The sequence below is a fragment of the Dryas octopetala genome, chromosome 1 (genome assembly GCF_963921425.1).
Source record: "Dryas octopetala chromosome 1, drDryOcto1.1, whole genome shotgun sequence".
NCBI lineage: Eukaryota > Viridiplantae > Streptophyta > Magnoliopsida > Rosales > Rosaceae > Dryas > Dryas octopetala.
In genome coordinates, this window is record NC_141366.1 from 32748593 (window position 1) to 32820681 (window position 72089).

At 36.1% G+C, this 72089-nt stretch overlaps 4 protein-coding genes, 1 long non-coding RNA gene and 2 pseudogenes across 7 annotated transcripts; 4 read left to right on the top strand and 3 right to left on the bottom strand.

The window, feature by feature from the left end:
* Positions 1–3620: 3620 nt before the first annotated feature.
* Positions 3621–5072, top strand: LOC147299883 (bifunctional adenosine 5'-phosphosulfate phosphorylase/adenylylsulfatase HINT4-like). Its single transcript, XM_086229770.1, has 5 exons — positions 3621–3636; positions 3714–3790; positions 3914–3980; positions 4793–4870; positions 4960–5072. The coding sequence occupies exons 3-5, from the start codon at positions 3922–3924 to the stop codon at positions 5063–5065; spliced, it is 243 nt and encodes an 80-aa protein (XP_086085896.1). The 5' UTR covers positions 3621–3636; positions 3714–3790; positions 3914–3921; the 3' UTR covers positions 5066–5072.
* A 9081-nt stretch (positions 5073–14153) lies between these two features.
* Positions 14154–17684, top strand: LOC147299884 (uncharacterized; annotated as a pseudogene).
* A 257-nt stretch (positions 17685–17941) lies between these two features.
* On the top strand, positions 17942–19447 carry LOC147299885 (uncharacterized; annotated as a pseudogene).
* A 7230-nt stretch (positions 19448–26677) lies between these two features.
* LOC147299886 (C2 calcium/lipid-binding and GRAM domain containing protein) lies at positions 26678–33398 on the bottom strand. Of its 3 annotated transcripts, none has more exons than XM_086255640.1 (9): positions 32532–33398; positions 30879–32132; positions 30318–30500; positions 29327–29610; positions 29085–29201; positions 28651–28913; positions 28255–28420; positions 27623–27895; positions 26678–27490 (listed from the first exon to the last, which is right to left on the bottom strand). In XM_086255640.1, exons 1-9 carry the CDS (start codon positions 32893–32895, stop codon positions 27299–27301), a joined length of 3096 nt encoding a protein of 1031 aa, XP_086111766.1. In that variant the 5' UTR covers positions 32896–33398; the 3' UTR covers positions 26678–27298. The 3 variants fall into 3 exon arrangements, with proteins under 3 accessions (XP_086111766.1, XP_086111775.1, XP_086111771.1); XM_086255649.1 differs by having other exon boundaries at positions 30879–32047; positions 32532–32662; XM_086255645.1 differs by having other exon boundaries at positions 27288–27510.
* Positions 33399–34516: 1118 nt separating this feature from the next.
* Positions 34517–36344, bottom strand: LOC147299887 (uncharacterized). Its single transcript, XM_086232669.1, has 4 exons — positions 36214–36344; positions 35825–35884; positions 35290–35444; positions 34517–35130 (listed from the first exon to the last, which is right to left on the bottom strand). Exons 1-4 carry the CDS (start codon positions 36342–36344, stop codon positions 34517–34519), a joined length of 960 nt encoding a protein of 319 aa, XP_086088795.1.
* A 2901-nt stretch (positions 36345–39245) lies between these two features.
* On the bottom strand, positions 39246–43427 carry FPS1 (farnesyl diphosphate synthase 1). The gene is made up of 12 exons (XM_086238414.1): positions 43234–43427; positions 42297–42321; positions 41980–42095; positions 41758–41844; positions 41546–41662; positions 41374–41462; positions 40700–40751; positions 40266–40361; positions 40081–40125; positions 39889–39978; positions 39728–39799; positions 39246–39602 (listed from the first exon to the last, which is right to left on the bottom strand). Exons 1-12 carry the CDS (start codon positions 43342–43344, stop codon positions 39474–39476), a joined length of 1029 nt encoding a protein of 342 aa, XP_086094540.1. The 5' UTR covers positions 43345–43427; the 3' UTR covers positions 39246–39473.
* Positions 43428–55857: 12430 nt separating this feature from the next.
* Positions 55858–56789, top strand: LOC147299889 (uncharacterized). Its single transcript, XR_015120252.1, has 3 exons — positions 55858–56236; positions 56407–56491; positions 56775–56789. It is a non-coding gene; the product is annotated as an uncharacterized LOC147299889 (long non-coding RNA).
* Positions 56790–72089: the final 15300 nt, after the last annotated feature.

Here is a 72089-nt window from a genome sequence, read left to right on the forward strand (position 1 = left end):
TTCCAAGCTTGCCTAGCCGTGACACAATGTTGTATGTGTGAAAATTGTGAGGAAGACAGTGCAGTGACAATAGCATTTCTAGCCTTCTTGTTGGAGCTAGAGGCCGTGACTTCGGCAAAAGACCATTCGGACCTAGGCTTAGGAGTTTCAATCCCATCAACAGTTCGTGTGGGAGGAATCCACTCAACATTGAGATACTCATATGCCAACTCGTCATAGGCATCAAGAAAAATTTCAAATTTTTCTCTCCAAGCAGCGTAGTTGCTGCCATCAAAGAATGGAGGAGAGTTGCAAGATCCTGCAACGCGATCTCTTTCCATCTAGACACACCAAGAAAACAAACAACACCCTAGGATCTCTCTATTTGCTTTTAGAGTAGCGCTCTGATACCAATTGAAAGTTTAATTTAGGTGATCTATTCACTCAATTAACTTGATTAATTTCACTTTCAGTGATCGGACCCCAATTTTTGGTTTATGTGATCACTCACGAACTAGTCAACCAAACAGAACTCAGACGGTCCAGTAACAAAAATATGAAACTCCACATTGACTTCTAAAAACCAAAATCACTTCAGTAAACAACACAAATCAAACACACCAAGGATCAAGTGACATCCTATACACTCAGAGGACCCATCACAGTAGGCATCCCAGCGTTATCCACAACTACAGTGGTGTGTGATTAGCTAGACAATTATATAAGGCATATATCAATTTCAAGCATATAGCTACAGTACAGATTTGTGTTTAAACGTTGAGTGAGACAGTGAACATAACAACACAAACCAGAAAGACAGATGCACACAAGATGTTCACCCAGAAAAACCACAAAGGGTAAAAACTGGGGGTCTATCCAGCTGACCAGGCAATCCACTAAATCAGAAGTTCAATACATAAGAGGGCACTCAGCACACAAGCTCAATCACTAAGTCCTAGACTAAGTGGCAGCTTTCTTACCCCTTTGTGCAACTTCCATTAGCAAGGCAATCGGTCATTCATGAAGAAGGCAGCTCCACTCCAAGCTCATCAACCCATGGCACCAATTCGCACCAAGCTCAGTGGTTTCATCAATGCATGAACATGATATGCAAATGTAGGATTCACAAACAAAGATCAACCTTCTCAAGCTATCGGCATGAAAAGATCAATATTGAATCCTTCAACTTAAATCTAAAATGAATGTGTTTGAAAAATGTATGAAGACATTTAAGCACTCAAACCCATATAGAATTTTAGATTTAACAAAAACAAGTTCAGAAAATCTCTTTGTGATTTTTCAAGAATTGAAAACCATTTTCTGAAAATAATGAAGATGAGCACTTCACATGGAAAATACCCAGACGTGAAAACCAAAGAATACACGCTCAAAAAATTGCTCATCAACCTACCCAAAAGATCTGAACAGCCAGCCACTTATGCCCGTACACACCCACGCAAAATTCATGTTCGCCCAAGCCACGTGGAAGCCAATCAATGGCTGTCCACAAGAGACGGATGAGGGGCATATTCTCTTTGTCCTAGAGGGGTATCCTAGTATTACTAAGGATAGGAATAAGGAGCTGTAAAAAAGAATTTTTACTTTAAAAATCAGAAATGAGGAAGATGATGAATAGTGCTGATGTGTGAAGGTGTGTGCGTGAATGGGAAAGATGCAATCAAATCTGATTGCTACAGTAGGGGAACCAAGTCATGTGCAATGCACATGCATGTCTAGTACTAAACAGAACATGGGCTTTCAAAGAATTGGGCTTAAAAAGCAAAACCCGAAATGGACCCACTGTTGTGACTGTGACTTAAGTAAGAGCCACTGTACGTGAAAAACAGTGTTCTTTATGATCAGTGAATGACTAGTCAAATAGATAAAAATCTGTTAATTTCATGAAATGAATGAAGTGCAGTATACCTTGTGTCTTTGTTCATTTCTGACTTCTTCAATGCAGCAGAACTTGTCCTAAATCTAGCCTAGAGCTTGTGAGTGATTAAATACAAATTAATACAATTGTTTTGACAAGGAACCTAGCCAATATAACAAATCCTAGAAACTAACAGAATACTTTCTCTATCTCTTTTATTGGTAGATTCTTTATAGGCAGGCTAAACAGGAGATGATGGCTTTGCTTCTCTGTAACACTGATTTGCTGATCTGCAATTAAGAAAATGCTTGAATAAGATTGGTTTTCTGTGGCGTTTAGCATAATTTTGTCATTTTAAAACACTAGAGTAGCTGACTGTCAGCTATTAGCTTTTACAGTTTGGTTGAGAGTAGGATTTCTTATGAGGACAAAGCTATTTCTGCTATTATTTTCAATATAATCTTTTAACCCATGAATTAATACTAATTATAAGGAAAGTTACTTTCTTTAAAGTACTTAACTTATTTCTATACAATCTTTTAACCCATGAATTAATACTAATTATAAGGAAAGTTACTTTCTTTAAAGTACGTTGCTCATTGTTTTCCCTGCTTGTTTGTGCTATTTTTGTGAATGGATTTTAGCTATTTTGTATATAAATAACAAATGCTCTTCAAGAACATACTATTTAATTTCAAGACTATGTCTAGGCTTCAATTTAGAGTATCCAATACTTGAAACCGAGACACCCATATAGAAGAGAAATCGTTTGTTGCTTCTTTGAGCTTTATTAGCTATTTCTTTTTTTGGATTTATTTAAGTTTTTAGACGTTTACTACTTTTCTGCAACTTTTATAAAAACTAGTAATAGACAACTGATTCACTTGGTCTTATTGGTTTAGTGGTTGAGTTTGCTAAGATGGGGTTTTGTCTAGGCTAGCTTTTGAATATGATATTGCAGTAAACTATTGCTATAACAAGTTTGATAATCGTCTCTATTTCTTTTGGGGGGAGGGGGGGAACTTTATGAGTACTAGGTTTTTGTTGGTTCTTTTTAGTATTTACGTTGGAGAACTATTCTGCTATAACATGTACCTATGGATGGGGATTGACTGAAATTAGCCATTGTGCTTAATTTGTTTTTATTGGTAAAGAGTTTCTTATACTTGAACCAAGTAGTTACTATTGTTTATTTGGATGGGATAAACAACAGTAGTTACTGTAAACTAAAGTTGTTTACTGTAGTTACTGAAATTTACACTTGTTCAAATTCGTTATAATGTTAGTACTTTGTGTGATTGGAGATGTTTCTTTCCTTCATTAAGTAGTTAAATATAGCTGATTTTCCTTCATAAGGTATTCAATTCGGATGCTTGCAGTAATTGTTAGTTAAGAACTTCATTTTTTTTATCATTGTATGGATGCTTGCAGTCATTGTCAGTTGATGCTTCTTTCTTTTTTCCTATTCTCCTTTCTTAATAATCTATACAAATTTACAATGGTTCAAATTTGTTATAATGTTAGTACTTTGTGTGATTGGAGATGTTTCTTTCCTTCATTATTTGTTAAATATAGCTAATTTTCCTTCATAAAGTATTTAATTCGGATTCTTGCAGTAATTGTTAGTTAAATATACATTTTAATTTAATATTGATTTTAGGTTTTGTAAGATGTTAAAGGGAAATAGGTGGATAATTTAATATTGATTTTAGGTTGATTTTAGGTTAGTTAAATATACATTTTAATTTAATATTGATATATATCAGACCCGCTGCTGCAAGGTATTGAATGACTCCCCCCAATCCCATTCATCAGTGTCACCATTTTCAATTTAAAATAACAATCTTGATTATTGTAGGCATTACTTGGTTATTCCTGTGGATCACATCCCAACTGTGAAGGATCTTCAAAGAACACCTCAAGACTACTCTTTGGGTAATCTAAATGTTACTCAAGCTTAAATGATTCATGGTTCAACCAATGTGGGACTTTTTTCTTTTTTTTTTTCATCAATATATGTATTAATCTTACACCCCATTGTTTTTCATTGTTGTTCAGTATGTCACATGTTAGAAGTGGGGAAAACTCTATTACAACGAGATGCACCTCAATGCCATCAGTACAGGTATTGCCCTGTTCTCGAAAGCTTTTATCTTTGTATTATTTTCTGATATGCAATTATGCACAATTAGATTGATTTTTGGGTGTGCAATTGTGCACAGTTAGATTGATTTTCAGAAGCTGTTCTCTTAGGTTGTTTCCTCTAGCGTTGCCTCTGCTGGAAATTATGTAAATTTGTATTACAACTTGATTAAGTTATTATGCTACTATTCTTGAATTCTTGTGGCACCAACATTTGCTTCATAGCCCGCCCCTCTTGTTTCTTTAAGCCATTTGAATGCTTATTATGTACCATGGAAACGATGGATGTGAAATTGTGCCTTGGTGGTGAACACTGGATTGTTGACTGTCAAAGAATAAAAAACGCTAGATTAGTTTCAATCTTTATATTCTGTCTGTCCTACTAACATGTCACCCATATTGCTTAATGCAAAGATGGGCTGGTTAAGAATGTGAATGTTCATAATTTCTGTAATTTGGGCTATACATTGACCAATTTTTCCTTTACATCTTCTTTGGAAGATGTCTTTCTGTAATGATTTGAAGAGACCTAGGAAGTAGAAGATCAATACATGAGGTATTCAGCAGATTTTGATTCCTATATATCTACTTATACTTGTGAACCTAAAATGATTACACACAAAAAATTGAATAAATGAACTTGAATTAGAGTAGGCATGCATGCAGTATTCATCTGAAAAACAATTAGGTCAAAATAATCATTACTTGGTTTTTACTTACTTTGAACTAAGGTTCTGCAGATAAATTTGGTTATGAAAGAGTTTTGAGTGTGATGTTAATATGTCCTTTTGACAGATTTGGCTTTCATCAGCCTCCATTTAATTCTGTTAACCATTTGCACCTTCATTGTTTGGCACTACCCTACATACTCAGGTAAGCTATTTTGGGGTTTACGATATGCCTGAGGTTTCTCTTACCTCAACTAGTTCATTGAAGTGACATACCTAATTACACTTGAACAGATGGAAATATATAAAATATATGTCTGTGGGATCATTTGGATTTCTTGAAGCTGAAAAGTTGCTGGAGAAGATAAAGCCTCTCTCACCAATTACTTCAAAAGTGTGATTTGCGTGATAAATTAGTAGTGAAACATGATACATTGGCTTTCCCTAGTTAGTGGGTAAACTATGTAAAACAGAAAAAAGCATATGTCATGTTAATCGTTATGGTGAATCATATATCTTGGTTTGCTTACCCTTAGAATATGTATTGCTTCAAATTCTAATACAAGTATAAATTTTTTATTCTCTATTGATGCTTCTGTTTCAGTTTTGTGGTGCTTTATATTAAATTACTGTAAGTGTAAGTGATGCACATGAGAAATGCTAAGATTTCCTCTCTACAAATTCTCTGGAAATTGGATGTTGGAAATGTATGAGAATGTTGGATTAAATTTATGGAAGCATTTAAATTGCACAAATTGGATGTTGCATGTTGGAACTTTTATATCAAATATTTGGCAGGAAAAATTGATATCTAACAGCCCATTTTATTTTATTTTTTAATTAAAAACCATTTACAATATCAGTTAAACACTGATATCTAATGTCTATTAAATCTGATATTTATACAGGTATATACATTGAAATAACAAATAATATCGATATTTAATGTTATTTTTATATTACATTGTAACTCAAACCTGATGTTTAAGAGACTTATAATATTTAAAACAACGAACAAATAGATATCTAATGTGTACATATATATCGGTTTTAGTTACAAATTCGATGTGTTAAAAATATTATATATCGCTTTGATAAAAAAAGTGATGTAACAACCTACCAAATATAGCTTTTCATGAGTTTATAATATCGAAAAATATAACCAAACAGATATTTAATATACCTTTTAATGTCAATTCTTGAAAAAATAATGATATTGAAAGTATATTACATATCGGAATCCGTTCATTTAGATAGCGGAAACTTGAAAAATCGATATATATTATTTATTAACAATATCGGATATTTAACAAATAGGATGTCTAATTTGATATAGACATCGGCCCAAAATTGATATTGAAAATAGGGTACATTAGATATCACGTATGCCCTTATCGATCGCAAACTTAATAGACATCGGTGTTCCACTGATATCTAATGGGGTATTTCCTAGTAGTGATAAGGAATTTAATTTTTTGAATTGAATTAAAAATCATCGTGGGTACAACAACCCTTTTTCATATACTATACTACATCCACCCTGTATACTTGCAGGATACCGATTAGCACGAGAAATCTATTCTTCTCAAGCCGTGCTTCCAAGAGTAGTGAAAGGCTCTCCTATTTATACAGATTGAGGCATACTACGTTATATGAACAAAGAAATATGCTTTTCTACTTTTCTACATGCATGATTTGAGACTTGTTTGACTTCCTGCGATAATGGCTGTCAATCAGTCACAGCTTATGCTATCTACTAATGCTTGGAGTATGTGGCATTTTTTGATATTTTAAAATATTTTAGTAGTGAATCCTAAATGTCTTTAATTTTTCGTATTTATTCCAAAATTTCTCATAATTAATCATTTTTTCATTTTAGGCCATCAGCAATGGTGAGTGTGAGAATAATGTATTGGTATTGGAACTCAATTAGTGGGCCGGAAAAATGAGTTTGATCCCATTTGAGTCCAAAAAATGAGAGTAACTCATGGGTGTATTTGAGAGCAATAAAGGCTGAGTGCAATAAGTGGTGGGCCCCACCCATGTGTGTGTGAACGGACTGATTTTTGGAGAGAGAGTTGGGGTGGCGAAATGACCACAACGTCCTTTTGCTTTAAATTTGGGCTGGTGTAATTAAATGGAATTTTCAATTGTGTTCGGGGTATTAAAGAAAAAACGGGAAGTTGAGTAAAGTGGCTGACAACATGGGCCCGCATGACAGAGTGAAGCAGCCATGCGCTTCTTCTCGCGTGCAAGGAACGCACAGTCCAGATCAATGAACCGTTGCTAATCAACGATCCAGATCTGTTGACCGTTAAAAATTTTTGAAATTTTTTTATTTAAACCGACTATTGTGCGCGTTGGTGATGTGGCCGCATCTGGGCGCTCCAAAAATTGAGCCGTTGCTCATCCAACGACACATTAATTTCCCGTTATTTTCAAATAAAAAATTTATAAAAAGTTCAGGCAAATTCTGAAAAAAAAAAATCACAAAAAATTTGTAATGACTAGTTTAACATTTTCTCTATAAATTGGTCATTCCCACCCCATATTTTCACTCACTCATCTATCTTTTTCATATTAAATTATTGTAGAAAAAATTTATTTTCAATCATGGTAAATCCAAAGAGAAAGAATTGGTCCGTGGAGGAAGAGGAGGCTCTAATTGATCCACGGAAGAATTGTTGGGTGTTGTTGTTGTTGTTAATTTTATGTACTCGTTTTAGTCTTTAGTTGTTATTGTGGTTTATTTCAATTTGATGAAATAAAATGAATTGTGTGGTGTTTACCATTTTTATGCATTTTAAACATTAAAAAATATCAAACAACTTGAAAGATTGTTGGTGGAGAAAAAAATATAGAATTTATAATTTGGGTAATAAAATTATAAATCCAAATATATTCAATATTGACCTTATAGTAAAGATCTTTTTAAAATAAAACTAATGGTATAATTTTTATAAATATTTAAGTTATCAATTATAAGTTAACCATTACTTAATCTAAATTAGGCTTAATTTAATTAGGTACAACTGTATTATTCTTAGCTATGACTTTCAGCAGCACTGCAGTTTCAGTACATATGACTATCACTCTCAGGTCACAAAATCACTTTTCAGGCTACTGTATTACTCTCACACTCATTACATCACTGTGGATGGCCTTACAATGTTAATCATGATTGATGTATATAACATGTGACTCGTAGTGAGTAGGTTGAGCATAAAAAGGTGAAAAATTCAGTTTTGATTAATTTGGTAATTTTAATATTATTATTTTGCAATACTCGTATTATTCTGCCACCAGTTTGTCTCGTCCATTCCGGCCACCTCCGGCCTTCGATCACCAAAATTTTTGGTGAGTTGTCCTCTCCTCACCATGGGCTTTCATTCCCCTAATGTTTGGTTTTCCAATTTGGAGAATTTGTGAATTTGAAATTCTTGTATGGAAATAATGGAATTAATTTAGGGAATATAGATAAATCATAAAGTATGAACTATGGAGTTATATGATGTTTTGGGAAACATGAGATCAATATGTAAATCAACTTATATCTTGTTATAGACAAATTATACATAGAGTATGGATAAATCATAAAATATGAAGTTATTTATGAATTAATTTAAAATTCTTGTTATAGAAAAATTATACAAATTAAAGGAAATTTAGTATGTCAATTGTCACCATGAACAATTAAACATTATTTGTTATTAATTATGTACGTGAAAGTATGTCTTTGCAAATTATGCAAATTATAGAATATGGACAAATTATACCCTCTTAATATTAATGTAAAGTATGTAATACAAATTATACAATTAGTCCATGAAAGATTAAACAATTATACAGTTATTGTGTATGTCTTCTTGTTATTAGGAAAAATTATTATGGAGAAGTATCATGGGTGATTATGCTTCGCAGTATACCTACTCCGCACATGAGGATACTGAAGACGGTGAACATGTTGAACCTCGTAGAAGCTCTATGTGGTACTGATTACTTATGTAATTCATGATGCAATATTGCAGTATAAATAAATTGAGGTGTTATTTATGTAATTATTAATTAGTGAACCATTTTTTTAACAGTATTTGCCTCCAGCGTAGATATTCATCTTATATCACATGAAACCTATTATATAATTTGGTTTCTTCAATGTTTTTTTATCAATGTAGTAGATAATATATTAAATAAACATATAACAAAGTTTCATTCAAAATTTTCGTATTTTGATAGTAATTTCCGTCGTTTCTGTCTAATTTTTGTCGAAATTTAAAATTCATCTCGTCGAAATTTCTATCGAAATTTCTGCGAAATCCGAAATTTTACTCATTGCTTATAAGATGACATAATATTTCTTTTAAAAATACTAAATTTTTATCACTATGTTACCACACCACTCAAATTTATAATGAGCAACGATGACTTCATCATCTAGGAAGACAAAGGTAAGGGTTTCACCTCCTCCATCATACAAAATGGAGAACGATGATTTGGATGAGGACTTCATGCCTGACTCGTCAAGACGTATCAGATATGGAATGTGACATACGAGGGCAGTCTCTATGGGCAGAGAGGTGGAGTTGGAGCGGGATTTGGAGAAGAGCACATACATTTGTGCAGCTAAGGCTTAAAAGGAGTCTGACGAATACAAACTTTAAGTAGAAAAGAAATTTCAGGAAGGGGTAGACATTGGATTCGAGATGTTTAAGGAGTATGCAAAATCACAGGTCAAGACTTCGACTGGGATAAGATTCAACACGTTTAGACATGAGGGTGTTTGGCTTTGTGTTTGTCGTTTAAGTGTGTTGCTTTATGTTTCAAATTCGAGTTTAATTATCTTCTTTTCGGTTTGTGTTTGTTGGTTGCAATTAGTGAAATGAAATAAAGGCATTGATTTCTTTTTGCTAACTTGACATGACACAACCATCACATGTCTGAGTAATAATTCACTCAAACAATGACAAGACCATACACTACTAACTCCACACTTCATCCTATGCACAACACTGTTGCTTCACATGTGAGATTCGAGTATCTGTGAATCCAGCAGGGAATTGTAACGCCCCAAAACCGAGCCTTAGAAGTACGAGTAGGCAAAGTCAAATAACCATGCGTGTCACGATGGCTCGTGAGCCCGCCGGAAGGTGTGTTACTATTTCATTTATTAAATTAGGCCCAAGCTAATAATTATTTATCAAATTACATACAAAAACTCCTCGGTCAACCTAAGTCAAACAAAATTCAAAGTCAACAGGGTTGACCCAACACACCCCCAAAAAGGTTGTATACAATAAATCCCCATGTGTGAAACTTGTGCATTAATGAGTCACAAACTAATCACTTAATCAAGAAAGTATAATAAAATAAAATAAAATAAGGGTCTACAAATAAAGCGGTACTCACTCGCTCTCTGACGAACTACTAGAACTTGAAAAGTCGATCGTCAACGAAGTAGGCGGGGTATCATCATCTGAAAGTAACTTAATCACAACCATCGCACTCTCTCTACTAAGTCTGTGAAAAGCCGCTGCACCGGGCAAACCACAACTCGGTAAGCTTTTGCAAGCTAGTACGTATAGGGAAAACACACAACACAACAACAAAGCATACTCCAAGTAGACAGAAACCAACAAAAAGTAAAATAAATAGCACAGGTTTCTCAACAACACAAAAGTGCACGGGCATTAAATAATCATGCTCAACCACCAATATATGAGGCATAAGTAAATAATTAATGCAATCGAAAATAGATAACGCTTATGCATGGCAATACTCAAAGATATGAGGCAGAATCAATCCAATGCACGCGTACCTTTGTCTTCTGCAGAAGCAATATCAATCACCTGTTATAAAAACAGTTGACCAACCCTAGCCGGCACCAAAACATATTGGGCCCACTACTAGACAGTACAAACTGATCCCTAGTAGCAAGAACATGCACTCTAAGCGTACATCTGTGATAACTTCACAGCTCGCTCTCTAGTCATACTCATACAGAGAAACCACATGGTAGCCATAAAAATGGAAGTCTGACTTCAACCTGGGGGACTAACAGCCCACTAAGACCTATCGGTAGTTTAGGAGATCGAAACTCAAGGCAAACCCTCACAGGCCCTCTCGCTCTTAAGCTAGTGGTCCAAACACTTTAACTTCATTAGTTCACATATAATGAAGATGATATCCAACATGCATGTATGCATGATCACATGTTCACAATCCAAAATATATCACATGTATGCACATGGATCAATCATGCTAAATCTCTAGCATGTATACTTGAATAATATCCAAGGCATTCAATGCACAATCACCATATTCATGCATAAAAATACCATTATAACCCAGGCAAGGAAAAATAGGTAAACAAATACGAAATACAAGTTAACCACACATGGTTATTAGCCTTGTTACCAATCTTATGATTAATGTAAATTATTTAGTCATGTCAGGGTACAAGTCGAGAGCAATCAAGAGGCAAAGTTCACTAGGCTAGCTCACTAACCCTAATCTCTATTCTTTTATCCACATGTATCACAAAGCATCTTGTCTAGGTCGTTAAACCTATCTTTAACCGATTATGCATCCTAATCTAGTTCTAGGGTTCAAGTACAAGACAACCACACAAGCAAGGCAAAAGTGGAGTCACATTACCCTAGCCAGTTTCATGCTCAAGATTAGTTTAAAAGGGTCATGTTGTCTAGGTTGATTAGATTATCAATTCACTCCCATGGTGCAGCCCTAAATATGCTTCTATAAATATATATATATATCTCCCAAAAGAATAGCAAGGAATACAACTTAAATAAGCAAGGGTAAAAGGGGACATGAATTAAAGAGCAAAAAAGCGAGTGTAAGGTAAAGGAGTCCAATCTGAGTAAAGGGGTCAACCTTGACACTCCTCTTTCTATTCCCTTGTTAGCCACAAGGTTCCCAAAGAGCTATTGATCTCAATGAGCTCACACAAAGCACAAATCAGTTCTAAACTTCGTTTAGGCATGTTGATGAGGCAAGTTGAAGTCATCAACATGCCTAAACATGTTGACAATTTCTATTACACACAAATCAAGGCAGCCCTCAATCCTATATATAAACACAAGCTAGCAAGCATGCAATAGTTCAAGTCAAACATAGAGATCACAATCAAGTAATTGAAAGAAGACAATACGCAAGCATACACAAGTTCACACAAGGTCAAGTAGAGTGCAAAGTCACTTGCACTTAGCTTCCACTTCAAACAGCACCCCAAAATCCTAACCAAGTTCAAGAAACTCTAAGTTAGGTTTAGAAAGCAAACCAATAGTCTAGTATGCATGCCACTTCGCTTAGTTAATAAGTTAACCACCATCCGAATTAAAACCAAAGACCTTTGAAAGGGTCTGGACCTAGCTAGAAACTCAAGGGAACCTCAAAACTGTCTTTTAAAATTGGTGAGGAAACAAGGATAGGCTTAAATCAATTTGGAAAACTCTATTTAAGAAAAACGGTGCATCAACCACTAGGGTTGAGGGTTTTTTTTTTAAAAAAAACAAGTCAAATAATTTCTAGGAAAAGGATTCCTCCTAGTGTCTACTGGTATTTAAAGAGTAGCAAGAACTTAGACAAGATGAATCAAACTCAATGGAAAAGGATTCAAAGAAGGTGCAACCCGATTACACAAAACAATGAGTTTTGATAAGGCTTTCGGGGCAGGTTTAATTGGTTCTGGATTTTTAGTAAAATCTAAGGAAATTCAATGGCTTTGAAAATTGATAGGGACAAAGTAGACATGCATATGTTTATGTATAAAAATTATCAAGAGATTCACTATTACAAAAAACACCCATTCTTGGTGGAATGCTGGCGGATTAGAGTTGTCCGCCACGAATGCTTAAGAATTCCTGGCATAAGGTATTATCTGCCAGTATTGCTAAATCCTAGCGGTCTATTCCGCCAGCATTGATCAATCCTGGCGGACCAATTCGCCAGGAGTAAGTGAGAGAAAAACTCCAGCGCCTCACTCAATCCTGGCGGTCCAAGGATTGATCAATTCTGGCAGAATAGACCGCCAGGATACCGCCATGATTTAGCAATCCTGGCAGATTGGACCTCCAGGATTGAGTGAGCGGGCAAATTCCCGCGTGAACTCAATCCTGGCAGATTAGACCGCAAGTATCAATAAATCCTGGCGGTTTGGACCGCCAGGATTTAGTACTTAACCTAATACGCACCCTCTTTCTTCTTCTTTTTCCTTTTCCCTTCTTCCTCGTGCCGCTTCTTCCTCCTTTTCCTTCTTCCTCCTTCTCTTCTTCCTCGCGCCGCTTCTTTCTTTTTCCTCCTCCTTTCTTCTTCCTCTTTCTTCTTCCTCCTCATCGCTGCCAGCCTGCCATCACCACGCTCCGGCTCCGACTCCACCACCACTCTCGCGACCAAGCTCCGGTAATCTCTCTCTCTCTCTCTCTCTCTCTCTCTCTCTCTCTCTCTCTCTTATTTCTGATTTTATTTTCAAATTTTGTTAATTTTTTTCTGATTTTGTTTTATAATTTGTTAGGTTTATCCAAATCTTCTCCAATTTCTTATCTCAGAGGCCAAGATCCACTTCATTCTTGAATTCTTTGGGGGTACCTGCTAAAAATTATTTGTATATGCCGAATTTGATTTTTGTATATGCTAGATTATATTTAATTTTTGTATTTGTATATCCATTTTCATTATTGTTATATATGTGATTTTTTGTGTTTTTTTTTTTTACAGGCTAATTAACCTTTTTGTGCAGCAAGATTTGAGTGGTGATTTTGATTTTGCAACAAGGTTTTTCTATGACTAGCTTGGATATTTTTTTTTATATGTTGATGTGTTGAAATATGTTAATATATGTTAGATATGTTAAAAATTATATATGCTTGATTTAATTGATACATATGTATATGTTAGATTTGTGTTCATTTTTTGCATTGTATGTTAGTGTTAATATATTATTAGGGTAGTATGAAAAATATTAATTATTTAGCTAACGTACAATTATTAGGGTAGTATATATGAAAAATGTTAGTATTATGTTAGTGTTCATGTATCAACGTTAAAAATAAAAATAATAGGAGAAATAAAAAAAATGCAAATTTTTGGTTAAATAGATAAATAAAAATACAACATATTAGTGAACTTAATTTATTCATTTGTTCTATTTCAAATTAAAAATAAAATTGACTGAAAATTTTTAAAAATTTGGGTTAATTAGATAAATAAATATAGAACTACTTATTTGTAGATATAATTTATCTGTTACAGTTTAAATAAATAAAAAATGGTTAAGTAGATTAACAAACATACAACTTATTTGTGAATATTTTGTGAATTTAATTTATTTGTTCGACATATATAAATAATCATAAATTATTATTGAATATTTTTTGAATTTAATCTAATAGGTATGAATAGGTACGCCTACATGATAGGGATTGAAAGATTGTAGGCGTCAGGGTCTAGAGTTTTCATCTAAGAGGTAAAGCATGGATAGGACTTGGTTGACGATGCCGCGACAGTTAGAGGCATACGTAGATGGAATCAATTTGTTTTTGGATCAAGCGGCTGCGAATGGTGTTGGCCAGATAAGTTCAAATGTCTGTGTAAAAAATGTTGCAATAGATATATTTTTGGAAGACAAACTATTGTGGATCATCTTGTTTGGCATGATATGGATAAAGATTACAAAAAAGCTTTGTGGCAGCATCATGGGGAGCCTAATATTGGAAAGCCAAATTTAAGGGAGATAGAAGATGACATAGGAGGAGAGATGGATGGTATGCATGATTTTCTTAATGACATATTTGTTCAACCAGTAACGGAAGAAGAGGTTGGGTCATCGACACAACCTACTATCATGGATGGGCGTCCAGCAGAGGCCGAAAGTTTTTTCAAGTTGCTTGAAGAGGCAGATCAAGAGTTGTATCTTGGTTGTAAAGAGTTTAAGAAATTGGAGGCCGTTGTAAAATTGTACCAGATCAAGTGTTTAGGGAGTTTGCCGGACAGTTTATTCACTACGTTACTAGAGTTGGTTAAAAGAATGTTGTCTGATGGAGATTGTTTGCCGCACTCGTGTTATAAGGCAAAGAAACTTATAAATGGGTTGGGTCTCACATATGAGAAGATTGATGCATATCCTAATGATTGCATTATATATTGGAAAGACACCTCAAAATTGACTGCATTTTCGGTTTGTGGCAAATCAAGATATAAAGATAACAAAGGAGATGATACTTCTAGAAAGAAAGTCTCAGCTAAGGTTATGTGGTACTTCCCTTTAAAATCGAGATTGAAGAGGTTTTATATGTCGAAGCATATTACTGAACATATGAGGTGGCATGCAACTGAATGTCCCAATGATGGGTTTATGAGGCATCCGTCAGATTCTCCGGCATGGAAGCATTTAGATAATTTGTACCATGAGTTTGCGTCAGAAATTCGAAATGTGCGTTTAGGGCTGGCAAGTGATGGATTTAATCCTTTTGGCCATATGAGCAATGCCCATAGCACATGGCCTGTGGTGCTTTCTGTTTACAATTTGCCTCCATGGATGTGTATGAAGCAACCAAATTTATTATTGTCCTTGTTGATTCCAGGACCGAGAAGTCCTGGAAATGACATTGATGTGTATTTGCGACCATTAATTGATGAGTTGTGGGAGGTTGGCACTACCACGTATGATGTGTTTTCAAACCAAACTTTTACGATGAAGGCTGCTATGTTATGGACCATTAGTGATTTTCCAGCTTATGGAATGTTGTATGGATGGAGTACTAAGGGATATACAGCATGTCCGCATTGCATGGATGATAATGTATCTGAATATTTGCCTGTGAGTCGTAAGATTTGTTATTTGGGGCATCGAAGATTTTTACCAATTGGGCATAGGTTTCGAAGGGAACAAGCAGCATTTAATGGTCATCGAGAAGATCATCAGGCACCAAGACAGTTGAATGGGTTACAATGTCTTGAACAACTATCTAGTTTGAGGTTCACTTTTAGAAAGCATGACCAAAATGCTCATGTTGGACAAAGAAGACGAAGGCCTTCAATTTCTAGAAGTAGTAACGGTCAGTGGAGAAAGAAAAGCATATTTTTTGAACTACCCTATTGGAGGCATCTTTTGATCAGACACAATCTCGATGTCATGCATATTGAGAAGAATGTATGTGATAATGTGGTTGGAACATTGTTGGATATTGCGAAGAGGACAAAGGATGGATTGGCTGCACGTGCAGATCTTGAAGTCTTGAATATAAGACATAGTCAACACCCTCGTAGAGAAGGAGATAAAACATTTTTGCCCCCGGCAATATTCACATTGAGCAAAGAAGAAAAAACCTCATTTTGCAAAGTGTTGTCTACTATTCGGGTTCCCGATAGATATTCAGCAAATTTGTCTCGATGTGTGAATGTGAATGAGAGAAAAATAAATAGGTTGAAAAGTCACGATTGCCATGTTTTAATGCAACAATTACTCCCGCTTGCGATACATGGTGTGTTACCCAAATCTGTCACTATGGTTTTACTAGAGTTAAGTGCAATCTTTAGACAGTTGTGTAGCAAGAAGGAAACTGAGGCAGCATTCAATCAACTAAACTCTAGAATTGCATTGACCTTATGTCAGATGGAGAAGATTTTCCCTCCTTCATTTTTTGATGTCATGGTGCATCTCCCAATTCACTTGGCAAATGAAGCTGCTATTGCAGGACCAGTTCAATATAGATGGATGTATCCCATTGAATGGTAATGGTCATTTCCTTATGCTTAATTTGCATTAATTTTAGTTTTGATTCTCTAATATTTTTTTTTTTCATGTTAAATATTGAAGGTATTTACAAACACTGAAGCGGTATGTGTGAAATAAGAGTCGTCCTGAAGGTTTTATTGCTGAAGGGTATTTGGTTGATGAGGGTTTATCTTTCTGTTCCATGTACCTTAGAGATGTTGATGCTCGTCGTAATCGTAAGGGTCGAAATGCAGATGGTATTGGACGTGGAATATGTGGTGGGTTATCAATTTTTGACTCCACAGGCCAATATTTAGGTTCAGGTGAAAATGTGGAGCTTGATCTAAATGATAGGAATCGATGCCACAGATACATTCTTGATAATTGTGATGAAGTAATCCCTTTTAGAAGGCAACATGAGGACTTTTTGAGAGATAAACATCGAAGGGAAAGGTTCACTAGGCGACAAATCATGGAGATAAGCAAGAAGGAATTTCCTGAATGGTTCAAGAAACATGTAAGAATTCAATTACTAAGTTTCTACATCATGTCCCTAATATTAATTTTTACCTAATGTTTCTACATCATTTTTTTCACAGATTAATGCAAGGTTTTATGCTAATGATCCGTTGATATCCGATGACTTGCATTGGCTTGCTAATCCTCTTCACACACTTGTGACGAAATACAAAAGCCACGCTATTAATGGTTTTAGATTTCGAATAAAATCGGTGGATGATAAGCATAAGAATCAAAATTGTGGTGTATTTGTACCAGCAAATATTTCGGGTGGTGTTGGGCAAGTTAATTGCTATGGTGTTGTCACAGATATGTTTCTGGTTAGATATTGTGGTCCTACCGAGGCAAAAAATATGGGTCGTTGTGTGATGTTGTTTAAGTGTGATTGGGTTGATAGTGGAAGTCCTAGGAGTATGAAGACAGATCAATATGGTTTTACCTTGGTGAACTTCAACGATTGGGATTTAGGGATGACCCTTTCATACTAGCTTTACAAGCAATGCAAGTATTTTATGTTGCATATTCGATTGAAACAGATTGGCATGTAGTGGTTCGAACGCATCCGAGGGATTTTTTTGATGTATTAGAGGATAAAGATACAATTGATAATTATGCCATACCAAATCTGGATGATCGGGTACTTTACAATGAAGATATGCAAACAAGGGTTGGCGTGGAAGAGACACCTTTTGATGAAGCATTACCTTTGCCCACTGAGCTGGTTAATTCAATTGCTGACGATGAGCTTGATGATGATATGGATGCTTAAATTTATTATTTCTTTTTTTTGGTGTTGTTTTGTAATTAAGAACTCTTATGTAATACTTTTTTATTAGTGAATTTTTTTTATGTTGGACTAGGTCCCGTGGTTTTTACCTTTCGAGAGTTTTCCACGTTAAAATATATTTGTGTATTTATATATTGGTTTTATAGCAATTTAGTTTTATTTAATTAATTAATATTTATGTAGTATGTATTTGGTGGTGTATATATATATATATGGTTAATTATAATTTAATTATTTAGATGAGTGATAATGAAGAGCATATGGATGAGTTGGTTGAGGATAGTTCAAATGGTAAGCTATAGTTTGTTTATATAAAGTTTTTATTTATTCTATTATTTACAATATTTTTGTCATTCATGTATATTAATTTGGATTAATATATAGCAATGCCCCAAAGGAGAAAACGTGGTCCAGGAAAGATTAAGTAGGCTGGTAAAGATCATAGGGGTAAAGAGTATTGTGAATTTAGTCCGAGCGGGAAGTGTATTTCTCAAAACAGTATAGAGTTTTCCAAGTTTATATCTTATGAAGTAAAAGATCCCAATAATGTTCCTCTAGTGCATGATTGAAGATTGGTTGAAGAAGAAACAAAGAACACTTTGTGGGACAGAATACAGGTATCAATTTATTTTTTTAAAATAATATTAAAAGTAAAATACCTATAAATATTTACATATAATTATTTTTTTTTATCTTTTATGGATGTAGGGCACTATCACTTTTCGTGATGAGGATTTGGTAAAAATGCTCGTGATTAAGACAATGACTTTGGCCATTGCTGAACATGCTTATAGAGAATAAAAAGCATATTTAAAAGGGAAGCACTACACTGGCAGGACAGGTCAGCGGCGGTTGAGATGTCCCAATAATGTAGATCCTGTGCAGTGGGCGAAGATGGTGGAACATTGAGATAACCCGAAAACTCAGGTGACAACCTTTAATCAAATATTTAATAATACTAGTATGTGCAATTATGACTAATTTATATTCTGTTTGACTTTTTAGGAGATAGCTGTGAAAAATAAAGCTAATTGTTTCTCAACAAACGATGAGCCATACATCAGGATCGTGGACATTTGAACGTCTTCGTGAAGATTATGTGAGTAAAGTTAATTTTTTTATCTTATTGAGTTACAATTTTATTTAATTAGGGCACATAAATATATAATTCTATATTATTTTTTTTAATGGTTTAAATTTTTAGAAGAAGAAGCATGGAGTTGAACCCGATCCCGTTACTTTCTTTCGTGTCACCCACACGCGCAAAGACAATAGTTGGATTGATGTGCCATCGGAGGAGAGAGGGGTAAATATTATACTAGTTTTTTTTTTTTTTCCATAATGTGTATTTTATGTTCTTAAATTTTACCTACAAATTTATCTAAATATTTGTTTATTAGATGTCCATGGAGAGTTCCATTGACTCACGGGTTGAGTCTGGAGCGGATGACACTTCTGAACTTCGCACAAAAGTGTATGTTGAGGAGATGGGTCCTGAGAGGAAAAATAGAGTTCGGCTCTATGGACATGGGGTGACACCTGAAATGGTGCCTTATGCTAGGGCTCAATCTAGTACTTCTTCTTGAAGATCATCGAAGACAAGAGAAGCTCTTTTGGAGGCACAGTGCCTCGAATGGCAGAAGAAGCATGAGGTTGTGCAGGCTAAGCAGGATGCTCAAGATGAGGCAATTGAGCTGTTAAAGACTCAGCTACAGCAACAGCAGCAGCAGCAGCAATTTCAGTAGCAACAAATGATGATGTTTATGCAGCAGCAACAGCAAGTGATGATGCAGACACAGACACACCTGCAGAGCTCGCATCCACAACAGCCTTCTGGCCAGAGTTAGCCTCCACATTCTCCCTATGGAATGTTCTCGATGCATCATATGTACCAGATGCCGTTTATGCCTCAATCACCTTTGCAGATGCCTATGTATCGGCCAGAGGTACCTTCTCAGCCATCTCCTGGTGGGTCACATCATTCTACGGGTGTTGGATTTTTCGGATTGCTTTCCGGTAATTTAGGTGATGATGAATTTATGAGACAGTTTGGTCCACAGGGAGGATCAGGGTCACATTCAGCTTCCGGTTCGGGTTCTGCTGGTGGACTAGAGTAGATTATTTTTGTTTGCCTACTTTATCTTATCTCTATTGATGGAACAATATTATTTGACATGTATTGTTAATTGAAAGATTTAATCTTTATATATTAGTGTATAATTATTATTTGAAATGTTTTATATTAATTAGTTTATTTTATATTAATTATTTCAAATATAATTTTATTTATTTTATTTATATATATTCAATGATTATGGCGGTTGTATCCGCCAGGAAAGGATTTTTTAATATATTTTATTACTTTTCCTGGCGGATACACTATCAATGCCGGCGGTTATATCTGCCAAGAAAATATTTTTTTATATATTTTATTACTTTTCCTGACGGATATACTATCAATGTCGGCGGTTATATCCGCCAGGAATTACTCAATTCCGGCAGATATATCCGACACGAATAAGTTAATGCCGGCGGATATATCCGCCAGGAAAAGTTTAATGCCTTATCAGCATGAAATGATATTCCTGGCGGTTTTAGACAGCTATCCGCCAAGAAAAGTGTTTTGCCTGCGGTTTTAATGCTAACGGAACCTCTATCCGCCACTGCTTCATAATCCTGGCGGATTTGGCAATTTTTCCGCCAAAAAATTGTTTTTCCTGGCGATTTAATTCCGCCAGGAATAAGTGCTTTTGTAGTAGTGATTTGAAGCATGGCATAATAGGGTTTCGAAATACTATTCTAGGCTTGAAAATCTGAAAATGCAGTAAGGTATCAGATTTTCAAGTCTAGATTGTGAGATGCACAAAAACATAACCATATCTTCAAATAAGGTGATTCTAATTGGAAAGGCTTTATCTGCATGTCTAGTTTGCCTCCATTGAATTTCAGATCAAAGATCAAAACAGGTTAGGCTCAGGGATCAAAACAATAGGATTAGGTCTTAGGCTTTCGGAACTGCAGTTTTGCTGAAAACAGGACTGGTTTTGGAAAATCATTATAAATCACATAGAGGTCGGATTAAGGTGATTCTTGGCTCTAAAGATCAGTGGGGATGTCTAATGTATGTGACTAAAACAGTTTGGCCAAAAACCTTCTTGAATAGTACCAGTTTTAAAAAGAACATAGCAAGGTCACTGACAGGTTTACGAAATTAGTTTTGGTTTTCAAGGAAAACAAATGGTTTCGGATGGTTTCAACTCATCAACTCCATTAAGCTAACATCAAGACATAAACAAGGAGTTAAACTAGGGTTCACAACAAGGTTAAAAGGTTTTCTTACCCTACAAGACAGCTCGGCATGAAGAAAAGCTCAAGGGCTTTCCAACATGCAAGCACCGAAAAGGCTCTCATCTTGAGTTTGCTCAAAGGCTGCAACAAACAACTAGGTTTCTGAGGATTTTAAGAACCTTCAAACCAAGAATAACATAGAACAAGTCCAAGGACGAACTCGGCTTACCTACAGTTATGGATTGAGTTGGTCTAACTCAATCCGAGAACAAGAGGTGGGCTTTTTCCTCCAGACGTTCGAGAATGTCCTTGCATGTTACAATTCGGAAACCAAAAACAGATTACCAACATTGAAAAGATAGAGAAACAATGAAAAGAGGGATTCCTAACTCGGGCTTTACCAGAACTCGAACTCCCTCAACTCGGATTCAACATGCAGCGGGGTTTTTAGGAACATAAAGGATCAGTGATCAAAGAGATGGAAACTGATGAAAGAAAAACTCTAACTTAGGATTGTGAGTGTTGGGTTTCAACCCTTACCTGATTTCGACACTCCTGAACTCACTGTACTTCACCTCTGTCATTTCTAAGTCACTCTCTAGGGCGTTTGGCTGCTGGGAAACGAGACTAAAAATCAAAGGCTTCTTCTTTGATTTTCGGTTTTGGTTAGAGGCTACAGAGAAAGGTTCTGAACGGTAGTGTGTTGTTGTGGGTGGTTAGGGTTTCGAAAATCCTCTCTCTCATTCTCTGTGGGTTTGTCCTCTCGGTGGCTGGGGTGTTCAACTGGAGAGAAAGCTCCCTGGAGAAGACGATGGAGAGAGAGAACGGAACAAGAAGAGCAAACGTCTCCTGTCTTTTGCGTGTTTGGGTTGTGTGTTTGCAGGAGTCCTTCCTTCTCTCTTCATTTAACGTGTAAACTCAATTAGTCTAGAAAGTTCAGCTGAGTGTTAGGCTAAGTGGGCTGAGTTAAGGTTTAAATGGCCCAACATAAAAATAAAACAAAGGCTTGGTCTAAGTGGGTCTTTTCCCAAATTTGTGGGAATTAAATGGGCTGTTGTATTTATTTGGTAGAGTCCAAAATAAATAAATGAAGTACTAGGTTTTATTAAATTGAGCAAAGCCCAAATTAATAAAACCATCGCCCAAAATTAAATAGGTTAGTCTAGGTCCGGCCCTAGACACGTGTCACTTGTCCACTTGCCACGTCACGTCATATGTTAAAGTAATGAAATTACTATTTCACCTTCCTAACCCTAGCTCAAGGAGTCGGGTCAGTTGTGCTCGCAAACAAATAAATTAAAATAAAATGAAAGGGAAAACAAACATGAGTAAGAACAACAAGTTATAAAAGGGTAAAAACATAAATTAATAAATCAAGTCACGTACAACAACAAAGAGATAGTGGTCATGTCTAACTAGCAAAAGTGGAAATGTGTGACCTAAAGTAAGTAGACCTAAAGCAAAATGATACCGCGAAAAATTCGAAGTGAATTTTTACCTAGTATCACAGAAATCCAATGGGCAAGCCATGTTCTTTTCCCTTATAAATATCAAGGTTTAACTAGTAGGCCAGCACATCCACATCACTAACGTTAGAAATGGCTTCCTCCTCCAGGCAAGCCCTCTATAAGAGCTCTATGCAACCCGTCGATGACCCGAGGTGTAAGTGCAACAATCCCAATGATTATAATCCAAATTGCGAGGTTTGTACATATGGTCTGGTTTCTAAACAACCCAATAATGCAATATTGTATATGCGAATGTGAAGGAAATGGACCACTATGCCACTATTGTTTAAAGCAGGACCTGCGCTTCCCAATACCCCAATACCCCAATACCCAGACCTAGTTCCATGCACTTACGAGAAGGACATTCAACCATGTGCCGATTGTGAAACTAAAGTGAAAATCTCATATTGCTTTAATTATAAGAATGTTTATGTGAACGTCCGTGATTCATTCGAGGCCACCCATGGGAACCACTAAAGAATGTCATGGATGCATTCCATCAACAAAATAAAATGTATTATCTTTTTCTTTGTTGTTGGGTGTTGTTGTTGTTAAGTTTATGTACTAGTTCTAGTCTTTGGTTGTGTTTGTGTGCTTTCCTTGATCTGTTTGTCGTTGTTCGTATCATGATACATAAATGAATTGTGTTGTGTTTACTATTTTTATGCACTTGAAATATTCAATATACCAAACAACTTGAAAGACTGGCGTTGAAAGAGAGTCGTTCAGACCAAATGATACTTTCTTTTAGGGAAAAGTGAAAAAATCAGAAAAACAGATGGAAAAGAAAAAAAATGGGGGAAATATATTTTGGGAGCCAAAATTTTTCGCGTCTTATTAATATGCGACCAACACAAAAAGAATAGGCGACCAACCATTTGGTCGCCTATTCTTTTAGTCAATGCGCGCCTAAACCCGCCATGGTATGGCCGACACAATATATATTTCATTGCCTAATCATTTATAGGAGATGAAATAGTCGGTTGCCAAATTATATTAGTTTCGTCACCAATGAGTTTACATATTAGTTTTCCAAACATTAAATCATAGACCACGAAAAAATATATTTGGTTGCTAATTACACCTATAGGCGATAAAATTTATGTCGGTCGCCCAAAAAATCGTCGCTAAATGTGATTTTTCTTGTAATGAATATATATCCATTGATCAAGAGTTTTAATAGCTTTCCCTGAAATTTGGGTTTCAAGATCCAAGAAAATTCCTTCAGTCAAGATGTTCACCCAACCGCTGACCAACAGAGCTGCTGCTGCATTTAGGATCTGGCCAACAGTTTTGAAAATGAATAGATTTGTCAAACATAGGAAGTTAGCAATGACATTGATATGTTGTTGTGAAAGAAATCAAGAAAACTTACAAATGCATCTGAAATGAAACCATTCTCCCCTAACAATACACACTTTAGTATCTCAGAGTTAATATTGTACTATATGTCTCCACCTCGCAAGTCCTCTAGGTGCAACGAGGAATTCTAAACTCCACTGTATAATAAAAATTATGATTGTATGGGAACATCAATTAAGTTAATAATAGAGAATCCAAAATTCCAAAAGAACACAAATTACCAGCCGAGAAATAGAGACAAAAATCATACATGGAGCAAAGGCGAACTCCTCAATCTTAGTAGGAGTCACATCAAGGATATGCCGGGGGTTCTATATTCAAATCAATTATGCATTAGGATTTATGTTCAATTAGAAACATAAAGAAACATTGGTACAAAATTTTTAAAAAAATTAAATTCAGAAAGAATTCTTTGATGGCAGTAAAAAGCCTTACAACAACTTCCAAACAAACATAATCTAAAATAAAAAGATAGAGACTTTTCTAAGAGGACTCATTTCATCTAAGCCCTCTGAGTGAACAACTAATGCTCTTTTCATGCCAAAGCTTTGCAGTGCTTTAGCCATCTTTAAGACCTACCCAATGAAGAAATATAATGAATCACGTACATGCTTATGGAACTATCGAAAATTCTACAATATGTACCTTATGTCCACCAAACAACATACATTATAATCATTAAACAAGCCATGATATTATTCCCTCAACTTAAAATCATAGACCACTGAAAGTTTGTATTAGGTGATTTATCTACCTAATTAACTTGATTAAAACCACAGTCAGTAATTGGACCCCAATTTTTGTTTACGTGATGACTCAGGGATTAATCAAACAGACTTAAATATGAAATTGCAGATTGACACTTGTAAATCAAAATACAACTTTTGTAACCAACACAAATCAAACACACCAAAGGATCAAGTGAAAACCTATACACTCAGAGGACCCATCACAGTAGGCATCTCAGTGTTATCCACAACTACAGTGGTGTGTGATTAACTAGACAGTTCCATATGACATATAACAATATCAAGCATAGATATTCAAGGCAGATTTGTGTTTAAAAGTTAAGTAAGTCAGTAAACAAAACAACACAAAATGAAGACGAAGACACACAAGATGTTCACCCAGAAAAACTACAAAGGGTAAAAACTGGGGGTCTTTTTCAGCTGACCTGGTAATCCACTATATAGGAAGTTCAATACAAAGGCAACAGACAACACACAAGCTCAATCACTAAGTCCTAAACTAAGTGGCAGCTTCTTACCCCTTGTGCAACTTCCAAAAGCTAGACAATCAATCACGCATAAGGAAGGCTGCTCAATCTCCAAGCTCATCAACCCATGCACCGATTCATACCAAACACAGATATTGAATTACCCTATTTAAGACATAAAGTCAATTGTTTCTATCAATTATGTACTCATGACTAGACACACACAATCAAATAAGAATTCACTGAAGCACAAGAGAAGCAAATGAACTATCCATCAATTTGGTCATGTTAAACAAATAGCTAATTCTCAAGGAAATCACATATATAATAGAACAATACTTGGGTCACCCCTTGGGGTTACCTCAAGGTCACCCCACCCCCTCAAATTTTAATTTTGGCAATGTCGGTGTATGATCAGAACCGTTCACTTTTTAGATAACATATTAAAGATCATCTCTGTAAAAAATCAAATAAATCGGAAATCGTTTGATTATATAACTGTTGTTAATTAAATAGAAAAAATAGATGGTTTTCAATTAAAGAGTGATTTTTTTATCAAACCATTGATTTTTTTAATTTAATCGACAACAGTTATATAACCAAACGATTTCCGATTGAGTAAATTTTTTGTAGAGAAAATCTATAATAAGTGATCTAATAAGTGAACGGTTCCGATCACGCGCCGGTATTGCTGAAATCAAAATTTTTGGGGGGGGGGGGGGGTGGGGTGACCTTGAGGTACCCCCAATGGATTAATCTTTGGACCTCATCCAACATGGTGAGAAGAAATGTCACTACTAGATATACACACACACACACACATGATATATATATATATATCATGTTTGAAATTTTAAATATAATAAACTCAAATATTTAGTAATTACACGTACAAAATATGGAGGTGTTTTTGTTAGCATTTATGTTATTATGATACACATATATTTATAATATACATATGTTTATATTAATAGTATTAGTTATTTTTATTTAATATATATGTATATGTATGTTTGAAACAAATAACAAATTAATGAAACATATAGTAGAAAACTAAATAAATGATATAATATTAATATAAATGCGAAATAAATTGGTATAATTTTGAAAATATCGAATCGAAATGCCTTTAGAAAATTTTGAAATTTTTTGGATCAGAATTCGGATTGGATCGGAATTTACAAAAACATTTTAATTCCAATTCAATTTTTTTCAGAATTTTCGAAATTCAGCACTTTCGAATTTCGGATTTGATTCGGACGTTCTAAAATTGAAAATTTTCGGATTGGAATCGGTCAGATTTGGATTTTTCAATCCAAATCACACCCCTATGTGAGACCAAAGTCCTCTGCCTGATTAGAGCTTAAGTACTTCAGTGGCAAAGAATATTTACATCATACCTACCCAAAGGCTACAACTTATTACATTACTTGCAAACAGAATTGAAGATCTTACTCATTCTTCACAAAAAAATTTCACAAGAAAACATGCTCTAAACCTTTTCAATCTTTTTGAGTTAACAGAAGCTAAGGGGCTAAGGCAAAAGAATGAATTTATGATCGCAAGATGTTCTATTTTTTCTTTTTTAGACACGGTTCAAGTTAACAGAAGCTAAGGCCTAAGGCCATTGCAAGAAGGTTATTATACAAGTTAAAAACCACCATCCAATCCCACGTCACATTAAACTACAAATTGGTTTTACTATAAATAAAAAATGCATAAAAAATTGGTACCATCTTTCAAGTTTGAGCTATTCTAAAAGAACTATCACTACTAACAGTGAGGGCTGCTGTTTGGCCAGAAATGGCAAGACCACAAAAACAAGACCTGCCGCTTCTATATGTAGAAGAAGGTTGAGACTTTAACCTTCATAATACTTGTTGCATGCACAATCTGCACCTGTTATTCACATCAAATAGGCCTCCTAAACTAGTCCAGATACTTTGTTAAAGGCACTAAGCTTTGTTTCATCCAGTCCAGTACCATGCTGCCTTTTCACTTCACCATTGGTACACAGAAGAGCATCTAGGTGCACACTTAGACCTTCAAATCCACCACATTCATCTTTCAAATGTTACTGCAGCACCTCTGCAAACCAAAGCTATAAGGCGCATTTGCATGATCTCAAAGCTGACATATCATGCAGTCAACCTCAATTCTGCCAGATTTGGCCATCTCCGTGTCATAAGTCTACAATCCCAGAAATGCACCAAATCCACCTGCTATCTTGTTGTGAATTCCTTCTCAACTATACTGAAGGACACCTTCAGGCGATCTTGCAGATTCTTAAGTACGTTTTTTGTAATTCTTTTCTGATGCCGAGTGCTTTTGAGCCACTCAACTCCATAGAACACTTTTACAAGGCAACCCTTTGATGGTGAGGGCATATCCTCGATTTGGTATCGAATGTGAATCTGGAAATGATGAAAAGGGACTGGTCAATGATGCAGGGAAACAAGGTGAGTCAGGGGGGACATTTAAAATCAAAACAATTATGATATGGATTATTAAAACAGAATTCTACGCAAGTTCCATGTAATTCATACATTGTAAAAGTCACCAAGCGGAACTGCATGAAGGCTCATGACCTCTTGAACAAGCCAACCATTTCTATCAGAAAAGCGGGACTTTTGCTGAGTGCTAGTCACCTCTCCACTATATTGGGAAACACGTTTATCAAATCTGTAATATATTTGCCTTACATGGACATCACCCTTCTCTGATTCCCATGGGGTGTGAGAATAGTTAAGACAACCAGCTTTCTCCATAACTCTGCGATCCAATTCACCTCCACCGAATAGCTCTATGAAGAAAGTTGTCTAAAATTGCCAACAACAAAAATTTGGTGGTCAATGAAGACATACATCCACAAAGTGCAGGAACTAAACTAATCAAAACCAAAATGTGTATAGCCATACATTCACTGATTCACAAAGTGCAGGAACCAAAATAATCAGAACCAAAATGTGTATCGTCATGAGTGCCACACACACAGAGCGAAAATGATCTATATAGAAGCTGTAATTTAACTATTCTGGTTCCATGAGACACAGCATTGGCAGAAGGAGAAAAGCAAGGAGATGCAGATATATCCTTAGTTCTAATGGAGATACATGCTTATTGCACATTCGCAAAACACATACATGATAATATTTAGTAGTCCAGAAAAAGAGCTTACAGGAACTGAATGAGCAGAAGAATAAATCTCAGACATGCTGACATCATCAAGGCCCAAGAAAGACCCACTCTCTTCAGTTTGGAGCTTGCCTTCAGATTCTTCTTCAACTATTTGCACCTTCTGCTCAGGACTCAAGGATTTAGCCTTCCATAAAGCCATGATTGTCCTATTTAGAGACATCAAATGTTGTGAGAGATGGGCTACTTGTACACAACAAAACCCGAAGAGAAAAAAAAAAAAAAAACAAACAAACAAGGATCCACAGAGATCTAGTTTAAGTCAAAAGAAGACAACGGAAGACCAACACATGCACCAAATAGATAACACAAAAAATAATGAAAAGCTTCAATTTTTCCAAAGTGAATGCCATGATATTCTAGGATGTCTTTCAAGTACCTGTGTGCTACATTGAAAGATACAAAAGACTGGAAATGGAACTTCAGCCTGCCTTCTTCATCTTGTGTCTTTGCACAATGCCTTGCATCCATACCTCTGCCTGGTCGGAGAGTCATGACTATAATTGGACTTCCCATAGATGACAGAGTTGGAGGAACAACTTGAATATCTTCTATATCCTCCCAGAGGAAAAAGGACTTTGTCTTGTGGCCAAATAAATTTGCATGGAATCCAACTATTCTTGCAGAAAGAAATAGGCGGCCCTGCACAGGAAGAACGGTAAGATAAGAAATATAATTTACGAACCATATTAACGGCACATGACAGTTCATGAGGGGCTACTTTCTCTAGGTATGGCTCAAAAGAATGAAACAAATAGAAAGTTTAGGGTCATTAAGAAAATTCAACATGGTGTATAACTTTATTAATGGCACCTGCAGGGGCATTTTTCGTTTCAAGTGACAAGTAAAGTCGTTGATGAGAAATTCCTCTGGTGGAAGCCCAAAGAGCTTTTGGAAGGCTAAATTTGTTTGAGGAGACCGCACATTTATCTACCATAATTTCACAAAAAAAAAATAATGAGTAAGAATATATGAAAGGAGTGTAGAACACTACTAAAAAAAGGGTAGAAGAAAAATAAAACTGGTAATGTGAATTTCGAAAGTATTGTGTGTACCTTCTTCCCCACCTCCTTCTCCATCTTAGTTATAAAATGATTAACAACGTTGCTACCTCTTGTATTGTTTAAGAAAATTCTCAAGTGGAGTTTTGACTGACATGCCTGAGCTAACTTTCCTTGAAGAGGAATCCACATATCAGCTAAATCTGATATATTAGTTTTTACAAAATTGACTTCAGCGTGGCCCAGAGAGGTAGCTTCATCAAAAGGTCCATCAAAATCATATATTTCCACATCCAACACAGAAGGAGGCTCATCCATTGCATCAAATTCAAATATTTCTGAGAAAACCAACAGGAAATCAATCAAATTAAATTTAGTTTATGAAATGTTGCAAAATATAAATATATAATTAATGCAGGAGGCCAGGAGCCAAGTTCAGAGTATAATAAATATGTCCACCCATGTTCCAAGTATCACATAGTTAAGAGTCTATGTACTTCATCTATGCAATTTACACAATTATTGTAGGTTCGATATATTCGAGTCTTATATTCATGTATTTGAGTCTCTTTATGTCACATGTTAAATGTATTTAAGTGTCATAAATTATGTCTTTTAGAGTTCCTAAGTACATCAGTGCAGGTCTTTTCAATGATTCATGTACCAATAGCCCATATTAAAAATGGCTACTTTGTAATCTTTGAAAAAATTTAATGGAGAAAGAAATCAAAGTTTCTGCTTGCATGTGAAACACAAGTGGACTTGGAGTGATTCCAAGTCACCTTTGGTGAGATGCAGATGGCCGGTGTGAAGCCGGAATTTTTCTATTTTCTATAGGAGTCATTCCAATACACCTTTGGTGCGATGCCAAAGGCCGGAGTGAATCCAGATATATCTTCTCTTCCTTTATCTTATTATTGGCCTACATCAATAATCTAACTACTTTTCACATTATTTTTCAAATATTTACTAAAAATGACTTTTCTAGTAACAATTTAAAAACAAACAAACAAAATGAACCAGTTAAGAATAAAATGAAAATCACCATTCCATATAGGATCACATTTCTGGAACTTGATTGAGCTAGTTCTAGTTTTCCCATTGCAAGTAAACACCACGTATGGATCAGAGAACCCACTTGAATCAACAGCTGCTATATTACTTCCTTCAATCAAGGCAACAGTTAGCAACCAACCATCTCCTTGGGCTTTGACTCCATGATCACTGCCTATATTAGACATACAAAGAAGACAAATGATAAATCACATCCAAAACAAATGAAACAAAGAGATAAAGATACTGGCTTAAAACAGGACATGTAAAAATATTGTTTCCCCCAATAGAGGAGAAAAATAAAAGATGAGCAAGCAAAAGCGGTTTTCTATTAAAAAAAAGTGGAATTTTTAGAGCAGTTAAGAAAACCTTGCAAGTCTAGCTATTCTGATAGTACTGTCAATCTATTCAACTTGTTCCCACATAAATGATTAAACAAATTAAATATTTAATATAGAACATCAGACTCTCAGCTAGAGAAAAGTAATACGCTTAACAGGCTAAGAGTCTGTTATCATTAATAAGAAAGAGCAACCACCAAAACCGAGGTTACCTTTTTGCGCTCTGGCCTGCATGAAGCGCGAGATAAACCCTAGCACTCGTTCTCCTTGGAGAACCAGGACACCACAGACAATGAACTCGCCAATTGAATCTGGCAAGTCAAGCCCAACAAACTCCAGCCCTTGAATAGTGCTGGGGGGGGACAACCAGATGTGTACAAGCATATACAACCCAATAAAAAATGTGGAGACCACGGTGAAATTAGCAAAATATTGTACGGCCAGCTTCCAATCAGATTGAGGTTCGGCTTGCAGTGATGCCAAAACTTGGTCCTTATTGGATCCAATGTCCTTTGAATCAACTGGCTTAACAGTCTGAGATAATAAAGTTGCAAATTGCTCAAAACTCTCCTTTAACCCTTGTCGTGCTCCATTTTCTATCATCCCTTTCATCATGGTGCTCTGCAGAAAATTCGTCCGCCAGGATATTACCAAACGTGAAGATTGTTCTCCTGATGGTAGCTCAGGCCCAGGTGTAATGCAGTAGAGCAATTCAGTCTTGAAAGTGCGCCCATATGGAACATCAGGAGTGCTTACACTTGAAACAACTGTGAAGACCTTCCCATCAGCTTTGAGATATGTTTGGTCCTCAGTTCCTTTGCAAGCCTTGATCAATTTACTTGCTGCCTTAATGTATGTGGTCACTCTTTTTACGCTCTCGCTGCTGTCATCAAATTTCCAAGATCCTAGGTCCAATTCTGTGGTTCCCTGCACATCTGCCAGTGATTTTGGAAAACTTGAATCTGGTGCAAATATTAAAGCGTTTAAGTCTTGGGGTGCAGTGACATATGATTGATCAAGAAGCACACCCCCTGGTAAGTTGCTTGGGATTTCACTCGCTTGATCTCGTGACTGCAACATTTTCATTAGTTCTTCAAAACTAGCGGAAGAGGAGTGATCCTCAGAACCGCTCTCATAAACCTCGGACTTCACAGGTTCAGAAAGCTCAGACAAGTCAACAGTTCTGCTAGAGGTGGTTGAAGCTACATCAGGATTTTTATTAAACATCTGAGCAATTCGACCAGCAAGGGTCTTTTGCCCCAAAGATTTCTCTTCCTTATAGGATGCAATTTCTTCTAGTCTTGCTCTCACAGGAGAAGCCGATTCTGATGTGCCACTGAAAGACCTTGAAGGTGATTCCATTCCTATGTCAGCATCCTTCCTTGAGTGTGACAGTTGATCACCATTAGCAGTCAAGTCCAAGAATGAATTGTTTAGACAAAAGTTTATCGTAAGAAGAACCTCACCTGTAGGGAAGAAAATCATAAAATAATTCTTTTTTCATTTCTTTTTCCTTTTCTTGTTGAAAAGAACATAGAGGAATTCAAATTCGATTGGTAACTTAGAGAAAAGTTCAACCATATTATGAGAATTAACTAATAACTGAAGTTCACAAATGGGTTTTTCCAGTAAGCAACGCAATTTAAGTTTCCTAACTCAAACCGCTGCAGCACATGTCAATTGAGTACATAATTACAAGTTTTGTACTTAAAAAGCTTATAAATTCAAATGCAACAGTTTGAACAGGGTACTGGCAACAAGTGATGCAATGTAAATAGTTATTAACAAAACCGGAAAAGATATAATTTGGAAGAAGAGATTGAACTACATAAACTGCGTGAGAAATTGAGAAAAGTGTGGCATACCACATTCTTTGTTGGTTTCTTTGTGCTTGGACTTCTTACTCTTGGGTCTGAGAGGGTACCAAGCAGTGCCAAGGGACTTGTTGGGGGCATCAAAGACTTGGGAAACAGGGAACCTGACCTGCCCAACAAAGTCATCGTGGAAGTACTTGTCTTCATCCAAAACAGAGATGACCAGCTCCTCATTGAGGTCCTCAACCTTCAAGGCAAAGTCTTCCCCCCAATATGGGTTTAAGGTCTTCTTCACCACTTTGGTCCTGAACTTCTGCTTTTTTCCCAGCCGCACCTTCACGTACGGATCACTTAACCCGTTTAGATCCATTGGTGGCAGATCTCGAGCCCCCATTACTTGAACCACCAGCTTCATTTTTGTTCATTCACAAAAAATATGCAAAATTCAAACTTCAAAACCACAATTTATGAACAGAAACCCAATTTCTGTTCTTTGTATGAGTACAATATAGAACACAACGGTTAAACAACAAAACCCAAAAACAAGCTTCCTAAATTCTTTGTTGCTAATAAGATTGATGAAAAATAAACAAGATTGATCAAATGGGGATTATGAATTATATGGAAAAAATGAATGGCATCATGAAAGTGAAAATTTAGGAAGAAAACTCTTGATCACGTAATGTTAATGCAGCCAAAATCACTGATCTGATTCAATAAATAAAAAGAAAAAATGAAAATAATTCGAATTGTTCAAATTAGAAGGGCAAATTGAGAATATAAATGAAAACAGAACCAGAGATCGACAGGAGCCCAAGCCCTTTTCGATAATTGGAGAGAAAGAGACTCGATTTTTATTTCAGTTTGGCAAAATAAGAGCAAATTGAGACCGGAGACAGGAAGAAGAGAGATAGATGTTTGAAGTTGAAACTTAAAGCTAAGAGACTTTTCCTTCCCTTTTCTCTTTATATTTTTGGCTATTTTTTTAATTTTATTTTTGTTTTCAATTTGCTACTGCGCGTAGGATGTTTGACTTTTTTGACTTTCTTCATTAAATTACAATTTTTTTTTTTTTTTGTGACAACAATTAAATTACAATATTTGATATTTGCTAGAAAAAAAAAAAACAATTAAAATGCCTTACATGCATACTCTTTTTATATTTTTTAAGATTTTTCTTTGCATATTAATAAGGGAGATAATTAGGATTAGTGTGAGAGCAGTTTCCCTACCTAGCTTGGACCCCCGTTTTGGTAACCAAGCTTTTAATCAAAGCCATTGACAGAGTAGTAGAGAGAGAAAAAAAGGGTACAAAAAAGGCTTTTAATGGCTTTGATTAAAAGCTTGGTACCAAAACAGGTCTTGGTAGGAAATCTGCTTTCGATTAGTGTGTTTTTTTTTTTTTCTTTTTTCTGGTTCCTAGTTAATCAGCGGAGTGATTAGTTTATGTTTAGACTATTCACAGTGGTGAGAGTGAGAGTGAGAATAAGACATAGCCTGAAAAGTGATTTTTTGGCCTGAAAAGTGATTTTTTTGTCCTCAGAGTGAGAGTGATATGTGCTGAAGCTGCAGTGATGCTGAGAATAAGAGCTGAGAGTAATGTAATTGTATCTAATTAAATTAAGCCTAAGTTAGATTAAGTTATAGTTAAGTTATAATTTATAGCTTAAATATTTATAAAAATTATATCATTAGTTTTATTTTAAAGAAATCTTTAATATAAGGTCAATATTGACTATATTTGGATTTATAATTTTATTACCTAAAATATAAATTCTATATTTTGTCTCCACCAATACCTTTATTTCATTTCACCAACATAAAACAAGAAAACAATACCTTTATTTCATTTCACCAACATAAAACAAGAAAATTTAAGACAAACACAAACAAACACAAAAAACATAAACAAATAAAACAAAAAACAAACACAAACAAACACAAACAAATACAAAACGACAGCCACAAACACAAACACAAACAAACACACAATGGTATTGGAGACATCTTCAACATTTCGGCATTTATTGCCGGCGTCAGCGTCGTGCTTTGCCACGACTTCCTTCTCGCGTCCAAAGGTGCTGGACTAAATCATTCTTCAGTTGCTTGTGGAGTGCTGTTGACCGTACCAACCTAACCCGGGAAAGCCGTTGCTCTAAAAGAATTGGCTGATACCTTTGGCCTCCATCATATGGTTCAGTGTCATACCGTGCCACAGCCCGGGAGATCCTTTCCTGAACGTGGTCAATGTCATCGTCCGATTCATCGTCCTCGTTCTCTGGACGCTCATCCTCAATGATCATGTTGTGCAAAATTATGCATGTCTTCATAATATAACTCAGATCATTGGCTTTCCATCCTCTGGCGGGCTTTTTTAGAATATCCCATCTAACCCTCAGAATCCCGAACGCCCTCTCAACATCTTTCCGGTAGGACTCTTGATATTTTGCAAATAGCTGACTTGCCTCTCCTACCGGATTCGTTATTGTTTGTATAAGCGTGGCCCATTTGGGGTAGATCCGGTTCCCTAGATAATACCCCATTATGTAGTCATTGCCACTAACCTTATACTTGATCTGATGGTTTCGCATCTGCTCCTCATCATCAAAAAGGTGTGAGCCATCCAATACGTTGATGTCATTGTTGCTCCCTGGAAAACCAAAATTGACATGTCAAATCCACGTGTCGTACCCGGCAACAGCCTTTAATATCACAGTTGGGGTGTGATAATGGCCTTGATATGCCCCTTGTTGTCCTACTGGGCAATTTTTCCATTCCCAATGCGTGCAATCTAGACTCCCTAGCATACCTAGGAATCCTCTTTTTTTAGCCTTACGCAATAGCCGTTGGAGATCAGCCACTATTGGTGTGCGGAGGTATTCCGCTCCGTACACCTCCGAAATAACTCTTATGAACTTCTTGAATGACTCCAGCATTGTGGTTGGGCAATTTGGAAGCCCTCGTCTGGGGCATCAGCCGAGTACCCAGCTGAGAGCATTCTCATGACCGAAGTCAGCTTTTGCTCTGGCGTGCAGCCCCATCTTCCAGCAGCGTCTTGTCTTTGTTGGAAGTATACATCTTTGTTGCACACATCTTGCATCATCTTTAGGAACAGTGATTTCTTCATCCGATAGCGCGTCGGAACATCTCTTCAGTATATCTTGCTCCAGGGTCGAAATAGTTGCTCATAATAAGACCATGGCCTAGTTGTCGGTCTCGAGGGATATATCGTCGTGGTTGGGATGTGCCTCCATATATGTATTGGCCTTCTTTGACTTCGTTGTGTATATCGTCGGTAAGCAGCCATGGCACACGCCGTCATATTTGCGAGTTGGTCATCGTACATGTCTAGTTGTGCCTGAAACATCTCTTCATCTGAATCATAATCGTTGCGGGTAGACATCCTGAAGTAGAGTGTAAACGAATTTTCTGCGATTATTAAATAGGGTGAATTGGTGAAGGCACGACATGGTGAAATTTATAGACTAGGTGTGATAATGTAAACAAATCAGAATCTTATCATCTTGGAAAGTTAAACGAATCAGAATCTTATCATCAGTCATAATAGGCTATCTTATCATCTTGGAAAAGTAAAGGAATCCGAGACATATTTAATAAAAGGGTATTTTATTTTAATTCATAATAAAATGCATACATAAAGTACACGACAAACATAATTGGAAAAACAATGACACATCAGTCATATTGTGAAAAGTCAGTGTTGAGGAAGTACCTTCCCGAGCTTGACGTGCCCTGATTGGCCTCGTTAGCAGCACTTGCATTCCACCTCACCAAAATTTCACGATGTCGTGCCTCCCAAAACACTCGTTGTTCTCCATGCATGGTGGTGGGGTCCTTGGCCATGACCTCATAATCTTGCTGCTTTTGTTTGAAATCGGTGTGCTCTTTGATCAATCGGTCGCATGAAGCAGCTATGTCCTTCTGCCCTTGGCAAAGAAACCTGATACTATCAGCATGGTCATCATCGTTAGTATCAACTTGTTTGGCCCTTTTGGAGTTGTTTCTGCCAGGTGGCCTCGGGCGACTACCGCTAAGTGGTTGAAAGGCCGGGGCATCCTCATCCGCGCTCAATTGAACCGCTTCAGCTTCTATATCGGCATCAATGGGGGTGTCGGTTTGTGCATGTTGTCACTTCACAAAGTGTTGCATCTTAGCAAAACAATGGTGCCAAGTAAAAGGACGGTTTCCCGAGTTTGTTGCTTGGTATCGTGCGTTGGCAAAGCTCACCTAGTAATATGAAAACAAATTAATGAATTATAAATGGTACACACATATGTGAATTAACTAGCAAAAAAAAAGTATACACAATTTGAAATATAGTACACACATATTGATCAAACATAAATATGTGAATTTAATTATCAAATATATTTGAGTTTAACTAGCAAAAATAAAGTACACACAATTTGAAATAGAGTACACACATATTGATCAAACGAAAATATGTGAATTTAATTAACAAAAATATTTGATAATTCTCTAGCAAAAAAAAAGTACACACAATTTGAAATATAGTACACACATATTGATCAAACATAAATATGTGAATTTAATTATCAAATATATTTGAGTTTAACTAGCAAAAATAAAGTACACACAATTTGAAATAGAGTACACACATATTGATCAAATGAAAATATGTGAATTTAATTAACAAAAATATTTGATAATTCTCTAGCAAAAAAAAAGTACACACAATTTGAAATATAGTACACACATATTGATCAAACATAAATATGTGAATTTAATTATCAAATATATTTGAGTTTAACTAGCAAAAATAAAGTACACAATTTGAAATAGAATACACACATATTGATCAAACGAAAATATGTGAATTTAATTAACAAAAATATTTGATAATTCTCTAGCAAAAATAAAGTACACACAATTTGAAATATAGTACACACATATTGATCAAACATAAATATGTGAATTTAATTAACAAAAATATTTGAGTTTAACTAGCAAAAATTAAGTAAATGAGGCATTTATGTTGAGTTTAATCAACAAAACTCACCGTATCAATTTGATTTTGCCCGCTAGTGCCTGATCGTTCAGCCGCCAAGATACATTTATGATATTTCAAGGTGGCTTGTCCTATTTTCTTGAAGTGAGCCATGACCGCCCCAATTTGTCGCCCATTCCTCACGGCGAGAGGATATCTCCGAATAAATTGATCGTACCCTTTATTCCAAAATTCTATGTTTCTTTGATTGGATCCGATTTCACAATCTTCCGAATTTTCCATCCAAGCTTCAACAAGCGCTACCTCTTTTTCATTGGACTAATTATTTCTCTTTGCATTTTCCATGATTGGAAAAAAAGAATTTTCTAGGAAAAGTGAGGTGATTTGAATAGATTGATAAAATGAATGAATTGGATAGATAGATGTGTGAAAAAATGAGGTGTGAATGCTCAATTTATAGGAAAAGTGATGAAATAGCTGTTATAAATTTTTCAGAATTTTTAAATATTTTTTCGAATTTTTTTTGTATTTTTAATTGCATTATAACGGTCAATTAATTGTAGCCGTTGATCTCCAACGGATACACTCATCTGAGCCTCCAGACGCTGCCACGTGTTGCTGGCTTGGATTTTTTTTTTTTTATAAATTGAAACCGGACTTTATTGGTGACCGTTGATCTGCAATGGGCAGAAGATCGTGGCCACCCGTGTGCGTCAAGCGCGCATCCCGGTGAGTGGCAGACAGCTGCTGTGGTGAATAGTAGATTGTCGGCCACTTTATTCCATCCCTCCACATGTACTGCTTTGCCCCTGGCTTCTTTCAAAATTCTGGACTCAGCTTCAGCTTTTTGAATTTCTCAAAAGCCCTTCATTGTCTTTTCGCATGCTGGTGGGGCCCACTTAAATTAAAAACTCACACACTCTCACTCTCAGCCGGACCCTCCCCTCGCCCTCAACTCCTACTCTCAGTCACCCTCACTCTCATACCTCCGGCCTACTGTAGACAAAATGAGAGTTTCCTCCCACTCTCACTCTCAAGCTCAAGCTCACCATTGTGGAAGGCCTTATGGGCATGATGAGTGTTTGGCACTTTGGGCCATTTGATGTTGAGTTGGGACTTTAGAGGTGGGCCTTTAGAGTTGGGCCTTCCTTCTCTTGGATTTGGGGCAATTTGATGGGGAGCAAGAACATTGAATGGAGACTACGGAGTGAATGGGAATGTATGTATATGATCCCATTCCCATGAATAAGAGTAAGAGAGAGTCAACTGTCATCCCATGAAATCATGAATTATGAATACGATCTCATTCCGAAACATACTTTACTTTATGGCCTGCTTACTTCTAGACTAGTAGTGCAAGTTCATTATTTGCCCAGCAAGAATCGACTCAAGAATCCATCCATTCCAGACATGTTATTATTGTGTACTACTTCAAATGGTATGAAATTATGGAAATAATCTATTTAGTATGTAGCCAGAAATACACATACAGTTGCCCTTTAAATTCCAAGCCAAAATTCAGGGAATCAGATTCTCGGTCTTTCAGACAAGTTGGGAGGTCTCGGGAGAACAATCATAAAATGGTATTGTCATCTGCCAACTGCCTTTGCATTTATAATGAGTCATGATGATATGTTCATTGCATATTGCAAACTATCAAGGAATAGCATCATTATTCAATTATCATATTTTGTTTCAGATACTAGATCAAGCATGCATCAATCGAATTCTTCTGTGATTATATATGAATGTAGAGCTCATGGTATCGGTCTGAATAGAAAAGGTAGAATGATTAATGATGTTTATTCAGCACTGAACTAAGCAATACCCAAGGCTGCTACATGTTTATTAAAACAGGATACAAATACAACAAGATTGGAATAATAGAATTCCTTTTACAGAACAACAGAAGCACAAATCAGGAAACTGAACCCAGAAAATTTTACATCTTCCAACCTAGCTCAGCTCTGTCCTTGTCCTTCCAAGAACCAGATTTCTATTTCTCATTTCTGCCTCTTGTATATCTTACCCAAGAAGGACTTCAACACTGCTTGCACTGCTTTGCTAGGGTGACCTTCAATGGCACTCGTCAGCTTCTCGTAGCTTTTGCTCTCATACTCCGCAAATACACCCTATCGCAAAGTCCGATTAAACACACCTTATCAGTTATCAGCACCTACAACTACTAGTAGTAGAAATTTTCTACTCTTATAATGTTAATTACTCATGAAATAACTTCAAATGATCAAGTTCAAACCTGAATATCAAGTTCCTTGTAGAGGGCCTTTACTTTTGCAACATTTTCTGGGTCTGCTTTCCCGTAGTTCTCCTGGAAACGCGCACCATAAGTGAGAAAATTTAATTTAATTTAATTTTGATTAGGAAACAACAGGCAAGATATAAAAGACCAACTCTTACGTGTAATATTTTCTTTTGTTCCTCATTGCAAAGTTCCAAAGCTTTCACAACCAACCAAGAGCACTTGAAATCTTCAATATCTGTTCCTATCTGATAGCACAAAGCACTTGAGTAAGAACTCTCATCAAACAAGTAATATATGGAATATCTCAACTTTATGAGGCTGAATATATATATCTTCCTGAATCTCACCTTACCAATTGTCTCAGGATCGCCGAAGCAATCCAAATAATCATCCTATTAAAAGAAAAAGAAAAAGAAAAAAAAAACAGGTTATTAACAACTAAAGAGTTCCATTGTTGAAGAGGGGGAGGGGGAAGTTTACCCAAAAGAAAAATTACAGGTATTTTGTATATTAAAAGAAAAGAAAAAATTACCTGTACTTGAAAGTAGACCCCCATCTCAACAAGAATGTTTTTTACATCAATATGCTTTTCCAGCTCCTCACCTGACATAAGCAATGCACATGCAACCTGAAATGGGGCACATGTACAGAAACCAGTCAGCCAAATCTTTCAATGTACAACACCAGAACAAAAAAAAATGACACTGAATGTGAATACATTATGATATGAATACTATAAAAAGACTCAGAGTGTTTTGTATACTTCTCAAATGAGACACCATTATTGATTTAAGCAAAGACCAAAGAAGTTTTATATACTGGGAACAAGGATGTATCATGTGACATCAAATAATAATGAAAAGGATACAGACCAAAGACACTGGTTTATAATAACACATACACTGGAACAGAACAAGGAACGTTAACAATTCAAGTAGTTTAATTGCTATAAAAATATGTACTCACTGAAAGGTAAAACGAGTAATAGGCAGTCTTGTACTGAACAATACGGCGGTGACTGCAAGAGATCCAAACCATTGATAGGTTAGCAAACACATAAAATTATATAACATAATACTATAACGTGATAGAAACAGAAAATATAGTCAATAGATGCTTAAATAAATAAATAAATAAAGGAAGACTATTCAGTCGAATTGCAAGATTATCTCCAGTTATTCTCCATACCATATTCATAGCGTATTAAAAGGTCTCAAGAGGTTCTAATTTTTAACATACCCTACCTCCCAAATAAATGGTCATCAACTCAAGCAGTGAGAATATTGGCCATAGTACTTCAGAAGAAATAAAGGAAAAGGAAAACTATATTCAGTCGGATGGTGAGATTAAACAACAGTTGTGAATGTGAATTCAAAAGAGCTATCTTCAAACCCCAACATGCATTTGTACATTGCATGCAAACTATTGCATCCTCCTTGGCAGCATAATGCATTAACTTCTTCTTACTAGGGATAATAACTTATGATGGGTAAACTTGTCCTGGATAGTACTAACCAGGCACTTACTAAACTGTCATAGTTGCTGAGAATGTGTACATGGGTTGGTTACTTATTTTAAAAACTAAGCATGCCTACAAACATTTTGCTATTGTCAATAACCTTTTACAATTCTTCACTCACATTGACAATGAGTATTTGGATAGATCTTTCTCTCCTTCAATAGTAGTGATCAAATCTATCATCTGACCTGAAGCAGTTTGAAATTCCACCTGCAAAAACATGGCATAAGTTAGGTGTTTAGCTTTTTATTAAAGTGAATACTAATCAGGCCAACACTCTACAACTCCACTACCTCATTGAACAAATCAAGAAGATCTGCATAATATGGCTTTTCCCTGAAGTGTTTTCTGAGAATCCTTGGAATATGGTTTCGAAGTACAACACCATCATTTACTGCAATCATACCAACCTACATGATACAGTTTCACCAGTTAATTGCTTTACCAACCATGATAACACAAAAATAAATAAAGAAATCTATGTAAGTTCACTCTTCCCACAAACCTTGGGCAATCTAAACCAACAAGGTTGACCACGTCGTGTGTGAGAGCCATCCATAATGTCATCGAGAACCAGGAAAAATGCTTGAAGCTGCAAGTAGTATCACCATGAAACTGTAAGTTTCTTAGGCAATGTACTAGAGTAATACTAAAACAACAAGAACAAGCAATATCTACAAAAGAACTCTCAGGCTCAACCGAGAATGGAAAGGCTTTATTTCCATACCCATTCAATGCACCAACCAAGAGCGCTGGCCAGGAAGATTTCATCTTCAGTTAATTCCCTTCCTTCTTGCAACAACTTGTAGCTGTCAATAACAGACAATCCCCGGTTCAGCTTCCCTGCAGGATAAAATAAGATTTAGAACTGCTTGGGTAAGAATTTTTTTTTTTTTTCTCTCTCTGTTTAATTTCCCTTCTCAGACTTTCACCTTCTTTTGTTTCCTTTCACAGCATAAATTTAAGAACAACTGATAAGTTGAACTTAATACTTTGCACAAAAAAAAATTTCTTAAGAAGTTCACATAAATTTTGAACCCTCACCTCCAGGCACATTGTAGTCCAACATCTGTAACAGACAAAGTAAATTGGACAGTTAGGAAACCAAAGATAAGATGCATATATTAATGAAATCACGCTTGTCCACGCAAACATACATACAGAGATGTATTTTAAAAATTGCTTACTAAATCAAATTATTAAAAACCACACACCTAAAAATGAAAATTACTTTTGGGAACTAATCATAACGTAGTAGAGGATCAACATATGATTAGAGAAAGTCCTAGGCGGTTTCTAAGAGATAGAATTAAGAAGTAAGAGGGATTAAAGAAATGCATAAGTAATGTATAGCATCCCAATAGACCAGGCATTTTCAGAGATAGAATGTATCTAGAATTATTCACATCCAAATGCAAGTGGGGTTCAAACTTTGCAATTGATATCTCCCCTGGGATATTCTTTTCCCAGGCTGTCTACTGGCTAATGCTGTGTGTAAATCCAGAACGCAAAACTCCTACAACCCAGTTCCCACCACATAGTTTAGATCAATGAGACAATGAATGAACTAAATTATTACCATTTTCAACAATTTAACCATGTTGCACTCTCTTTAATCAATTGATCTCAAAGTTTCCTGGACCTTTTCAAATCAATTTGGATGTGATCTTTAGGATTCTACAATCTGCAACTCTCATTATAATGACCCTGTTACCATCTGAATGTCAAAATTTCTAAAACAGCATTTTCTAAAATCCTTATGATCTCTCCCATGTCTTTAATGCAACCCAACTATTCCCTGCATTTATACACTTTTTCTGACGTCCTGGTTTTCCATAAACAAACGAAACCATCCAAACATGGTTATCAAGCTCGAATATGCACAACGTGCAAAATGGTGTCCTTACTAAGCATAGAATGATAGACAGACACCAAAGGATTTAAAAATGTGAAATAAGAAAACTAGAAATGAAGATGGTACCCGCTCGACCCATTGACGAGAGACGTCGGTGAATTCGAAAGCAGGGTCTTCCAAGAGCTCCGATTTGAGAACAGAGTAGACCTTGAGAAACTTTGACTTCAGATCCGCCATGCCAGACTGGAAATGAGAAAGACAGAGGTTCAGTGGTGTTTGTATTTAGGCTCACTCACGAATCACTATAGAGGGAAAAAAATAGAGCCAGCGACTTTCAGCTTTTAAACTGGATCCTCATTCCCAATTGGGCCCGAATTCTACCAAAATTGCACTCCTTGCCATTCCTCAATTTCTATTTTCTCCACTTCACAACTCACAATATTATATTAATTTCTTTTTTAACTTCAGATGAGCTCACCAAGATCTTCATTTTCTGATTTTATCACGCACCTATCAGTCTATTTATTACCACTGCTATACATAAATATTTGGGTCCCTACTCCCTATATTTCTTAAAATTACTAATAAAGGTAGTGGGTCCCATCACCATTCATGATTCACCCATGCTCTCGGAGTATGGCATTATGCTTACTCTCCATTTAGTATTTTTGGAAATGTTTTAATTTTTTCAGGCGTACTAGCTGTCATTCTGCAGTATAGAGAACAGCCTTATAACTAAAATTGTTAGAAGATCATTTCTGTAAAATAATTAATTAAATTAAAAATTATTCTCCATTTATTTGTTAATAGTTAAATAATTAAATAATTTCAAATTTAATTAATTTAAAAAGTGATTTTACAAAACGAACGAATTCAATTAAAGAATTACACTACGAAGTAGAACTATAAATTAAAATAACACAAATGAGAAAACAATTAGCATTTCTCTTTTTTCTTTCATATTTAATGGATGCAACATAGGGGTATGTGAATTTAACACATTGAACCTTAAGTTTAAAAGTTCAAATAATATGATTGCAATTTTTTAGATTTTATTCCTTACTGTATAAAGGTTGAAGAGGATACAGACCAAAGACGCTGATTTATAATAACATACACTAGAACAGAACAAGAAACGTTAACAATTCAAGTAGTTTAATTGCTATAAAAATATGTACTCACTGAAAGGTAAGACAAGTAATAGACAGTCTTGTACTGAACAATACGGCGGTGACTGCAAGAGATTCAAACCATTGATATAACATAATATTATAACGTGATAAAAACAGAAAATATAGTCAATAGATGCTTAAATGAATAAATAAACAAAAGAATACTATTCAGTCGAATTGCAAGATTATCTCCAATTATTCTCCATACCATATTCATAACCTATTAAAAGATCTGAATTTGGTTAATTATATTTATATATCTTAATTATATATTATTTTTTAACTTAATATCTCAATTTTAAAAAGTTACATTCCAGTATCTTAATTATGATAGCTCGTTACTTGAATACCTCTGTTAATTTCACCGTTAGCTAACTCATTACTGCTGACAAAAAGAATGAGAGTGGCCTTTTTTTTTTTTTTTTTTTTTTGCCATGGAATGAGAGTGGCCTTAAAGTTGATAAAAAGAGCATATATATTACATTGCCTTTAGTAGAAAGAAAGAGCAAACAAGATAGCTAATAATAGTATTTTACCGGGTTGCTGATTAGTGACTACCCTACCAGTACCAACCATGGTATAATGGTAGTTAACACAGAAGGCTGAGCCCATAAGTTATAAACAAAATCCAAATCCCATGACTTGGAAGAAATCGACGGCCAGGCCAGCACACGATTGGCGACTCGTGGACTAACATAATTGAAAGATTAGGTAGAGAGATTCGGCTATTTATTTGGTGCTTAATTTACTGCTTTTGTCATAGTATTAATAGACTCATAGACAGTCTTGTAGAAGAGATTTTTCAGTACCATTCCACGTATAATAATATAATGATATGTATTCTTATTTTAAATAAAATTTAAAATTTTTTAAAAATAAATCTATATAATAAAACATAATAATTTTTAAATTATCTTCATATTCAAATAGTTAGAAATTGTTTCGGCTTAAATTTAATAGAAAAATAAGATTAAATATCAAATATCAATAGTTTTTTAGTAAAGCAGCAAGACACTAATTTTTTTTAGTTTAGGTACTAACTTAGAGTAAAACATTTTGGATTAGGTCACAAATCAGTTTGTTATACAGTTGTGACTGTCGAACAGTTACAGTTGTAATTATCGAACAGTCACAGTTGTGACTATTTAAAATTTATAAAAAATCAAAATTTTTAAGGGTTTCATAATTTTGATTTAGGTTTGGGGGATGAAGTCCTATAACCCAAAGACTAAACATTAAAGTTTAAGCCTTGCAAATATTGAAAAAACAACAAATCAATAAAAAAGTTATGATTGTTAGACAGTCACAGTTCGATATAACCATGTTTTTTAAAGTTGGTACCTAAACTGAAATTTAGTAACTAAAGTGAAATGACATAAATGTTTTAGTAGTTGAAATGAAAAAATATTATAATTTGGTACCTAAAATCAATGGACCTTAAATTTAATAGTCTGTTATTTATTTTCTAACCCATGAGAATTGGTTTGTCGCATTTCTCTCCTCAGTTAATTAACATTAATCTCTCCTTAATTAATTTTCTCAAATTTATTTTTTATCAAAATATCAATATTTGTGTAATAAAAAGAGTCACCTCACATTTACAATAGTGAGTACAAAAGTGTTCTATAACACATACGAATACATCGGCAGTCATACCATATACGTAATCAAGTTGCCTCGAAAATTTTAAGTCGTGATAGTGCCCACAAGGCCACACCCGCCACCAACTCAAGCCAGCAAGCTACCAGTAGTATTCACACGAGCCAGGGTGTTGGGGTGTCAAGTGTTGACCCAATTCAATCGAATATGCCCCCAACTCCCATGAACTTCCTTTTGAGAACTCTGATCCGATGCAACCAACCATACTTCAAAAGCTCTCTATTTTTCTATTTTGACCATTCAGATCAAATACTTGGATCGAGTAATGAGATTTGACTATATCGGACGGCTCATTATGCTGAGAGTATGTTAATGTGAGGCAACAGAGAAGTAGGAGAGAGCATCTAAGTAAATAAGTCAGCCATCAACATTGAAGTAAGAAAATACCCATTAAAATAAGTTGCCCGAATTGCACATGGTAGTGATGGGCTAATGTAATCAAAATCAAGCACATCGAAGACTTCAATTTAACTACAGCCGCCATATTGGAATAACCTCTAGCCTATAGCATCCCTGCAGTTCACTGCATTTACCAATTAATTAATCTAAGGATCTTAATAAGGCCAACTCAGCAGAAATTATTATTTTATATCAAAAATTTTAAAAGGGGGAGATGACGGTGGAGATGGGTAATAACGTGGGAGGAGAGAGAAAGAGGAGAAGGTGGAATTAGGGATTTACTGTGCAAAGTAAATGAGTTTTTATCCAAAAATAAATATGAAGTTATTTGATCCATTAGATTAAATAAATGGTTTAGATTTTCCTAAAGGTACATAACTTGACTGCAGAGAATCATGATCCCACTCTTCACAATTAATTCTTCTTTTTCCATTTCTTTTGAAAGATTAATGTTGGATTTGATATTCCTATATTAGAAAGACCACTTCAAAGACAAGCATCCAACGTTGGATTTCAATCTATTATCTCTAATAAAACATTAAAGTAATTAAAGCAAATTTGATTTAAAATTTTCTATGAGAGTATGACTGTATGAGACAAGACATTTTCTTAGATATTTTTATTAGAATAATGCTATACTTACCACATTTCTTATACCACATTCTTATACCATCTCACGTGTCATTACTTTATTGGACAGAGTTTTTCTTTTTCATTTTGGGTTTTTATTTTTATTTTTTAGTATCCAATGTATGAATGCCATGTAAGTTGCCACATAAGGTGGTATAAAATTATGGTATAAAAATGTGGTATATCTAGCACTACTGTTTTTATTATTGCCATATGCAATCAATAAATTTTGTAAAGATTCTACCACGTCATACGCCTTGGCACAAAACTGATTGGCCTGCAAAATCGATGGCCCAAACTGTTGTAGGTTGGCTCGGTTTGGACTCACGTCAGCAAGAGATTCTAAGTTGGGCCCGACATGTATTAGGTAGCTTTTGGCCGGTTTGGGCTTTTTACCGCCCAACAACAACTCGACCCGCCCAATTAATTTTATATATTATAAATATAGAATTATTTATATAATAATATTAATATATATATATATCAAATTTTTTTCCTAACAACCTAGCCTCTCCCTCTCGATTTTTCTCCTATCCTCAGTCCTCAAAGTCATCTTCTCCACTTCCAAGTTGGGTAGGCCATCGTCGCACCACCTTCAAGGTGGTGATCACAGCCCACCATTGCACCACCGCCGTCGCCTCTCTTAAACTCTCTTTGGTCCTTTCTCTAGCCCTCTCCTCTCTCTATTCTTCTCTCTGATTGCCAATTCTCCCTCGATTCATCGTCGATCGGCATCGTGTGCACATCTCTCCTTCTCGCAGATCGGTGACTTAGCTTCCTCTTTCCAACTCTCATTTCCTCTCTTTGATCTCAACATCCATTCACCGACCTCAAACCGAAACCGAGCGAACCGAAAAAATTTGGGCATTTACGGGTCGGTAGCACCCCAAACCGACCCCCTCGGAGCGGCCAGCGGGTTGAGTCCTAACCCGACCCACCAAACTTGTGCCTACCCCTACTATGTCATTCATCACCTTAATTAACACCAAAACTTAAGGTTTATCCAGATGTTAATTTTAGCTGCCGCTAGTTGGTTTAGTGCGTAGTTTATGGGATAGTCCAATTGAAATGACTATAGAATCCCATGCACTCAAGTTTGAGCTCTATAATAATTCACCAATGTACTAGTTTAGTAATATTTCTTTTTATTTTGTGGCAGATGCATTCACAAATGCGGCAAATCTTGGACACTTCTTCATAACCACACATCTTTGGACTCATTCTCTTATTGCTTGTGTTATTTTGCTTTTTAATTTTTTTTAAAGTAATTTAGCAAAAAGTCACAAAAAATTGTAAGTTTCACTCATACACTCATGTAAAAGATCTATTTATTTTTAAGTCATAAGAAGTGGTTTAAAATTAAACTTTTTTCTGACGCTGTATGTAACCCTTATGGTGTGTTTGGATGGAGGAAAAAAACTCGGAATTTAAACAAAACTCAGCATTTAAGAAATTACATGCTCTAATTTCCTTGTTTGGGTCAATCAATACAGAATTTTGTAAATTCTAGGTGGAAAAAAACTTGGGATTTGAAGCCTGTAAATTCCATCTAAATTGGTGTCATTTTCAAAATTTCAATTTTTACAAAAGAAAAATAAGACGTGTCGACCATATCGACACTACCACCACTACCGCCAACGTCACCACCACTAACACCACCACCCCCGCCACCACCCCCGCTGCCGCTGCCGCCACCACCACCACCACCACCACCACCAACACCTAGACCGCGCACCACCGTCGCCGCCACCACCACCATCACCATCACCGTCACCACCACCACCGCCATCACCGTCACCGCCGCCGCCACCACCACCACCACCACCGCCATCATCGTCACCGCCGCCACCACCACCACCACCACCACCGCCACCACCATCACCGCCACCCCCGCCACCACCCCCGCTGCCGCTGCCGCCACCACCACCACCAACACCTAGACCGCGCACCACCGTCGCCGCCACCACCACCATCACCATCACCATCACCGTCACCACCACCACCACCACCACCATCACCGTCACCGCCGCCACCACCATCACCGCCATTGCTGACACCACCACCACCACCGCCACCGCCACCGCCACCGCCAACACCCCAATTTTAGCCACCACCAATTCTCCCACCGCTTGTGGGCCATCACCCCTACCAATATGGTCAACTCACCATAAACATCATTTTTATTGTTGCCACCATCACCATCACTCTTTTGAATTGATGCATCAAAAATTAAAACTACCATAAATTCTGTATTTAAACTCTATTATGTTTACATGTTATCCAAACAAGAGAATCTACATATTCTAGAATTTTAAATCACATCGTTTTAAATTCCGTCATTTGTGAATTTCTTAGTAATTTCAAACTACTTCATCCAAACGCACCATTAGAGAGTTGAACTTTATTTTGTTATAATTCAGTATGTAAAGAGTTACACTTTATTTTATTGTGATGCAGAATGTAACTCTTGTAGAGTTACACTTTATAATTTTGTAGAATTATACTTTTTTTTTAATGATGTAGTATTGTTTTAAGGTTTAAGCTATAGCATTTAGATTTTATGACTTCATATTTAGGGTTTTAAGGATTTAGCCTTAAATTCTAAAGACTAAACCATAAACCTTAAACTCTCAAAAGAATTCAAAAAAATTAAACTAAAGCTTGGGTATGATTGAATACCTTATTTGGTTATACTTGAGTTTGAATAGTATTGAATGCTCCATACTTGATTTTTTTTTTGAATTGTGGCTTAGAGATATATTTTGTAGCTTAAAAATAAATAGATTAGAAGTTTGAGTTTATGACTAAAAAAAATTGTATGTTGTGCCTTATTAATAAAGAACTCTTTGTTTTTTATTAGGGAGAAAGGGGATCGAACTTGGGTGAAGAAAAAATTATACTGTTATTTCAATTGGGCTATCCCAACAATTACATTTTGACTTTTCACTTTGATAGAAGAAGTGTTGATCAACTTTTATAATTTTCTTTAAAGGAAAAAAAAAAAAAAAGTACATGAAGGTTCCATTTTTCGTGATTTGCCTTGTGCCCCTCATTAGTCCATAGGCTGGCCCATAAAAATTTGAGTTGCTTGTTAAGACATTTTATATGAATAAAAAACTCTATTACTAGATGAGCTTAATAGTTATGAGTGGAGCACGCTTCTAGGACATTCATGCAGTCCTGCTCCTCATGGTTGGTCGAAAAATTCTAAAAAAACCTCATTTTTCTCTTTTCACACCCTACATAAAAGAGTACTGCTATTTGCACACTCTATTTTTTCTTTTTGCACACCCCAAAAACTTAATTTGTGAAATGACAAAAAACACCCAAAACCCTCATCCTTCTATCTCTAATTCCCTATTTCTCCCCATCACAGCACCTCCACACCCCAGACCCAAGCTTAACAGGAACCACCCCGGCGACCACCCCAGCCTTGCCCCGTTAAGACCGGCGACCGCCTCGGACCGCTCCCCTCTCTCTCTCTCTCTCTCTCTCTCTCTCTCTCTCTCTCTCTCTCTCTCTCTCTCTCTCTCTCTCTCTCTCTCTCTCTTTCTCCTTCCCTCTCTCATCTCCCTTTCCCTGTCTCTGTCTGGCTTCAAGACTGATGACCTCCCCACCGCCTCCCTCAATCTCCCCTCTTCCCACTGAAACCCCCATCCCCTCCTCTTTATCTTTCCCTAAAACCCAACCCCAGCCCTTCCTCTTTCTCTCTCCCCGAAACCCAACCTCCGTCCCCCACACCGCTCTCCTTTAGCGAGCCCCCAAAATATTTTACAAAAAAAAAAACTGCAGGTTCAGCGGATGACCGCCAAAAATGTTAGTTTCGTTCGATAGGTATCCGCCGAATAAAACATGATTGTTCGACGGGTACCTGTCGAATGAAACAACCAATTTCAACATTGGTCTGTCGAACTAACTACAACTTTAATTTTTCAAGGTGGATGTTCGGAGAAGAGAAGGAATGATATATATATATATATAGAGAGAGAGAGAGAGAGAGAGAGAGAGAGAGAGAGAGGATGGGTGGGTCGGGTGAAGGGGGAGGGAAGGGGAGGGGCTGGGTGTGTTTTTTTTTTTGTCTGAGTTGATGAGGTGTGTTGTGGTGAGAAATTTTGTGAAATGGATAAAATAAGGATATTATGGTAATTGGGAGGGGTGTGTGTATGAGAAAATTCAATTGTGGGAGAAGTGTGTGGTGTGAAGTGAGAAAAAGTAAGACAAGAGTGTGCAAAAAGAAAAAAAATGTTGTGCAAATATCAGCACTCCACAAAAAACTTTTGATCCAAATATTTCTCTTTTACCCTTAAATAGTTAAAAAAGTTATAAATAATAAAAAGCAATGAAAAAAGTTTGAAACCCTTCTCCTTCTCCCTCTCACCCGAGCCCCACCCTCCACCATTCCCGCCCTTCTTTTAGCCACCTCGTCGGCAACCACTTCCTTTATCCTTTATTTCCCTCTCACCCCCTTTCTCTATCATTAGGAGTGGAAATAGGGATAGGCAGGGATGAATATGTTACCTTCACACATAATCAAATTTTTTTTGGCCTTCATATCCGCACAATCCCTATATTGTTCAATACATGAATTCCCCGTACCCGCGGAGAATGAGATCCTCATCCCTGAATCTACCCTATTAGTTAAAAAAATTTATTTTAAAAGAAATGTTTTAACAAATAAATTTATTATTTTTAAAACTTTTTAAGAAATGAATTTTACTTTAAAGGCACATAATATAGCTAAAGGAAAAGATAATCCAAAACTAGTTATATATAAATTTTATATATTAATAATATAAAATAAAAATGTTATAATATATATTTTTTATATTAATAATATTATACAAATAAAATGTAAATATATAGACTTAATTCGGGGTGGGTTCGAGGATGGGGATTGCAATACCATCCACGCCCCGTACTCGATCAGGGATTTTCAAAAAATCCCAAAATCCAACCACGTACCCAAATTTTCCCCCCATACCTGCCTCGTTTGGTTCGGGTACCAGCGAGTACCCAAACCTACGATTTTTTTTGCTATCCCTATATGTCTATCTCTCTCTCTCTCTCTCTCACTCTCTCTCTCTTTTTCTTTTTCTTTCTCTCTCTTCACTGTACAACCTACAAAGCCATAAGGGAGGCTAGCAAGGTCGCTGGCCTACAGATTGAATGTCGTCAACTGTTGATTTGAAGAAAGAGATCAAGAGATAAATGGGAGGAGATCACTAGTGGTGGTGAGGCTAGATCGAGGGATGAAGTGGTAGGGTGTGAGGCTCAGGTGAAGGGTAGACCATCAATGGATCAAATTTTGATTCGAATCCAATTTGAATTTCGATGTAATTATAAGAGATGGATTTGGTGATTCAATATGATAATCTAATTACAATCTGAATCTGATAACCCATTAAATTAACATTACAAATTTGAATTCGAGTAGATCCCATCCGATTCAATATAATATATAACTTATTTTTTATATGTATATGTAAAGTAATTTGATTTTTTATACATTAAATTACTTAATATGAATTAAATATTTTTGAATTAGATTATCGAATATCTAATTCGATAAGAAAATTAACTCAATCTGTAATCAAATAGATCGGATATGAATTTAGTTATTAAGAATCTATCGGACTATTGGCGGCTAATCTGTTGCACATTTGATTCATTGATAGGTCCAATGGCGGGGGAATTAGGGAATATGGGTTTCATATTTTTTTAATTCTTCTTTTAATAATTAAGTGGAAGAGGAAATTGCACCATTGGTCCACTAATTCTTCACTTAGTCTCATATTGGTCCACGTTCTATTTTTTGTTTCTTATTGGTCCGCTAACTTTGTGACGTGTTCCATTGTGGTCCATACCGTCAAATTAGCACAAATGACCATTTATTTTAGTCATGTGCTGCGCACGTGGGGGCATTGTTGTGGACCAATATGAACCTAAGTGAAAAATTAGGCCCCGTTTAGTATCCAATTCAAAAACAAAAAATTCAAAAACGTAGATCCATTTTAAAAATGTGAGATTTTAAATCCAATTTTTAAAATTTGAACACTTGTTTGGTTGATATATATTTTTTAAATAATTTTTTTTTTCAATAAGTTGTTTGTATTATGATTTAGACTTAGAGTTTGAACCCAATACTCAATACCCGACCCTTGAGACCCAAGATCCGAGAACTAGGGCTCGAGATCCCGAACCCAAGACTTGGGACCCAGCACCCAGGACCTGAGACTCTATACACTAGGTCTATAACTTAATCATCATTGTCAATCTCCTTTGGGTTCATCCTATAATAAACACACACAAATAAGCTAGCTATATGTTGATACCCATTTTGTGCCATGTTGAGCCCTATAAAATATTAGGCCTTAGACTGTATAGAGCCTTATTGTTTGTATCAAATTTAGGCTTTAGATATGTTATAGCCCATTAAGGTATTTGTAAAGGTGAAGATCTTATCATCTATTATATATAAGGCCCTCCACCTCTTTAGTAAAGAGGAGATTCATAACACCTCCTCTAGGGTTCTAATATTTTTCTTTACTCTCCAATTATTTATAGTGAAACCTTAATCACAACCAAGTGGACGTAGCCTGGATCTAATTGGGATCAGGTGAACCACTATACATCCTTGTGTTCGCTTGTGTGATTGTCGTTTTATGTTTTGATTATTGTCGTTGATGGCTTCACGAAATTTGTGCATCAACATTTGGCGTCGTCTGTGGGAATCGAATTTGATTGCCCATTGATCTCTATTTGGTTGAGGCTGATCGATTCCATGTTTTTCTAATCATCCTTATTTTTGTTCAATAAGGAAGAACCCATAAATTTATTCATGAAACCGTGCATCTTCCGAGGATTAGCCTCGTCTCAACCTCTTGCTGCTAAAGAAAAAGAAAAAGTTCTCTCAGTCACAAGTCACAACAAACAAAAACAAACAAACAGATCATCCCTCTTTCATGACACGACAAAGGTAATAGCCAAAAATCACAAAAGTGCACTGCCGCGGTTCTCCCTGCCACTGTCACTGACAGGACCGTCACCAGATTCCACCCTGGAACCCGAAGTAACCTTGTGGAGTCCAACACCCACCGGATGTTAGGCCCGCAATCTCCACAACGATGTCGACGAACGACTGATAGGAAAAACTGATGCCTCGACGTGGTGCGGTCCGACCTCAGCAATCTCTAAAACCTAGGGGGAAAAAATAAGAAAAATAAAACATGAGAATAATCTCTGTGAGTGGACAAAAATAAACTTTAAAACAAACCCCTTGAAAACCATTTGTAAAACTGCTCGTTTATTTTAAACTCATTTTCTTAAAAAAAAAATCTCCCAGTTTTAAAACAATTTCGCAATCCTTCTAAAGCATCATAAAACCATTTAACATAAGATACATGAATAATACAGGATATGCTATCATTCATTGAGAACTTTCTAAATAAAAATATCATGCAAAACTAGAAGTCCAAGAATCAAGAATCAAGAATCAAGATAAAGCATAAAAAGAACTTCTCGTTTAAACCTTTGTATTAGAATTCCTTGGAAGAATAACGAAACTACGTTATACTCGTACCCATACTGTAGACAATGTTCTGGCCACAATCCTGGGCTCGGGCAGGCTTAAATCCGGCCACAATCCCGTACATAGAGGTTACTCTGTATGAGTAGGCTCATATCCTGGCCACAATCTCGTACGGAGAGATCACTCCGCACGAGCAGGCTTGTATCTTGGCCACAATCTCATACAGGCTCGTATGCTGGCCACAATCTCGTACGGAGAGGTCACTCCGCATAAGCATGCTCATATCCTGACCACAATCTCGTACGGAGAGGTCACTCTACACGAGCAGGCTTGTATCCTGGCCACAATCCCGTGCATTTTGCACAGGCAGGCTCGTCCGATCAGTACTTGCATTTTCACAGCAGTTGTTAAATAATCTTTAAATCTCTACTTACTTTTGAGATAAATGGTTAAACATTTTTCAATTCATTCCAAAACTCTTCTTAACAATCCAACTTATCAAAAGGTGCTTTTCCTTAGAATCACAACGTCTCAAACCAAACAAAAACATTCAGATAGATGAACATCCAAGTTAAAATGTGATCTTTTAATAAATTAAGTAACAATTAAAGACCCCTTTTAAAATAAAGAATTCTTCGATATGAATCACATCCAAAAGCTTGTTGAAAGATATCTTAATCATCTAAAATATAAATTCCAAGATAAGGGAAATCGAACTATACGAATGGTTATTTAAGCAAACTTAAGATTTAAAACTCAAATCGATTTCAAATTAAATCAAAGAGACCGAAATGACATGGTAAAACATAATTCAATAATAAAATATCAAGGTCCACTCACAATTTATACCGAGCTGTGCCGAATCTTTCCAGAATTGATTCCTACTCACGATCCTTCACTTGTTTGCCACTACACTACTAGAAAATACCCCATTAGATATCACTAAAAATATATCGGTTTTAAAAAAATCGATATTGTCAAAGTTTTTTATATCAGTTGGATTTTTAGTTTTCTAAAAATGATGTCTAAACACATTTATATATCGTCAAGTTTGCAAATTCGATATCTAAATTTTTGGGTAGAAATTAAAATTCTATGATAACCGATATCTAAACCATGAACTGATATTAATTGTTTCAGCTAAAATCAAATATACAAATTTTTTTGACAACTTAAATGTTTTGACTTAAGTTAGACCCGATACTCCCCCCTCTCAAACACTTCCTCTCACCCCGAGCTCTCTCTCTCTCTCTCTCTCTCTCACACACACCCACAGCCCTCGCCGTTGCTGTGATTTTGCTTTAAATTCCCCCAGACCAGAATCCATGAGGTCTCTACCTCATCGATCCTGCTTTTCAAAAATTCCCAAAGGCTTGACAACTCTTCACTCGCAGACACATTCACTCAGACTCCATCAGACCAAACTCAGCTCCTTCTCTCTCACCCTCGCTCACTGAGACCAAACTCAGATCGACCAAACTCTCCTTCGATCTCTCTATCTCTATGTCTCTCTCTTTTCTCTTCCTCCTAAACACGATTCACTCATCCAAAATTGTAAAACCCCCAAATTCTAGGGTTTCACTTTCTCTCTCCGATGGAAGGGAACGACGAGACCTCGGGACCAATGATCAACGACGAGATCTATCACCCATCGTCCAACACCCACCGCCTAGTATCCATCGTCTAGCTTTTTGTGTAACACCCATCCAACTCCGACTCTGTTCTCCGAGAGCTCTCTCAGGTACTCTCTCTCGCTCTTGCTTTTTGTGTTTTTTATTCACCTTGTTTGCTTGCTATACTCTTCCTTCGGAAGCCTTATTTTCTCTATTATTTTTGAGAATTTTGGTTGAATTTAGACAAATTTTCTCTACTATTAGTTTCTGAAAAATTTTATTTATTTTTTGGTTGCAGGTGGTTTCGGCTCTCTCTTTCTCTGCTATCTTTCCCTTTCTGAGCTCTCACATGCTCTCTGTTATCTGAATGCATCATAGAAAAGGTATGGCATCAAGTATTTAACTTTAGCATATCATGTCAAAGATACGTTTATGTATCAGATCAGCTTGTTTAAATTTGGTTTGTGACTCCAAGGCTTGTCAACACTCAATGCAGAGCCATTGCTTATTGGAATTTCAGTTAGCTCTTTAGATAAAGCTTTTAGGGTTGTTGATATTGGTCCAGATGCTGATAATAAAGAGGAGGTATATGAGTACCTATTTGGAATTATAAGTCTATTATTTCTTTTTATGAATGTAATGATTTTACTCATGTTCTCTCACTAGGCTCTCAAATTCCGCAAGTTTTGGGAGGAGAAGGCAGAGCTCAGGAGATTTAAAGATGGTAAAATTGCAGAAAGCACAGGTTAGGCATTTGTTTTGGCTTTTTTTTTTTTTTTTTTTTACTTAATTGATCTTAGTTGTATTCAATATGATCTAACATTCCTTAGTCTTGCTAAAAATTGTCAAGATGACTAAAATGATGAAACTGTTTGCACAATTCCTTAGTTTGGGAAGGTGAGCAATGGAAAAGACATCTCATTTTAAAAAGGATTTCTGAGCATGTGCTTCTGCGGCATCTTTCTCTATCAAAAGAGAATATCATGCACATCTCGGATCAACTTGATTTCTCTTTGCTCTATGGTGCTGGAGGTAACTAGAGCCATTTATTACTGTTAATTTTCTTGTAAAAAGAAAATTTATGTAATTTCTATGCCTCCTTAGTTTTATACATCGCTTTATGGAAACAACATTGTAATTGCTTCAGATCCTATATCATCTTCTCGGAGTTTGCTTGGGGCATTCGACATTCTATCGAAGCGCTTGCGTCTTATTGAAGACATTCCTCTGACCATGGTTTGTGTCTTAATGGCTTTTATAATGATCACAAGCAATTTACTCTTGTATAAGGTGCACACAAGCAATTTACTCCTGTATAACGATCGTTATAAAAGCCATTCTAAGCTCTGTTTCAAGGTGCACACAAGCCATTGCGTCTTAATGGTTTGTGTCACTGTCTGCATATCATTGATTTCTGTATTGTTTGTTATAAAATGTGTTCAAAATGGTTAGATGAGAATTTTAACATATTTGTTGCGATTCCTTTGGATCAGTTCACAGAGCTTATCAGGGATCTGGTATCTTATGGGACCACAGGTACTTTATCATTTGGTCTATTAGCCATATGGTATTGTAGGCATGCAACAAGTTTAGACTTGCTAAAACAAATTAATTATGATACATGCCATTTTGAAATAACTAACTATGAAATCTTATGCATCTACCTCAGTTTATGCGTACGTCAGTGCTGGAGTTTACGTTCATTGCCGGGAATATGCAGCTGGCCTCTTGAACCCTGTAGGTTGATCTCAGCATACTTCTGATTTTTGTATCTTTTTGAAATTCTCTCTTCTTCTGGGTTTGGTGCTAGTTCAATAAATTTCTTGATTTGGTGTGTAAATCTCTAGTACTGGTTGATTGTTGGAAGTAGTTCAATTTGTTCTCTTATAATTCGAAGGTTGGTGCTTTGATGACTGGCTGAATTAGACTAGAGTCTTTGATTAATTTGATCAAGTTGCCTATTAACCACCATGTTCCTGTTTTGGGTGATTTATTGTTCACTAGCTGTTACCAGTCCAGAGGTCTATTGATTGGGGCAAATATGTTATTTGATTGTTTGCAGTACAGTGGTCCCTTCTTACCTAGAGTGGATATAGATGCAATTATGATATGTTCATCTACCCTAATTGAATGTTTGTTTAGTATCAACTACTTTAGTTACAGCAAACAGAGTTTGTCTGTTACAGCAAAAATGTGTGAAGTAAACGTTTGAAAAGATTGTCCAATATATGTTTAGTTAATGTGTATGGCTTTTGCAATGATGTGGATCAAATCTCTTTCTGGAAGAAATTTCAAATTCAATATTTGTTACTGAACTAATGTGCCTAGCCAATGTAGGTCCTTTTCTCATGTTTTGAATTTGATTTTTTCTCTCTGTTGGGTGAATAGTTAACTTAAGAGTTACATACCCTGTCAAAATATATTTGGTGATGAAAAAATTTGTTTCAAGCAAGTATTAGATTGTGTAGTAATTATCTGCTATGCTTATGGAAATTCAAATATATTATATGAGGCCTAATTATTTGATAGTTGCTATTTTGCAATACCAGAAAGTTAATTGTTAATTTGTTATACGTAATTCTTGTCTCACCTTTTTGCTAATTGTTTTACCTCTCAATTCCAACTATAATGAATTTGTGCTTGTTTTATGAATTCACTGCCTTCATGTAGTTATGTCTTGGTGCCTGACTTTATTTTTTCATTTGCCAACTACTAAACTGCATCTCCATAAGAAAACACTCTATGAACCAATGGATGCCCAGCTGCTATTTTAAAAATGTTTCATATTTCACCTAACTGTCCACCCTTTCCTAGTGTCTCTAATTTTAATTCATTGGGTGTTGCCTGTTTGTTTAGGATTTGTCATCATGTGTCCATTTGGGAAGGAGTGTGCTAAAGGATTCCAGGTGTAGCTAATGCCATTGTTTAAGTGTACCCTCATAGGATAGTTCATGTATGTAGATAGGAAACTAGGATATGGTTTTGGTTGTTGTAAATCTGATAAATTGAACTTTAAAGCTTGTTGCTGGACCATCACATGCAACTCTTCCTTTTGGATTTTGGGATTGCTATCAGCTGCCTTCTTTATTTGAATAATTGTATGTCTCGGTGGCTGTGATAGCGTGCAGCTAGCCTTATATTATTTGTACTCTGCCGTGTATAGGTTTTGGGATTGCAACAAGAGCATAGCTTTATAGTTTGAATATATAATTGCATATCTTTTGGTGGCTGATCATGCACTTGTCTTTAATGTTTTCAGTGGTCTAAGACGGAGAACAAGCGGACTGGTTACACCCAAGCCCAGATTGATGAAGTTTGAGTTGAATGGGGAGATTGTGTCACCGATAATTATTTTTAGACATATTGGTATGTTGTTTTGACATACATTCTGTGGATATGGTATTAGTGCTGCCATTCCAATCTTTTGTAAAGGAAAAGGCAAAATTTAGAACTAGCTAGCTAGTGTGCATAATTTAGAACTAGCCATGCCTTATATTTTGTGTAGATTTTTGAAGTTGCTTAGGGGGTTATATATGGATTATGGTTATCTCTACTTGTAGAGAGATTTGTAATTCATTTTTGTTAACTTGAATATGGGTTGAAATTGGATGTTGGAAATGTATGAGAATGTTGGATGAAATTTATGGAAGCATTTAAATTGCACAAATTAGATGTTGCATGTTGGAACTTTTATATCAAATATTTGGCAGGAAAAAGTAATATCTAACAACCCATTTTATTTTATTTTTTAATTAAAAAACATTTACAATATCAGTTAAACACTGATATCTAATGTCTATTAAATCTGATATTTATACAGGTATATACATCGAAATAACAAATAATACCGATATCTAATGTTATTTTTATATCATATTGTAACTCAAACCTGATGTTTAAAAGGCTTATAATATCTAAAACAACGAACAAACAGATATCTAATGTGTACATATATATTGGTTTTAGTTACAAATTCGATGTGTTAAAAATATTATATATCGCTTTGATAAAAAAAGTGATGTAACAACCTATCAAATATAGCTTTTGATGAGTTTATAATATCGAAAAATAGACCAAACAGATATTTAATATACCTTTTAATGTCAGTTCTTGAAAAAATAATGATATTTAAAGTATATTACATATCGGAATCCGTTTATTTAGATAGCGAAGATTTGAAAAATCGATATATATTATTTATTAACAATATCGGATATTTAACAAATAGGATGTCTAATTTGATATAGACATCGGCCCAAAACTGATATTGACAATAGGGTACATTAGATATCACGTCTGCCCTTATCGGTGGCAAACCTAATAGACATCAGTGTTCCACTGATATCTAATGGGGTATTTCCTAGTAGTGCTAGAATAGTTGAAAGGTGAAGCACAGTCGACCTAGTATAAAAAAAAAAAAACACGCCCAGTTTCATAATTTGGGAAATTTATTAAACGAATTCCAAGTAAGGAGATAAAATGATCGATACGCCCTCTTAATTGAATGAGATCTAAGTTTTTGTTTTCCATAAATTTCCAATCCGATCAACATCACTCAAACCAACATCAAGACTCAACATCTTCCTCAAAAATTAATCTAATCATTCTGGCCGAACGATTGCCTAATCGTCAATCAATAACCTCGATAATAGACATTTCTTCTATAATTCAGCAATTATTCTCAGAGCATCTCTAAAATTCCAAATTAATCCCTTAGCCTCAAAATCCTCGTCAATTCATTCTCATGATCCAAATTCTACACTTAGCCTCCACTAACATAAAACAACAATCACGTAAAACAGACAATTCACCCATGGTACTCAAAAATATAATCGAAAAAGTTTCACTCACAGTGCAACTTGTGAAAAGACAGAATTGCCCTTCAAGCGCCCTTGCTCGGATCTCCAATCCGGCAGCATGACGGCATTCGAGAATAAGATTTCTTGAACCCGTGTACCTGTTAAGACCAGACAACCAACAATTAAATAGTTTAAACCAGGTTTCACAATTTGGCTGTTCAACGGCCGAGTCGAGCAGCCCACCACCACACACGGTGGCTGCCCGGCCCCAAACTACACCCAAAAATTTCAGGAAACTCACCCAAAACCCAACAGACTTTGGAATTAACCTCGGGGAGTCTCGGGGAGATTAATTGGCGCGAAAACTATTCAACCCGCCACCACGAGCGGCAGAAATTGGAGGTGGCAAGGGTGGTAGGACCTGTAAATTACCCAAATTCAACTCTAATTAATCCTAATTGCACAAAGGATCCTTCAATTGCACAAAAATATCTCAATTTCAACTCCAATTTAAGAAATTCTAAAAAGACAAAAACCCTAAAATCAAATTTTCAATTTCTCAGAATTGGACAAACACACCTTAGAGGAAAGATAGCCTATACTTAGAGGATCAATTCTCGTAACTGAGTCGACGGCCAAATCTCGCCGGAATCGGCGACTTCCCTTGTTGGCTTAGAATCGCCGTCGAGGGGCTTCGTTGGTGACATCGAAGCACACCACCATGCTCGGCTCGACGAGAAGAACACACCTGGGCTAGAGCTAGGTAGCGAAGCCGCTGAAAATGGCGAGTCAACGCCGGAGCTCCAAACCAGCCTTGAGCTGGGTTTTGGGTATGGGGGGTTTCTGGGCTGAATGAAAGCCAAGGGAAGGGAGAGGGAGGGACGGCGAGGAGATCTGGGCCGGTCCCGTCGCCAGCCACGGCCGGTGGCAAGCATGGCGAGGTGAGAAGGCGAGACACGCGGGAGAGAGGAGAGAGAATGAGAGAAAAAAAAATTTTGGGTATTTAAAACCATTTCATGCAATTTTACAAAATTGCCCCTCTCTGAACGTCCGTAAAACTCAAACCGTAAATCCGATTTACGCATGCTTCGTGTCTACGAATTTGTGGACTTGAGACCTTTCCAACAAGCCCAAAACTGAGATCGAAAACCAATTAAATATGATAGTCAACATTTGGGTCAAACTTTTATAAATTACAAAATTTAAAATGTTTAAAAAGAAAAATCCAATTTCCGTCAGATTCAATTTTTGGTGAAAACATAAAACAGGCTATTAAAAATAAATTTGAACTTCCCACCGTCTCAACGTCTTATACGCTTCTAAATAAAATTCTGAAATTCAAATAAGTCTCTTATAAAAATAATTAAAGTCTAAAAATTCCCAAAGAAATTTAGAAAATTTTTCCGAGGTCCCACAAACTAACTTCCTTTAAAGCCGTGTAAAGTCAAAGTTAAAAATAAAAATTTTAAATTTCCAGTGAAATTTGGGTCGGGTCGTTACAGTCACGGCTTTGTCTATTTCTGGTCACGTCTGTGGGCTGACTGCGACAACATGCAATTGGACTTGAATGACTCCGAGATGTTATTCCCCAATTCTCGAGCTGCGCAGTTGTCGAAGCCCGGCATACGCGAGCCACGCACATTCTCCGAGAGTGAGGGACTTTTCCATCGGTGTTCCATAGCTTCATGGTGGCGAGCCTCGCAGTCTCCTTCTTTGTGTCATCGCTAGAGGGTTTGGTCTATTGATATACCCAGCCACCGCTGGAGGGTCTGGTCTATTGATCTCCAAAAGATAAGGGTGCGTTTGGTAACGTTTTACAAAACAGTTTTTCATTTTACAAATTCAAAAAATGACAAAAATACGTTTGGTTGCCGTATTGAGAAAACAGTTTTTGAAAAACACAAAATAGAATTTCTAAGTTACAGTGTAAATTCAAAAAAGATTTAATGATGTTTTCAGTGAATTTAGAAAACATAGAAAACACAGATACAAATAAATAAAAATTTACAACTGAAAAAAAAAATGAAAAAACATATGATCAACACCTCCTCCCCACCTAGCCAGACCCACATCCGGCGATAGCCCTACTCCCCTCTGCTGCCCACCTCACACATCTCTCTTCATCTCTCCTCTATTCCTCTATTTTTTTTTTCTCTCTCTCTACACATCTCTCAAAATATATACTTTGCAATCCCTCTATAGTTTCCAATTCTCGCTTCAAGAAACGGATCAAGACTTCCCGAAACATCTATGGCAGGAAGCTCACGAGCCTTAACAACCCTTACATAGAGAAAATACATTCGTTCAACTAGATCATAGGTGCTTGCAGTCTTGTCACCATTAATAATACGGCCACCAACAACTCTTCCACCTCCAAGGTAATCGGGGCGGCCGAGGTGGGTTGGGTTTTATGAAACTTCTCTCTTCTTTAGTTATATATTTTATGAAATTGGTTAATAATAATTTATAATTAATATTTTTTGTGAATATAATTATTTGGTTGTAATAATTGGTTAATATCAAATGTGTTTTCATTATTTTTGTTTTGTATAATTGTTTTTCAATTACGCTACAAGACGCCTTCTTATATTTTGAGAATGCAAAATTTAATTTGTCATTTTCATTTTACAATACAGTTTTTAGAAAATTGTTTTGTAAAACGTTATCAGACAGGCCCTAAGAAATTCCCTTAGTTTCTTCTATTCTCATATTATTGAGTTTGAAGTGTTTGAGTATATCCTTCTTGGGCATGGTATTTGGATCAAACCCCATTATCATCACATCGTATCCTCATACCCTTTGTATTGATATGCTGCTTTGTGAGAAATTTTTGAGATGAGATGGTTGACTATTTATGTAGATAAACATGTCATACTTATCATTTTGAATTGGACTGGCATCTGCAGGTTGTTATGTCCATGTGATCATGATATTATATTAGCATATTATTTAATTTGGAAACTTGTGGTGGACCATTTGTTGGTGGGCTTCGTAATCTGTGTATGCTAGGAGTTGGCATATTGTCACTAAATCATGTTTTTTCCAAATTGTGTGAAGCTACAGCATGTGGAGAATATATAACAGGCATGAAGATTCTATCTTATGTTAATATGATGGTTTGGTAGATTATTAAATCTTTATTTGCCATGTCATGATTAATTACTATTTGTTTGGGATTACCCAGGAATTATCATGTTACTTTAAGGGAAAGCATATTGCCATTCAGATGATGGAGAGATGGACTACAATCATAATCTTCTTGGTGGCCTATATATACATGGGAAATTATTCATACAGTGGGTAGCTTGGAATTAGGTTTTCATATTTATGGATTTTCTCATCTGTTTGAAAATATTAAATTGATAGGAAGTGCCTCATGTGATACATGTATTACTGACATCATCACGTTATTGGTTTCAAAAACTGCCCATATTGATGTTTATATGACTCCTACAAGCAAATGTCTTTTTCATGTGCAAAGCAATTAATGTGCTATCATGGATATGGTCATCCATATGGGATCGAGCACTTTTACCCTTGGGGACTTCAAGTCTAGACTTCTATGTGTTCAATGGTTAATGGGCGGGCTTGGCCCAAAAGCTTATGGGCAAGCTCGGTCTCCATGTTTATTGGCGAGCACGACCTCCATATTTATAGTGTGCTAGGCCTATATTTAGTAGTGTGCACGACCCTGTTGGTATGTACGGCCTATGTTTAGTGTCATGCACGGCCTATATTTAATAGCGTGCACGGCCTCATTGGTGTGCACGACCTCATTGGTGTGTACAGCCTATGTTTAGTGGTGTGCACGATCACATTGGTGTGCATGATCTATATTAGTGGCGTGCAAGACATTACTGGTGTGCACGGCCTATGTTTAATGGCGTGCACGACCTTGTTGGTGTGTTCGGCCTATGTTTAATGGCGTGCACGGCCTATATTTAATGGCGTGCACGACCTATGTTCAGTGACGTGCACGACCTTATTGGTGTTTATGGCCTATATTTAGTGGCGTGCACAGCCTATATTAGTGGCGTGCAAGACTTCATTGGTGTGCACGACTTATATTTAGTGGCGTGCACAACCACATTGGTGTGCATGGCCTATGTTTAATAGCGTGCATGACATTGTTGGTGTGCACGACCTATATTAGTGGCGTGCAAGACCTCATTGGTGTGCACGGCATATATTTAGTGGTGTGCACAACCTTATTGGTGTGTACGGCCTATATTTAGTGGTGTGCACGGCCTATGTTTAGTAGCGTGCACGACTTTGTCCAAGCAATTGAAACGCATTCATAGACCCAAAAGGTCTAATAGATGGGACGAGGCCCGAGCATGGGCTTATGACCCAAAGGATCAAGGCCTAATTGTGGGCTTGACGACCAATGGGCCAAGGCCGGTGAGGCTTGGTGACCCAAAGAAGCGAGGCTAGCGAGGCTAGGCTAGCCTCGGCTTAGACACGGGTTAATAGCCTATGATGGACCATGGCTTAGCACCCATATATATGAGCGCTCGATATGATAAAAGCGCGAGGTCTGGGTGGGTCTCGGTGTATTGAATGTGCGAGGCCAATGATAGCTTAGCCTTGACACTAAAAGAAGGCCTAAACCCGATAATATGGGCTTTAAGACTTCGTTGTAGGAGAGTCTCAGAGGCCTACACCTAGGGGACGCCCCGGAGAAAGGTGCTCTGGAGATGGCCCGATACCGATACCGACCCATGATTAGCTTCGACTAGGACAATTGTTTAGCTAGATCAACATGCCACTACTAACTACAAGTTCCCGACCAAGAAGTACCATTTTGCTCGGAAACTTGGAGGACTTCTGTTGATACCCATTTTGTGTCATGTTAAGCCCTAGAAAATATTGGGCTTTAGACTGTATAGGGCCTTATTGTTTGTATCAAATTTAGGCTTTAGATATGTTATAACCCATTAGGGTATTTGTAAAGATGAGAATCTTATTATCTATTATAAATAAGGTCTTTCACCTCTTTAGTAAGAGGGAGATTCATAATGCCTCATCTAGGACTCTGATATTTTTCTGTACTCTCCAATTATTTATAGTGAAACCATAATCACAACCAAGTAGACGTAGCCTGTATCTAATTGGGATCAGGTGAACCACTATACATCCTTGTGTTCATTTGTGTGATTGTCGTTTTATGTTTTGATTATTGTCGTTGATGGCTTGACGAAATTTATGCATCAACATTATATATAAACATGTGTCATTGAAGATGGCTTAACACCAAAAATCTGAAAAAATTATTGGAGAGACCTCCATACTGCATAGAAAAATTATAAATAATACAACCCCATTCTTGAATATAATTGTTAATGACAATGAAACCCCATTAAAAAATCAGAAAACCAACAAACTTTTAATCAATAATTGAAGAATTCATCTATTATTAGCTCATAAATTCCTCGGGGTTATTACAAATACAGAACTTAACCAACATGATGAGGAGTGATCATATGTGGCCTTATTCTCATAACTATCCTTCACATGAAGCAGTGTCATAACTGTAGTCACAACACCACCAACCCCCCTAAAAAAAAAAAAAAAGGGAAAACTGAAAGTAAAACTCATATTACATTGGCTCTTGATCCAATTACATTGACTGTTGAGGCAATTGAATGACATTGTCTTTGAGTCCTTACCCAAAAGGCCTCTGGGTGTAGCAGTCAAGGTTGTCACCAAATTCAACCCCTAAGCAACTCACAATATCTCTTTAGAACCCAATGCAATCCTTCACCTTAGCATTCCAACCCTGACCAGTGACCACACTCAAGTCCACCATTGATGATGTTTGTGATGACACCGTACCCCCCATTAAACTTTAGAACTCATAAGATAATTGTCAAAACAGAGCAGGAAGAAATACATAAATTCCCAAACAATACTGTAATTTTATACACAAACAACCCTCAGATTTGTGCATTATCTTGATAATTGTCTTTGTTCATTAATTTGTTTGTTTTACTCTTACAACTATCAACACTTGAAAAGAAAACAGTGAGAAACCCACTTGCATTTGCAATTTTACATATACACAGCAAGCATTACCGTGTAAATATGCAAATTGTCTAAGACATGTTCAGCTGCTCTCTCTTCTCTCTCTATTGCAGCTTCCTTAAAGCCTGCAACTTTTGCCTTCCCTAGCTAAGCTAGCTTCCTCTCCCCACTCTACTACCCCTAATTTCACTAGCTTACCATAATTTACTTAAATAAAAAATGATTTTCAATTCACTAAATGAAACAAATTTCAAGTCTCAAATAATAAAAATTGGCATCAAAGTGTATATACACTTGGCATCGACGTAGTCTTTTGCTATTGGCTATTGAAGGGGGATTGAGGGTCATTTTGAGCTAGTAAGGAAGTGTGTGCCCTCAGGTCATCTTGTGTAACACCCTGGATTTTTTACAATCCAATCATGTCTTGACTCGTGTTTTCGAATTTCTTTTGTTTTTAGAAACAAGATTTTCTTAAAGGGAATAAAGTTTCCTTTGTTTTGAGTAACTAACTTGTACCAAAGGAGGTTTAGAGTGGAGCTCTAGTACCTTTGAGTGTAATTTTGGTGATTATCAAGTTGAATTATATTTTTGAGAATTAACTTCATTGGTGTTGGATTTTTCTTAATTTTTCTGGAGATCAATTTATTGTTTTGAGTTTACAGAAAATTAGGATTAATCACTACGAGTCTGTAGGATTTTTTGGGGAATTATTTGGAGTCCCGAGTTATTTTTGGTGATTTAACGAAGTTTGGAAAAATAGAAAACAAAAATAGGAAAATAATTAAAATTGTTTTGTTGCTGACTGGGCAAACAGCTGGACGCGTGGCGCACTCCAATTGGTGGAGAGGCGCTGACGCAGCTTTGACCGAGCACAAACGGACGAGCTCACGAGCTCGCGAGTAGGAGCGTTCCACTGGATCCCGCCTCGTGTTTTAATCTGGAGCGTCGAAGCTCATTAAAATCACGCAATCTGGGTCGTCCATCCTTTAGGTGCCGATCACTGTTCACGCCGGGTCAAGGCTGACCCGTATGTCTGCTTCCTGGTCGACCCGCAGATATCTTGAGTCTACAAACGGGTCCTAGCCAGGTTTTTTGCAACCCAGTTCGACTTTTATCCCTCTTTTGAGTATTTTTAGTGCACTTTGTCCCACATTGGAGATTTACAACTTCTTCCAACCCTCTAGTGCCTATAAATAAAGACATTTGTCCTTCATTTTCATCTGCACCACCAAGTGAAGTTAGAGTTATTCACTTCTTAGTTATTTGGGAGTCTCTCTAAGAAGAGACATACCAAAAGGGAATAATTTTTCCCGTAGTTTAAAATTTTGGGAGTACAAGGAAGAGACCATAGGAGTGGAGTCTAGCTTTGGAGGTCTTCAACCAAGTAAGTATTTTATTTATTTCAGCCTTATTTATTTATTTTTAGGCTTTAATTTTAGGATGCATGCTTAGATTAATTAAGTAGAATTTATTTTTTAATTAAGCATGCCTAGCCTTATTTTTTGGAGACTTATTTATTTATTTAAGAGTAATTAGCATGTTAGGATTAATAAGTTTCAATTGTAGAGATTAATCTAAATTATTTTGAGGATTGCTTTGAGTTAAAGCAACTAGTCAATTGGTTTGACTTTAAAATAAAAATTGAAACTTGTGAACCCTTAAGTAAACTCTAAAGAGAAGAGTTTAGTCCACTTAGGATTAAAAACGAGCGACGTGTGACTAAAGGAAATGTCATATCATCTTCCTTTATTGTAATTCGTTTCTAACTTAGAGTTTGTTTTCTCTTGTCGTGTTTGTTTCTATCAGATTACCCAGTTGCCGAGTTAATAAGAGGTTAAGGTTGCCGTATTTGTCTAGTTAAGACGGATTTGCCAATATAGGACCATGCGCAAACATAGAAGGCTTGTGGAAGAGAATACTTGAAGTTAGGGGTGTGTTTCGGACGGATCGGATCGGAAATAGGGTGTTGTAATTCCAATCCAAAAAATTTCGGAATGAAATTTCTATTCCAAAAAATCGGAATTTCAACATCTCATTCCAATTCGGAATTGTCGGATTTTTTTCGAAATATCACATTTTCGGAACTTTCGGATAAAAATTCGAAATTTTCAAATAAAAAATCGGAATCTTCACGTTACTTTTTGTTATTAGTAAAAACAAACTAAAAAAATTAGTAATTACACATACAAAAAATGTGGGTGTTTTTGTTAGCATTTATGTTATTATAATACACATATATTTATAATATACATATGTTTATATTAATAGTATTAGTTATTTTTTTTTAATATATATGTATGTGTATGTTTGAAACAAATAACAAATTAATGAAACATAAAGTAAAAAACTAAATAAATGATATAATATTAATATAAATACGGAATAAATTGGCATAATTTCGAAAATATCGAATCGGAATGCCCTTAGAAATTTCGGATCGGAATTCGGATTGGATCGAAATTTACAAATACATTCCAATTCCAATCCAATTTTTTTCGAAATTTTCAGAATTCGGCATATTCGGATTTCAGATTTGATTCGGACGTTCCAAAATTGGTTATTTTTGGATTGGAATCGGTCGGATTCGGATTTTACAATCCAAATCACACCCCTACTTGAAGTGCATTGGATTCCAGATAGAGGGATTTATCCTACATTCCTGACTATGGACTTTGTGTGCGTATGTGTAGTTTTTAAACTGTGATAACATGCTATTATCATTATTGTGATTAGTGTGAGAGTTTGTATAGCGTAGTACGTGACCTTGGGTTCAAATCCTTAAACCTTTTAAAAGAATTGATCTGTATATGATGGGAGTCTAGCCAGGCTTACACGTGGATACGTGAGTTTGTGCGAAACGAGAACCCATGATTGATCAGGTGGCAGTAAATACTGTTTCTCAATTGCGAGTTCCTATTTATGCTTACTGTGGCACTCTCACTATGGATGCTATTTCTCTGATTATAGCTAGTCATAGTCGTACCTAAAGTGTATCGACCATATTGTTATTGTTATTTATGGGTTTTTATGCATGCTTATCATATACTGTTGTAATTGAGGTGTTAAATCGATTTTGTGGAAATGTTTTGGGATTTCGGAAATCAATCTTTCACAGAGAAATGTTTTTAAAGGTTTTCAAACCTAGCAAGGTCTCCTGAGAGAAGCTATGATCATATGAGATGCTTACCCCCATACTTTCTCTGTTTGTTTTGTTTCTACACTATTGCTTTTACAGATTTGCCTCTTGGAGGAGGTCTTGACTGAAGGGGTGCGCAGCTTAGATTCTCTTGTCAAGTGTCTCAAGGTTTCTGTTGTCATATCTTTTGATATTACTGTGGTTCTTGCTTTCCTATTGGGAACCCATTTGGAAACAATGTTATTTTGATTTACTTATTTTGAGAACTTATGTGAGTTTTACTTATATTTGGTAATTCCTTTTCTAGGGTGTTAATTTAACTATTTCACCTTAGCGGGTTGATTATCTTTATTTTGATTACTATTATTTTGATCTTATTATTTTCCTTAAAGATCCTATTGTGTAATTAGTACTCTGATCAAACTCAATCCATTTAATTATAAAAGAATCAACCTTTCTTGGGCGTCTTGGGGAATTAACGCCGGTGGTTTGGCATTGATCTCTCGAGATACTCAGAAAATGTGCCTTTGTCGCATACCCGGAGTTCGGAGTGTGACATCTTACAATATAAATACATTCACACTGATTAATAGTGTCCGAGGCTACAACAAACATAAAATTTCAATTTCAATAAACTTTTTCTTCTATACATGTATAGCTAACAAGATTTTTTCCATCACATATCTCTTTAGCTAAGTTCACATTACACATCTCTTTAGCTTCTTTCAATAAATATGGTTTGATCAACTAAGTTCACTTAGTCTCCTCTGCCTCATGACTTGACACCACCTTCGCTCTTTCAGTCTTTCTAATTAATAAAAACACACATGATGTTTTCATTCTATTGAAGTACTTATAATTTTGATCAATTTTATCTTCTAATTTCGAATGGTTTAGAATGAACACCCAATTCTTTGACAGTTAGAAGGTGTTACATTCACTTAAAATTTTGTAAACTACCCACATAGAACTACAAAAAGAACTACACAACACCCAATTCCTAATAACTAGATCGAACTAGAAATAAAATAAATCATATAGAAAAACTGCCACACAAACAAAACCAAACTAAAAGAACAAATCATCTAAAACTTATTCCTAAAATAACAGACAAAAAGAATGAACAAATCACCAAAATTCCAAGATAAAAATAAATAAATAATCAAAAACTCATCACACATCTCATTTTACAGACTCCATTCTCATAATCATAGGCAGAAAACGAATGAACAAATCACCAAAAATCCAAGATTATAATGAATAAATCATCAAAGACCCATCACACATACCATCCCCAAAATCGTAGGACAAAATCTAGGGCAAAAATAAACGAGTTTACTTTCTAGAGTTGAGAAGATGAAGGGAGACGAAGATGAACACGATCCATAGAGAAGACGAAGACCAAGAGATCGCCAAGGTAGAAGATGAAGAATAGGGTCGCAGACTCACAAACCAAGCCTTGGGTCGTAGACGAAGACGAAGAGAAAAAAAAATAAACGAGGAGAACGATGATTTGGTGTATTTAGAAAATGTGGTATTTTTGAATAATTTTTAAATTTTTATTTCAAAACGTGGACTACCAAACAAGTTTCCACTTAAAAAAAATGAAATGTTGTTTTTAAAAATAAAAAATTGTATTTAAATCAAATATCAAATGGAGCCTTAGTGGACCACAACAGTGCCCTATATGTGCAAACATAACTAAAATATGTGGACGTTTGTGCAAATTTGACGGTTTAGACCACAATAGGAAACGTCACAAAGTTAGTGAATCAATAAGAAATGAAAAAAAGATCATAGACCAATATAAAAATTTTTAAAAAATAAGTGGACCTGCGGTACAATTTAGTGTAAAGATAGAAATTTAGGTGCCCATATATTTTGGTTGGTTTTAAAAGAAAACAATGGGTTGTTTTAGAATCAATCCATGTTGGCCACTTCCTTTTGGAAGATGTAGTTTGGGTCACGACTCACGAGGCCCATAGATATTGTTTTTCAGTTTCTTTGGTTGGTGGCCTGTAC

What these genes read in the sequence shown, in the direction of transcription:
- LOC147299887 (XM_086232669.1), bottom strand. Translation starts at nt 36,344, where the DNA reads ATGGCCAAGGACCCCACCACCATGCATGGAGAACAACGAGTGTTTTGG. An exon ending in GGCACGTCAAGCTCGGGAAG is followed by an intron (nt 35,885 to 36,213) that starts GTACTTCCTCAA and finishes ACTCTACTTCAG; the next exon opens with GATGTCTACCCGCAACGATT. An exon ending in TTTCAGGCACAACTAGACAT is followed by an intron (nt 35,445 to 35,824) that starts GTACGATGACCA and finishes CTGATGCCCCAG; the next exon opens with ACGAGGGCTTCCAAATTGCC.
- FPS1 (XM_086238414.1), bottom strand. Translation starts at nt 43,344, where the DNA reads ATGGCGGATCTGAAGTCAAAGTTTCTCAAGGTCTACTCTGTTCTCAAA. An exon ending in CTCGTCAATGGGTCGAGCGG is followed by an intron (nt 42,322 to 43,233) that starts GTACCATCTTCA and finishes TGTCTGTTACAG; the next exon opens with ATGTTGGACTACAATGTGCC. An exon ending in ATCCTGAGACAATTGGTAAG is followed by an intron (nt 39,979 to 40,080) that starts GTGAGATTCAGG and finishes TTGTGCTATCAG; the next exon opens with ATAGGAACAGATATTGAAGA.
- LOC147299883 (XM_086229770.1), top strand. Translation starts at nt 3,922, where the DNA reads ATGTTAGAAGTGGGGAAAACTCTATTACAACGAGATGCACCTCAATGC. An exon ending in CCTCAATGCCATCAGTACAG is followed by an intron (nt 3,981 to 4,792) that starts GTATTGCCCTGT and finishes TCCTTTTGACAG; the next exon opens with ATTTGGCTTTCATCAGCCTC. An exon ending in GCACTACCCTACATACTCAG is followed by an intron (nt 4,871 to 4,959) that starts GTAAGCTATTTT and finishes ACACTTGAACAG; the next exon opens with ATGGAAATATATAAAATATA.
- LOC147299886 (XM_086255640.1), bottom strand. Translation starts at nt 32,895, where the DNA reads ATGAAGCTGGTGGTTCAAGTAATGGGGGCTCGAGATCTGCCACCAATG. An exon ending in AGAAGGAGGTGGGGAAGAAG is followed by an intron (nt 29,202 to 29,326) that starts GTACACACAATA and finishes AAATTATGGTAG; the next exon opens with ATAAATGTGCGGTCTCCTCA. An exon ending in CGCTTGGTGACTTTTACAAT is followed by an intron (nt 27,491 to 27,622) that starts GTATGAATTACA and finishes CATCATTTCCAG; the next exon opens with ATTCACATTCGATACCAAAT.